The sequence below is a fragment of the Triticum urartu genome, chromosome 7 (genome assembly GCF_003073215.2).
Source record: "Triticum urartu cultivar G1812 chromosome 7, Tu2.1, whole genome shotgun sequence".
NCBI classification, from domain to species: Eukaryota; Viridiplantae; Streptophyta; class Magnoliopsida; order Poales; family Poaceae; genus Triticum; species Triticum urartu.
Genome location: NC_053028.1, coordinates 682,911,436 through 682,983,524, shown reverse-complemented (window position 1 = coordinate 682,983,524; position 72,089 = coordinate 682,911,436). Strand labels below are relative to the sequence as shown.

The 72,089-nt window shown below is 46.0% G+C and overlaps 4 non-coding genes across 4 annotated transcripts; all 4 read right to left on the bottom strand.

Annotated features, from left to right (window-relative positions):
- Positions 1-16,843: 16,843 nt before the first annotated feature.
- LOC125526236 lies at positions 16,844-17,035 on the bottom strand. The gene has a single exon (XR_007291645.1). It is a non-coding gene; the product is annotated as a U2 spliceosomal RNA (small nuclear RNA).
- Positions 17,036-21,469: 4,434 nt separating this feature from the next.
- Positions 21,470-21,664, bottom strand: LOC125526234. Its single transcript, XR_007291643.1, has one exon. It is a non-coding gene; the product is annotated as a U2 spliceosomal RNA (small nuclear RNA).
- An 18,714-nt stretch (positions 21,665-40,378) lies between these two features.
- On the bottom strand, positions 40,379-40,577 carry LOC125526233. The gene has a single exon (XR_007291642.1). It is a non-coding gene; the product is annotated as a U2 spliceosomal RNA (small nuclear RNA).
- A 2,668-nt stretch (positions 40,578-43,245) lies between these two features.
- Positions 43,246-43,445, bottom strand: LOC125526235. Its single transcript, XR_007291644.1, has one exon. It is a non-coding gene; the product is annotated as a U2 spliceosomal RNA (small nuclear RNA).
- Positions 43,446-72,089: the final 28,644 nt, after the last annotated feature.

Below are 72,089 nucleotides of genomic sequence, written 5' to 3'. Positions count from 1 at the left end.
GTAATTCTGTATTTATGATCCAGGCATGATGGAAGATGGTTATGGTCCCACACGCAAAAAAAGGTGGGTTCGGATGCATAGATTTCGTCGATGCCATTCGCAACGGCTCCCGTGGGTGTCGTATTTCCTTCTTGTGGGCATTGCTCCGGTGTGTTGTAAACTGGCGCTTCCTCACTTGGTTGGTTGTCTTCGGGCGAATGCCTAGATTCGGATTCAGAACGGCGATGATGGTGTCCTTGATGATGTTCCTCTGTTGAGCATTATTTTGGAGACACAACATGGAGGTTTTATGTTGCACTACTAATCCCTAGCCTTATTGGGAGACCTGCTTCCCAGTAGATCATGAGCGGAAACTAGCACAAGCTTGGTACCGACACTAGTAAAGGGCTTAGAACGATGCCTTCAATGGTGAAAATGATACAAAGATTTCGATGTTGACATGTCCGGGGGTGCCTCATGTATGAAACTTCCCACGGAGCACCTAGAAGAGTGCAAGGAGTATTGCGTCAACACCTCCATGAGGTGAACAATGCCCACATGCATCAACATCGTTGGCATTGCCCATGGTGGAACTCAGTTTCACCCAGGCTACAAAAAAAGCTTCCATCAATCTAGAGGAGTAATCTGTTGGAAATATGCCCTAGAGGCAATAATAAAATGGTTATTATTATATTTCCTTGTTCATGATAATTGTCTATTGTTCATACTATAATTGTGTTATCCGGAAATCGTAATACATTTGTGAATATATAGACCACAACATGTAGCTCGTTGATCAATAGATGGTTACAGTTTCCTGACCATGGACATTGGATGTCATTGATAACGGGATCACATCATTAGAAGAATGATGTGATGGACAATACCCAATCCTAAGCATAGCACAAGATCGTGTAGTTCGTCTGCTAGAGCTTTTCTATGTGTCAAGTATCATTTCCTTAGACCATGAGATTGTGCAACTCCCGGATACCGTAGGAGTGCTTTGGGTGTACCAAACGTCACAACGTAACTGGGTGGCTATAAAGGTGCACTACAGGTATCTCCGAAAGTGTCTGTTTGGTTGGCATGAATTGAGACTGGGATTTGTCACTCCGTATGACGGAGAGGTATCTCTGGGCCCACTCGGTAATGCATCATCATAATGAGCTCAGTGTGACTAAGTAGTTGGTCACGGGATCATGCATTACGGCATGAGTAAAGTGACTTGCCGGTAATGAGATTGAACAAGGTATTGGGATACCGACGATCGAATCTCAGGCAAGTAACGTACCGATTGACAAAAGGAATTGAATACGGGATTGATTGAACCATCAACATCGTGGTTCATCCGATGAGATCATCGTGGAATATGTGGGAGCCAACATGGGTATCCAGATCCCGCTGTTGGTTATTGGCCGGAGAGTTGTCTCGGTCATGTCTACATGGTTCCCGAACCCGTAGGGTCTACACACTTAAGGTTCGGTGACTCTAGGGTTGTAGAGATATTAGTATGCAATAACCAGAAAGTTGTTCGGAGTCCCGGATGAGATCCCGGACGTCACTAGGAGTTCCGGAATGGTCCGGAGGTAAAGATTTATATAGGAAGACCAGTTTCGGCCACCGGGAAAATTTCGGGGGTCACCGGTATTGTACCGGGACCACCGGAAGGGTCCCGGGGGTCCACCGGGTGGGGCCACCTATCCCGGAGGGCCCCATGGGCTGAAGTGGGAAGGGAACCAGCCCCTGGTGGGATGGTGCGCCCCCCTTGGGCCTTCCCCTGCGCCTAGGGTTAGAAACCCTAGGGGTGGGGGGCGCCTCCACTTGGCTTGGGGGCCAAGCCACCCCCTTGGCCGCCCCCCCATCTAGATGGGATCTAGAGGGGCCGGCGCCCCCCTGGCCCCTATATATAGTGGAGGGGAGGGAGGGAAGCCGCACCCAAGTCCCTGGCGCCTCCCTCTCCCTCCGTGACACCTCTCCCTCTCGTTGGTGCTTAGCGAAGCCCTGCCGAGATCCCGCTGCTTCCACCACCATGCCGTCGTGCTGCTGGATCTCCATCAACCTCTCCTCTCACTAGTGCATAACCGGGCAATAGCACCGGTTCGTAAGGGCCTTTAGTGTCGGTTCGGTAACCGGCACTAAATTGTAGGCACTAAAGGCCCCCCCTTTAGTACCGGTTTAGCACGAACCGGTGCTAAAGGGCAACCACGTGGCACGAGCCAGCTCCGTGGGCGCGTAGGACATTAGTACCGGTTGGTAACACCAACCGGTACTAAATGTTTTGGTGTGTTTTGGTTTTATTTTTTATTTTTACTTTAATTTTGTGTTTTCAATTTAATTTAGTGATTGTTTTACATTATAATGAGTTGTTAAATCATTAGGTGATTAGTTTGACTGGATGCGTGTGGATCCTAGCTAAGTCATCAAGTATATGTCATATCCATATTATATATACTTGATCACCTACTTAAGTGATCGAGGTAATATGGATATGGCATATACTTGATCACTTAGCTAGAATCCATACAGTTGAAACTAATATGCAATTTCTTTCATAAATGATATAATAACTCATCATCATCATATTAATTAATATAAAAACTCTTGCGTCATATATATCATCACCAACGGTTTTCATAGCAAAGATATCATCAAGTTCAACATGGTAATGATATTATAAGCGTTCATAACACCACAAAAGCAAATCACTCTTTGAGATTAAGTAGACTACAATGCTGGTTAATTTGCTTCAAGCCTTTCGGAATAGTGTAGACTGCACTGCACATAGCTCAGTGCAATCTATGCTATTCCGCAAGGCTTGAAGCTAATCAACATGCAGGTGAGCATTGCAACTCTTCGTCATTGTCTGTGCACTCACGGCTTATAAACCGCTCATACTGCCTCTCTCTTGGCGAGGTGGGACTAAAAATCAGTTTACTAAGAAACTCTAGTACCGGTTCATGGTACGAACCGGTACTAAAGGTCTTCGTGGGGGCCCCAGCCTGACCATAGCCTGACATAGCCTCATTAGTACCGGTTCTTGGCATGAACCGGTACTAAAGGTTGCCCACGAACCGGTACTAATGATGTCCGCCCGCCTAGCCGTTGGAACCGACACTAATGGTCACATTAGTGCCGGCTCAAATTCAAACCGGCACTAATGTGCTTCACATTTGACCATTTTTCTACTAGTGTCTCCCCTTGCCGGATCAAGAAGGAGGAGACGTCTCTCCCAACCGTACGTGTGTTGAACGCGGAGGTGCCGTCCATTCGGTGCACGATCATCAGTGATTTGGATCACGACGAGTACGACTCCATCAACCACGTTCTCTTGAACGCTTCCGCTCGCGATCTACAAGGGTATGTAGATGCACTCCTCTTCCCCTCGTTGCTAGATGATTCCATAGATTGATCTTGGTGATGCGTAGAAAAATTTTAAATTTCTGTTACGTTCCCCAACAGTGGCATCATGAGCTAGGTCTATGCGTAGTTTATATGTACGAGTAGAACACAAGTTGTTGTGGGCGTTGATTTTGTCAATTTACTTGCCGTTACTAGTCTTATCTTGATTCGGCGGCATCGTGGGATGAAGCGGCCCGGACCGACCTTACACGTACGCTTACGTGAGACTGGTTCCACCGACTGACATGCACTAGTTGCATAAGGTGGCTAGCGGGTGTCTGTCTCTCCCACTTTAGTCGGATCGGATTCGATGAAAAGGGTCCTTATGAAGGGTAAATAGAAATTGGCATATCACGGTGTGGTTTTGGTGTAGGTAAGAAACGTTCTTGCTAGAAACCTATAGCAGCCACGTAAAACTTGCAACAACAATTAGAGGATGTCTAACTTGTTTTTGCAGCATATGTCGTGTGATGTGATATGGCCAAAAAGATGTGATGAATGATATATGTGATGTATGAGATTGATCATGTTCTTGTAATAGGAATCACGACCTGCATGTCGATGAGTATGACAACCGGCAGGAGCCATAGGAGTTGTCTTAATTTATTTATGACCTGCGTGTCAACATAAAGGTTATGTAATTACTTTACTTTATCGCTAACCGTTAGCCATAGTAGTAGAAGTAATAGTTGACGAGACAACTTCATGAATACACGATGATGGAGATCATGGTGTCATGCCGGTGACGACGATGATCATGACGCCCTGAAGATGGAGATCAAAAGGAGCAAAATGATATTGGCCATATCATGTCACTATTTGATTGCATGTGATGTTTATCATGTTTTACATTTTATTTGCTTAGAATGACGGTAGCATAAATAAGATGATCCCTCACAATAATTTCAAGAAAATGTTCCCCCTAACTGTGCACCGTTGCTAAGGTCCGTTGTTCCGAAGCACCACGTGATGATTGGGTGTGATAGGTTCTAACGTTCGCATACAACGGGTGTAAGCCAGATTTACACACGCAATACACTTAGGTTGACTTGACGAGCCTAGCATGTACATACATGGCCTCGGAACACGGAAGACCGAAAGGTCGAACATGAGTCGTATAGAAGATACGATCAACATGAAGATGTTCACCGATGATGACTAGTCCGCCTCACGTGATGATCGAACACGGCCTAGTTGAATCGGATCATGTATCACTTAGATGACTAGAGGGATGTCTATCTGAGTGGGAGTTCATTGAATTATTTGATTAGATGAACTTAATTATCATGAACTTAGTCTAAAATCTTTACAATATGTCTTGTAGATCAAATGGCCCACGCTAATGTTGTCCTCAACTTCAACGCGTTCCTAGAGAAAACCAAGCTGAAAGACGACGATAGCAACTATACGGACTGGGTCCGGAACTTGAGGATCATCCTCATAGCTGCCAAGAAAGCATATGTCCTTGAAGCACCGCTAGGTGAAGCACCACCCCCAGCAAACCAAGACGTTATGAACGCTTGGCAGTCCCGTGTTGATGATTACTCCCTGGTTCAGTGCGGCATGCTTTATAGCTTAGAACCGAGGCTGCAGAAGCGTTTTGAGCAACACGGAGCATATGAGATGTTCCAAGAGCTGAAAATGGTTTTCCAAGCTCATGCCCGGGTCGAGAGATATGAAGTCTCCGACAAGTTCTACAGTTGTAAGATGGAGGAGAATAGTTCCGTCAGCGAGCACATACTCAAAATGTTTGGGTTGCACAACCGCTTGTCTCAGCTGGGAGTTAATCTCTCGGATGATGCGGTCGTTGACAGAATCCTTCAGTCGCTCCCATCTAGCTACAAGAGCTTTGTGATGAACTTCAATATGCAGGGGATGGAAAAGACCATTCCTGAGGTATATTCGATGCTGAAATCAGCGGAGGTGGAAATAAAAAAGGAACATCAAGTGTTGATGGTGAATAAAACCACTAAGTTCAAGAAAGGCAAGGGTAAAAATTACTTCAAGAAGGGCGTCAAGGGAGTTGCCGCGCCCGGTAAGCAAGCTGCCAGGAAGAAGCCAAAGAATGGACCCAAGCCCGAGACTGAGTGTTTTTATTGCAAGGGAAGTGGTCACTGGAAGCGGAACTGCCCCAAGTACTTAGCGGACAAGAAGGCCGGCAACACCAAAGGTATATGTGATATACATGTTATTGATGTGTACCTTACCAGTACTCGTAGTAGCTCCTGGGTATTTGATACCGGTGCGGTTGCTCATATTTGTAACTCAAAACAGGAGCTGCGGAATAAGCGGAGACTGGCGAAGGACGAGGTGACGATGCGCGTCGGGAATGGTTCCAAGGTCGATGTGATCGCCGTCGGCACGCTACCTCTGCATTTACCTACGAGATTAGTTTTTAAACCTCAATAATTGTTATTTAGTGTCAGCTCTGAGCATGAACATTGTATCAGGATCTCGTTTAATACGAGATGGCTACTCATTTAAATCCGAGAATAATGGTTGTTCTATTTATATGAGAGATATGTTTTATGATCATGCCCCGCTGGTCAATGGTTTATTCTTATTTAATCTCGAACGTGATGTTACACATATTCATAGTGTGAATACCAAAAGATGTAAGGTTGATAATGATAGTCCCACATACTTGTGGCACTCCCGCCTTGGTCACATTGATGTCAAACGCATGAAGAAACTCCATGCAGATGGACTTTTGGAGTCTCTTGATTATGAATCATTTGACACGTGTGAACCATGCTTCATGCCTCATTTGACACACATGAAGAAATGCATCAAGAACGTTTTACATGTTGTTTTATATAACGAACACAAGCGCTACACTAGTAGAAAACAGGGCTTTGGTCCAGACCGGGTCAGCCCATTAGTCCCGGTTCGTGAGCCTAGGGGGCCGGCCGGGCCACGTGGGCCATTGGTCCCGGTTCATCTAGACCTTTTGGTCCCGGTTGGTGGGATGAACCGGGACCAATGGGCTGAGCTCCTGGCCCACCACCATTGGTCCCGGTTGGTGGCTTGAACCGGGACCAAAGGCTCCCCTTTAGTCCCGGCTCAAGTCACCAACCGGGACCAATGAGGTGCCTATATATATCCCTCGCTCGCGAGCAGAGCACCCCAGTGCTTTGTTTTTCTCTGGCCGAGGGGGAGAGGGCTTGGTGGTGCTCTAGCTCACCTCCTATGCACACAAGGTGTTCGATGGAATGCCCGAGCCACACTACTTAAGCTTTCTCCTCTCCAAACTCGACCTCCAAACTCCATTTTCCATAATATTTGTCTAGGTTTAGCAGTCCGTCACGCCCCGTCCCCGTCTTCACCGCCGTCGATCACCCGCGCCGAGCTCATCGCCGGCACCACCGTGGTGAGCCTCTTGTTCTTATCTTCTTTCTGAAAGGAAAAATATTCTTACTTGTATGTTTACATAGATACTTGTATTATTTTCTTACTATTATTATTGCATCTTATATAGTGCGATGGTTTTGGTATCCGCCCCCGTCGGTCCTCGTCCTGTCTATGATTCGGATGTGGTATATATATTATATTTATAAATATTGGTTCATTTATTGTTTATGAAAATTATGCCGACCAACGTGACATAGATTTTATTTATGTAGGATGTATGTGAATCGGAAATGCCAACCGACCCTATTGTCGAGAGGTTAAATTTAGTTGAAGAAGAAAACAATTTGTTGAAGGAAAAAATAAAAAAAATTGAGGAGGAGAAGATGATATTGGAGTTGCATGTTGCTGTTGGAAATATGCCCTAGAGGCAATAATAAAAGCATTATTATTATATTTCCTTATTCATGATAATTGTCTTTATTCATGCTATAATTGTGTTATCCGGAAATCGTAATACATGTGTGAATAACAGACACCAACATGTCCCTAGTAAGCCTCTAGTTGACTAGCTCATTGATCAATAGATAGTCATGGTTTCCTTACTATGGACATTGGATGTCATTGATAACGAGATCACATCATTAGGAGAATGATGTGATGGACAAGACCCAATCCTAAACATAGCACAAGATCGTATAGTTCGTTTGCTAGAGTTTTTCCAATGTCAAGTATCTTTTCCTTAGACCATGAGATCGTGTAACTCCCGGATACCGTAGGAGTGCTTTGGGTATACCAAACGTCACAACGTAACTGGGTGACTATAAAGGTAGACTACGGGTATCTCCGAAAGTGTCTGTTGGGTTGACATGGATCAAGACTGGGATTTGTCACTCCGTATGACGGAGAGGTATCACTGGGCCCACTCGGTAATACATCATCATAATGAGCTCAAAGTGACCAAGTGTCTGGTCACGGGATCATGCATTACGGTACGAGTAAAGTGACTTGCCGGTAACGAGATTGAACGAGGTATAGGGATACCGACGATCGAATCTCGGGCAAGTAACATATCGATTGACAAAGGGAATTGCATACGGGGTTGATTGAATCCTCGACATCGTGGTTCATCCGATGAGATCATCGTGGAGCATGTGGGAGCCAACATGGGTATCCAGATCCCGCTGTTGGTTATTGACCGGAGAGTCGTCTCGGTCATGTCTGCTTGTCTCCCGAACCCGTTGGGTCTACACACTTAAGGTTCGGTGATGCTAGGGTTGTGAAGATATGTATATGCAGTAACCCGAATGTTGTTCGGAGTCCCGGATGAGATCCCGGACGTCACGAGGAGTTCCGGAATGGTCCGGAGGTAAATAATTATATATAGGAAGTGCTGTTTCGGCCATCGGGACAAGTTTCGGGGTCACCGGTATTGTACCGGGACCACCGGAAGGGTCCCGGGGGTCCACCGGGTGGGGCCACCTATCCCGGGGGGCCCCATGGGCTGAAGTGGGAGGGAACCCAGCCCAAAGTGGGCTGGGGCGCCACTCCCCTAGGGCCCATGCGGCTAGGGTTGAGGGGAAACCCTAAAGGGGGGCGCCCCCTTGCTTGGGGGGCAAGCCCCCCACCCTTGGCCGCCGCCCCCCTAGGAGATTCCATCTCCTAGGGCCGGCGCCCCCCCTAGCACCCCTATATATAGTGGGGGAGAGGAGGGACTTCATACCCCAGCCCCTGGCGCCTCCCTCTCTCCCCGTTACATCTCTCTCTCGTAGTATAGGCGAAGCCCTGCTACTGTGACGCCCTGCATCCACCACCACGCCGTCGTGCTGCTGGATCTTCATCAACCTCTCCTTCCCCCTTGCTGGATCAAGAAGGAGGAGACGTCTCCCGTCCCGTACGTGTGTTGAACGCGGAGGTGCCGTCCGTTCGGCGCTTGGTCATCGGTGATTTGGATCACGTCGTCTTCGACTGCATCATCACCGTTCTTTGAACGCTTCCGCACGCGATCTACAAAGGTATGTAGATGCATCCGATGACTCGTTGCTAGATGAACTCCTAGATGGATCTTGGTGAAACGAGTAGGAAAATTTTTGTTTTCTGCAACGTTCCCCAACAGTTGCGGATGTCGTCGATGATCACAAGATCAAGATGGATGCAATGCGCTTGAAGATTAGAAAGATTAGAAAATATGCCATTCATACCGAGGCTTGGTATCATTATGCCGTTGGATCAATTGTTACCTTGGTTGCGATTATGATCGCATTTGTTTTCGCATTGAAATGTTTTACATAGTTTCAATGTATGGTTTAATTAATTAGATGCTCTGGAGAGCTATATGTTGTTAGATGAGAACTATGTATGCACTTTGGTTTTAATGTGATGATGAACTTCTATTAATTTGGACACTTAATTATATATAATGCACGCAGATGAACCGGCAATGGATGTACGGTGACAGACACACCCGCGAGTACATTAAGGGCGTGCATGAGTTTCTCGATGCGGCTGAGGATAAAAAAAGACGAATGGTTTTATGTGTTGTCCATGCACTGAATGTGGGAATACGAGGTCTTACTCTAACCGGAAAATCCTTCACTCCCACCTGCTTTACAAGGGTTTCATGCCACACTATAATGTTTGGACGAGGCACGGAGAAATAGGGGTTATGATGGAAGACGGCGAAGAAGAAGAGTACGATGACAACTATGTGCCCCCTGAATACGGTGATGCTGCAACGGGGGGAGCTGGTGAAGATCAAGAGGAACCAGACGATGTGCCCAATGATGCTGCAACGGGTGAAGCTGCTGAAGATCAAGAGGAACCAGACGATGTGCCCGATGATGATGATCTCCGCCGGGTCATTGTCGATGCAAGGACGCAATGCGAAAGTCAAAAGGAGAAGCTGAAGTTCGATCGCATGTTAGAGGATCACAAAAAAGGGTTATACCCCAATTGCAAAGATGGCAACACAAAGCCCGGTACCGTACTGGAATTGCTGCAGTGGAAGGCAGAGAATGCTGTGGCTGACAAAGGATTTGAGAAGCTACTAAAAATATTGAAGAAGAAGCTTCCAAAGGATAACGAATTGCCCGATAGTACATACGCAGCAAAGAAGGTCGTATGCCCTCTAGGATTGGAGGTGGAGAAGATACATGCATGCCCTAATGACTGCATCCTCTACCGCGGTGCATACAAGGATCTGAACGCATGCCCGGTATGCGGTGCATTGCGGTATAAGATCACACGAGATGACACTGGTGATGTTGATGGCGAGCCCCCCAGGAAGAGGGTTCCTGCGAAGGTGATGTGGTATGCTCCTATAATACCACGGTTGAAACGTCTGTTCAGAAACGAAGAGCATGCCAAGTTGATGCGATGGCACAATGAGAACCGAAAGAAAGATGGGAAGTTGAGAGCACCCGCTGACGGGTCGCAGTGGAGAAAAAATCGAGAGAAAGTACTGGGATGAGTTTGCAAAGGACCCAAGGAATGTATGGTTTGCTTTAAGCCCGGATGGCATTAATCCTTTCGGGGAGCAGAGCAGCAATCACAGCACCTGGCCTCTGACTCTATGTATGTATAACCTTCCTCCTTGGATGTGCATGAAGCGGAAGTTCATTATGATGCCAGTTCTCATCCAAGGCCCTAAGCAACCCGGCAACAAAATTGATGTGTACCTAAGGCCATTAGTTGAAGAACTTTTACAGCTGTGGAATGGAAACGGTGTACGTACGTGGGATGAGCACAGACAGGAGGAATTTAACCTTAAGGCGTTGCTGTTCGTGACCATCAACAATTGGCCCGCTCTCAGTAACCTTTCAGGACAGACAAACAAAGGATACCACGCATGCACGCACTGTTTAGATGACACTGAAAGTATATACCTGGACAAATGCAGGAAGAATGTGTACCTGGGCCATCGTCGATTTCTTCCGACCAACCATCAATGTCAAAAGAAAGGCAAGCATTTCAAAGGCGAGGCAGATCGCCGGAAGAAGCCCGCCATGCGCACCGATGATCACGTGATTGCTATGGTCAATGATTTACACTACGTAATCTTTAGAAAGGGTCCCGGTGGACTAGCTGTTCCGAATGACGTTGAGGGACACGCAGCCATGTGGAAGAAGAAATCTATATTTTGGGACCTACCCTACTGGAAAGACCTAGAGGTCCGCTCCTCAATCAATGTGATGCACGTGACGAAGAACCTTTGCGTGAACCTGCTAGGCTTCTTGGGCGTGTATGGGAAGACAAAAGATACACCTGAGGCACGGGAGGACCTGCAACGTTTGCACGAAAAAGACGGCATGCCTCTGAAGCAGTATAAAGGTCTTGCCATCTACGCTCTTACGAAAGAAGAGAAATAAATCTTCTTTGAATGTCTGCTCAGTATGAAGGTCATGACTGGCTTCTCGTCGAATATAAAGGGAATAATAAATATGCCAGAGAAAAAGTTTCAGAACGTAAAGTCTCATGACTGCCACGTGATTATGACGCAACTGCTTCCGGTTGCATTGAGGGGGCTTCTACCGGAAAACGTCTGATTAGCCATTGTGAAGCTATGTGCATTCCTCAATGCAATCTCTCAGAAGGTGATCGATCCAGAAATAGTACCAAGGCTAAGGAGTGATGTGGTGCAATGTCTTGTCAGTTTCGAGCTGGTGTTCCCACCATCCTTCTTCAATATCATGACGCACGTCCTAGTTCATCTAGTCGACGAGATTGTCATCCTGGGGCCCGTATTTCTACACAATATGTTCCCCTTTGAGAGGTTCATGGGAGTCCTAAAGAAATATGTCCATAACCGCGCTAGGCCAGAAGGAAGCATCTCCATGGGCCATCAAACAGAGGATGTTATCGGGTTTTGTGTTGACTTCATTCCTGGCCTTAAGAAGATAGGTCTCCCTAAATCGCGGTATGAGGGGAGACTGACTGGAAAAGACACTCTTGGAAGAGACTCAATAATATGCAGGGACGGATATTCTTGGTCTCAAGCAAACTACACAGTTCTACAGAACTCTACCTTGGTGACCCCGTATGTCGATGAACACAAGAACAGTCTGCGCTCCAAACACCCGGAGCAGTACGACGACTGGATTACATGTGAACACATCAGGACTTTCAGCAGTTGGTTGGAAACACGTCTCAGAGGTGACAACACTGTTTGTGATGAGTTGTACTTGTTGTCCAGGGGACCATCTTTGACTATATTGACTTACAAAGGATACGAGATAAATGGGAATACATTTTACACGATCGCCCAAGATCAAAAGAGCACCAACCAAAATAGCGGTGTCCGCTTTGATGCAGCAACCGAGAGCGGAAAGGACACATATTATGGTTACATAGTGGACATATGGGAACTTGACTACGGACCTGATTTTAAGGTCCCTTTGTTTAAGTGCAAATGGGTCAATCTGTTAGGCGGCGGGGTACAGGTAGACCCACAGTACGGAATGACAACAGTGGATCTGAAAAATCTTGGGTACACTGACGAACCATTCGTCCTAGCCAATGATGTGGCACAGGTTATCTATGTGAAGGACATGGCTACCAAACCGAGAAAAAGAAAAGATAAGGAAGCGAATACATCATACAATGAGCCAAAGCACCACATAGTTCTTTCAGGAAAAAGGGACATCCTGGGAGTGGACGGCAAGACAGACATGTCTGAAGATTATGAAAAGTTTCATGAAATTCCTCCCTTCAATGTCAAGGCTGACCCAAGCATCCTGATAAACAATGAAGATTATCCATGGTTACGGCGCAATAAGCAAATGACACAAGCGAAGAAAAAGTGAAGACTTTCTCCCGCAACTATTATGATGATACCATGCCAACTTTGTAACACACGAACATGCTACCATTGTCCGTTTTGTACATGCACATGCTATGTGGGTGAAATTATGATACCATCCCAACTTTCAACTTTTTCAGAGTTCATTTGAAATGCTTTCATGTCTTATGGTTCGGCCCTTGTAATATCATGACCATTAGTCCCTGGCCCATGCCAACTTTCAACTTTCAACTTTCTAAAACTAATGGCACTAACAGAAAGTTTATAATTTTGCTCCTCACCCCTGGCCCATGACCATTAGTCCCGGTTTGTGATACAAACCGGGACTAAAGGGTTGGTCCTCGTTGCGGGCAGAGTTTAGTCCCACCTCGCCAACCGAAGGGGGCTCACACCGGTTTATAAGCCCTTCCCTCTCTGCCTTGTTGAGCTCCTCTCAAAGTGAAAATAAATGCCCTAATAGAGAAAAGTTTAACCTAAATTCATAGTGAATTTCTCTGAAATTCATAGAAATTTACTAGGAATTTAGGTTGAATTTTCTCTATAAGCGCATCTATTCTCATTTTTTTAGTAAGTTAATCACAAACTTGTGATTCAAACAATTTTCAAAGAATTCAAATTTTAACTATTCAAATTTGAAAACTAATGGCACTAACAGAAAGTTTATAATTTTGCTAACCTAAAAGCAAACAGAATTAAAAATTAAAGCAAAAAACAAAAGAAAATAAATAATGCAAAAAACAAATCAAAAAATAGGGAAAAAACTATTTTTATAGTAAAGTTAATCAAAAAATAAAATGAATAAAGCAACAAAGAAAACAAAAAAACTAAAAAAGTGTTTTCAAATTTGAAAACTAATGGCACTAACAGAAAGTTTATAATTTTTCTAAACTAAAAGCAAAAAGAATAAAAAATAAAGCAAAAAACAAAAGAAAATAAATAATGTAGAAAACAAAACAAAAAACTGGGAAAAAATAGCAACAATAAGTATTTTGTTGTAAGTAGAAACAAATTAAAATAAATAAAGCAACAGAAAGTTTATAATTTTGCTGACCTAAAAGCAAAAAGAACTAAAAAAAGCAAAAAACAAAAGAAAATAAATAATACAGAAAACAAAACAAAAAAACTAGAAAAAAATAAAAATAGCAACAATAAGTATTTTGTTGTAAGTAGAAACAAAATAAAATAAATAAAGCAACAAAGAAAACAAAAAAACAAAAAAACAAAAAAGTGCCACCTACTGGGCACCCGCGGCCTGAATACGACTAGAAACCCTACCATGGGCCAGGATTCAGGCCCGTGGGAGGCCCAGTAGGCCCACATGCACACATTGCACGGTTAGGCCTGAAAGCCTGCTTTAGAGAGGAGCTCGAGAGGGAAGGCGCACCGCACCTTATAAACAGGTGCGGCTCCCTCTCAACTAGCGAGGTGGGACTAAACATTTGGGCGTGGGGCAGCACAAGGCCTTTGGTCCTGGTTGGTGGGACGAGTCGGTGCACTAGTAGAAAACAGAGCTTTAAAACCGGTTCGTAAGGGCCTTTAGTGCCGGTTCCATAACCGGCACTAATTGGTGGGCACTAAAGCCCCTCCCCCTTAGTACCGGTTCGGCACGAACCGACGCTAAAGTGCCACCACGTGGCGTGAGCTCGCGCCCTGGTACTAAAGGTTTTTTTTTAATTTCTTTTTGAAAATTTTGGAATTTTTTTATTTTTATTTTTTCGATTTTTAATTTTTCTGAATTATTTGGTGATTTAGTCTCTAATCACCTCTCTTAACTGCTCAAGTGTGGATCACTCATTCCAAATCATCTAACTTCCCGACCGGTCACCCATCCCTCTCACTACTCCAGCCCGAGCACGCTTAACTTTCGGGTTCTATTCTCCTTCGTTTCCAAGTCTGCACTTGTTGTTTTCCTGACAATAGTAAGATGTCAATCCTATTAACCCTCATGAGTTTAGCTTGAGCATGAAGTCACACATTTCACTGTTTGAGTTTGAAACTATTATTCTAAAAAACAGTAATTATTTAGTAACACTAATATTTCTTGAATAAGTTTGACCATAGTTTGACCACAGTTTGACCATAGTTTGACCAGATTTGACCAAAATTCAAAAAAATGAAATAATTATTTAGTAACACTAATATTCTTGAATAATTATGTAGTAACATTAATACTTCTTGAATAAGTAGTTTGACCAGATTTAACAATTTTTTTTAAAAAAAACTTAAATTTGACCATATCTTTTTTCCTTTTGGAATTTGAGGATTCTAAAAAGTTGCAAACAGGCCGTAGGCGGTCTCCATCGGATGCGGACTTTCGTGCTGAATTTTTTGATATATTATACGTTTTTTTCCGACATCGTATGCAAAAGTTATAGCCGTTTTACATTTTCCCTACACTTTTCGCAAAACATGTCCAAATTTAAGTTTTCAAATTTTCCTAACTAGTAGATGTAGTAATATAACTACCTCTCGAAGGATTTTATTTTTTGAAGTTTTTATCATTTTCTTTTGATTTTTTCAGAACTGAAATGGCGACACACGAGGGGAGGGGGGTAGAGTTTGAAAATTGCCCTATAGTGCCGGTTTGTGTCACAAACGGGTACTATAGGTCAGACCCCTTTAGTACCGGTTCGTGGCACAAACCGGTACTAAAGGTTAGCCCTTTAGTACCGGTTTGTGACATGAACCGGTACTAAAGGTGATCGTGGGGCCCCGGCCTAACGCCAGCCTGCCATCACCCCTTTAGTATCGGTTCGTGGCACGAACCGGTACTAAAGGTTCAACACGAACCGGCATTAATGCATAGCCGTTCGAACCGGCACTAATGGTACCATTAGTGCCGGCTCAAATTCAAACCGGCACTAATGTGCTTCACGTTTGACCCATTTTCTACTAGTGGTGATATTGGGTTCATTAACACATATCTCATAGATGCAACTCAGGTTAAATTTCATGCCGCAGCTACCGAGACCAACTTGCTACGATCGTTGGTAATAAATGAAAACAAAGATATAATACTCTTTCCTTACAACTTCAAGTGAGTGTTACTGTCTTGTGCGTATTCGGTTTCCCTTATATATTAGTCAAGGTTATAGTAATGTAATTGATGAGTTATGCATGCGTGTGGAGTTTTCACTATATTCTCCTAGAGATTAAGCTTGAGCAGGGACTAGTAACCGTCTTAGACTCAAGACGAAAAGATCCCCAGGACTATGCAGACATGACTCAAATACTCGAGAAGTAAGTTAAATCGATCATTATCCACCATATCAGCAACTTTGTTCATTTCCTGATATATCAAGTAATTGTTTTCTTTGTCTGGCAGGGCTTGGAGAAAATTCACCAGAAAAGCTCCGGGACTGCCGAAGGAGCTGCAATTTAGACACCCGAAAGTAAGTACTATAGTAGCATGTTCCGCGCATCTACTAGTCATTCAAGCCTAGTTTCATCAATACCATTTGGCATTCTTGCTTATCAGTTTGATTGACCTCTATTTCTTGTAAAGTGGTTGTGACAGGAACAAGGGAATGATTTCTGTGGATACTACGTTTGCGAGTCCATCCGCCACACGACCTGTGAGCGGGGCTACACTGACGAACAATATGAAGTATGTAAATAACAACATTAATAATTTTATTTTATTACCATCATTTGTGTTGAGTTTCATTCATTCATATATATATGTATTGACCCCCTTCTTTAAATTAGATGTTTCGGAAGCGGGATGAACTCCTAGCACCAGCTCGCATGCGAGCAATTCAAGAGGAATTGGCGGCATTCTTTCTTGACCACGTGATCCCTAAAGACGGAGAATACTATGTGGACCCTGAGTCCGTATGATTATATTTGTAAGAGATAATTATTGTATATATGTAGCCCGTAGTGTCGGATAGATATACGAGAACTTGTTGTGCGACCAATCTCTCGGAGAAGGAGAGGTGGTCGATATCACTTCTCTCTATGCATATATGTTCATGACGATCTTCTGTTTCCTTCGTTTGCTTACTAGCTAGCTAGCGTGTCTAGTCCTCTCTATACGTATGTATAGTACGTAGCGTCGACTAAGCACGGACATAAGAGAGGACACTTCTCTCTATTAATTATAGCTAGCTAACACAATATATGAAACACCTAAATTAACCCCCAACCCCCCCCCCCTCGCTTTCAAAAAAAACAAAAACCCCAGCCACAGAAATGCCGACGCGTGTCTCCAGGCCCGGACTAAAGGGACATGACATTAGTACCGACTCTTTAGTCCCGGTTCCAGAACCGGAACAAAAGGCCCTTACGAACCGGGACAACACTTTTTCTACCAGTGTATGGACTTAACCAAGGTCAAGATTGTAATCTTTGTTTTGGTTGGGGTGCACCTGTTCCAAGCACTAGTGCAACGCTTGCTCTCCCATAAAAAATAACTTAATATCCCATGAACCCGTAGATTCACGTATCAGATATTAAACTGATAAGAATAGATACTACATTTAATCTTAGCTAAGAGGCCGAGAAAGGTATGCTTTGAACGGTGACCCTGCGTCTGATTATATTGCTTTACGAACCGCCTCTGCTCAGCTGCAAAGGCGATGTGGGATTATTCAAATAAGTCGATGATGTGTGTTCCCGCGAGAAAAACAAAAGGCCTCGCGTACTTCTCGTCCAACCAGCGACGCGGGCCGGTCAGGTGAACCTGGCTGTCCCGTCTGGGGTCGGAGCCCAAGGAGGACGTGATGGCCCAGCTGACCCATGGCCCAAATTCTCCACCGAGAACAGATGACCTTAATTAGAGTTTCTAAAAAAAAAGGTGACCTTAATTAGAGTATAATATTGCCGGTCTGTTTCTCCTTTTACACTTGCAAGCTTTATTTTGTGTGAAAAACTCAGGAGCTTTATTCTTCTCTAGATATGGACTAAAGGCATTAAAAAAACCCTAAAAAACGTTTAAAAAATGTAGACTCAAAAAATTCTTCGCATGCTTTCATTTTTCTGTATTGATTACAAGGTGGTGATCTAAGCCTCATGGATGCGACTAGTCGTGACAGGAAGTGGTTATGCATGTAATTCTTTATTTATGATCCAGGCATGATGGAAGATGGTTATGGTCCCACATGCAAAAAAAGGTGGGTTCGGATGCATAGGTTTCGTCGATGCCATTCGCAACGGCTCCCGTGGGTGTCGTATTTCCTTCTTGCAAGTGTTGCTCTGGTGTGTCGTCACCAAGCTCTTCCTCACTTGGTTGGTTGTCTTCGGGCGAAAGCCTAGATTCGGATTCAGATCGGCGATGATGGTATCCTTGACGTTTTTCCTCTGTTGAGCATTATTTTGGAGACACGACATGGATGTTGCTGCTGCCCAGTAGATGTAGATCATGAGCAAAAACTAGCACAAGCCTTAGTGGGAGACCTGCTGCCCAGTAGATGTAGATCATGAGCAGAAACTAGCACAAGCCTTAGTGGGAGACCTGCTGCCCAGTAGATGTAGATCATGAGCAGAAACTAGCACAAGCCTTAGTGGGAGACCTGCTGCCCAGTAGATGTAGATCATGAGTAGAAACTAGCACAAGCTTGGTACCGACACTGGTAAAGGGCTTAGAACGGTGCCTTCAATGGTGAAAATGATACAAAGATTTCGATATTGACATGTCCGGGGATGCGCCATGTATGAAACTTCCCACGGAGCACCTAGAAGAGTGCAAGGAGTGCGTCAACACCTCCATGAGGTGAACAATGCCCACGGGCATCATCATTGTTGGCATTGCCCATGGTGGAACTCAGTTTCACCCAGGCTACAAAATAAACTTCTATCAATCTAGAGGAGTAATCGACCCAAACCAATGAACCATCTCACACTTCCACCAGCAAGCCCCGCATGTTTCCGAGCATTGCCATTTAACTATATTCAATTAATGCTATAGCGCCGCCATGCACCACGCACTGCCATGCTACTCTAGATCAAGGAGCGAAATCACAAACAAATGTTGTGTGCACTCTCTATTCCCACCACGCTACCAAAATCGACACAACAACTAACGCACGGAGGAACCACCATCGGCCTCGCAAAGCCAATTTGTCATTGTCGAGCACGCGAACAATGTGTCGCCGCCCCTGAAATGTGCTTATGAAGAGATCCCCGTCGCCGCGGTTCATAGTTGAGAACTTTGTCGGCTGACATCCTCCGGCAACAAAAAGGGAATGAGGAGAACAGTACGGTGGGGGAGGGAACATGGGAGTGACGCGGGACCTAGGCAGAAAAAAATGATGAATTCCTTACCTAGATACAAGATTATCTCGTTGCCCTAGAAAAAACATAAAGGTTCCAACCCAACTTTTCTGTAGGGTGGAAAAAAATTCTTCTCAGAGCTGCGAAAGGTAAGCCTAGTTATTTTTACCTGTATTTTTTCGGAAATAAGACAAGAACGTTTCTCCTTATCATTGGAGATTAATTACCAACAAGCTCCTCATGCTTTCGTCTCCTCGTAGTAGATAGCCAACGCCATCATGCTTCGTTTCATGGGGCTGCTCGTGATGTGGGAATCGTACTTTTGTCCAGAGTATATTCTTTTCTATGGACAAAGTGAGTGTTAGGGCTGCTGTAGGCCGGTGAGGCTGGCTCGGTTTAGTTTCACCTCGCTTGTGGGAGGAGGCCATGACCAGCTTATAAGGGAGAGATTTCTTCCTCACTTCAGCCCGGGCTTTTGGGTTAGAGTGTGCTCTTCGCTGAATGCTGGCCCGTGTGTGCATAAACGTTCAGAACATGAATAGAGTGTGGCCTAGGCCGAGTTGGACGCTAACATCTGGTATCAGAGGCCGGTGAGGCTGCTTGGTTTCTAGAACATGAGTAGAGTGTGGGCTAGGCCGAGTTGGACGCTAACATCTGGTATCAGAGGCCGATGAGGCTGGCTTGGTTTCCAGAACATGAGTAGAGTGTGGGTTAGGCCGAGTTGGACGCTAATATCTGGTATCAGAGGCCGGTGAAGCTGGCTTGGTTTCCAAAACATGAGTAGAGTGTGTGTTAGGCCGAGTTGGACGCTAACATCTAATATCAGAGGCCGGTGAGGCTGGCTTGGCTTCCAGAACATGAGTAGAGTATGGGTTAGGCCGAGTTGGACGCTAACAGTTTAAAGTCTAGAATCAGCTGAATATTTGACCAAGTACACCGTGCGTATATTTCATCGGGACGATAATTTTTATGCGCCGTTTAAATATTTCATTTTGTCGATGGAACAAAGTCGAAGCATTTATCATATACTCCCTCCGTTTCTAAATACTTGTGTTTCTAGGTATTTTGAGTGAATCTACATTCTAAAATATGTCTACATACATACGTATGTAGTAGTTATTTGAAATGTCTAGAAAGACAAATATTTAGAAACGGAGGGAGAAGTTGCCATTTTGGTGATATTAGTGTTCCTCATGATTTTTTTTATTTTCGCCGTTAGTAGTGGCGCGCATGCGTGCGAGCCATGTGCCCTTTATATTTTCTTCGTAACAAAACATGACGATTTTCGTTGTATTTCAAAATTGTTGGTTTAATGTGTGCACTATCGACATTCAAAAATATATCATACGCCTATTTTGTCGGTCATCAATTTGAGGGATTGATTATATATTTTTTAATTGATTCTTCTCATTATAAAACGGATTTTTGCCGGTTTTTTTAATTTATATTTCATGTGGTTCATATATTTATTTTATCTTGGTTAAAATCCATGTCAACAACAGTGAGATTCAATTGGGATCTGTCGCGAGCTTTGTAGGTTCACGTGCCAAACGACTGCTCTTTCATCGGGAAGATCCAAACAAAAGCTCGAGTAAAACTAGTGCCAAGTAGTGGAAGATAAATCCAACCATCCATCGCCTTATAATATGACGCCCAGTCAAAGAATCGATGCACGCTGGATCGGAGCGAAGGAAAACCGGAGCACGTCCAGGGTGGATGGACGGGGCGACGAGCGGACCTGTCCAGACTCTCGGATAGTTCAGGCGAGGTTGTGATTGCGGCTGGATGCAGCAAAGCAAGCTGGATTCGAGCGTCGCGCTCCACACTACAGGTCTCTCGTCTGCACTTCACTCCGGTCTGAACCCTGAATGTGAACGAAGCTGACTGCACCGCTGCAGCCGTTGTACTTCATTGTCATGGCTGGTCCTTTGGGAGTTGGTTAGCCACGATAGAGCTGCACGTTCGTGCTGATCAATACTTACAATTTTCGTGTTGCATCCTATCTTTTGTCTCTTACACAGTTACACTGAACCAACATGCATGCTTGGGCCTACCTCTGCTCTATCTGAACGGCAGCTCCATTTGTCTGAACCTTTTTTTTTCAGCCATGTCGATCGACTGCTGTATGTACTTTGTTTCTTTTTTGGTATTTTCGTTTGTGAAACGATAAACTGGGAGTCCGAGACTCAATTAAATCTGACGGGTTCGGGTGCCAAAACTCCTGTTATTGGTAAGCATGGAGCGACACAATCCATTTCGCACGTGGAAGAAAAATGCAGCCTAAGATCCAAACAAACCCTTAATAAAACTTCTACTGCTACTTAAGTAGCAGAAAAACCCATCATCTTACATTCCCACCTCCCAGTCAAAGATGGATGGAATGAAGAAAGCGTGAGCGGACGGGACGCCGAGCCGACATGCGGGTGTGACGGAGCAGAAACGGAGTATATAAAAATTGTTGAGCAGAAGAACTGGTGGCGCTGATGGGAGTTCCATCATCTATGCGTGGAGGCACCGATAGGCAGAGGTTGCGGCCGGGTGCAGCAAAGCAAGCGAGCTGGACTGGACTGATCGGGCGTCTCGCTCCGCTCCAAACAACAGTGACATATGACACGGAGCTCTCCTGCAATGGAAGGAGCTAGCGTGCTTGAGAGGAGAGGGGGGTGTGACTGCGAGGACGTACATGTCTCCCTTCTGTACTTCACTTCGGTCTCTGAGCCCCGAAGCAATGCTGCAGTAGCAATGTCCCTCTGGACCGTGCAAATGAGACTCTGGTGAGAACCGTCCATGTAGCATGCTACATAGACAAATTCTCCCTCATAAAAAGATCACTTAATATCTCATGGATGTGTAAATCCACATATCAGATATTAAACTGATAAAAACATATGCTACATTTGATCTTAGCCAAGAGGCCGAGAAAGATATGCAAATGAGAGCACTTCTTCTCATGCAGATCAATTAACAAACTCTTCATTCTTTCTCTTTTGGTAGTAGCTAGCGAGGCCATCATGCTTCCTTCGGCAAATTTGACCTGTGGACAAAATTAAATCACAGAATGAACTGCCCGTGAAACTATTTCACGTGGCTGATCTTTTTGTGTGACGCCCGATACAAAGGCGCCACACTACACTGTGCAACGCCTCACAGATAGGCGCTACACGACTGGCCAGCGTTGCAGACTGCCTAAAAATTGCTAAGTCATTGTGCAGAGCCTAAGAGCTAGGCGCTGCACTATATAGTGTGGCGCCTAGCTCTCAGGCGTTGCACTAGTGGTTGCATTACAAAATGAAGCAACCACTAGTGCAACGCCTAGAAGCTAGGCGCTACACTGTATAGTGTGACGTCTAGCTCTCAGGCGCTGCACACACTACTAGGGAAAATGTTATACACAGAACTTTAGCAGTAGCGCTTGTTAAAAGAGCACGCTACTGCTAGATAGCAGTAGCGCGTCTCACCGAAAACTCGCTACTACTAAAATTCCAATCACTTAGCCGATGGGCTACACATAGTAGTAGCGATCTTTCAAAAACCGCGATACCGCTAATAAACTTATAGCAGCGCGTTTATGTATAAATCGCTATTGCTAACGAAAAGAAAATGAGATGAAAAACGAATAGAGAAGTAAATGAAAATGAAAGAAACAGAAAAAGGAGAAAGGAAAAATATAAAATGTAAAGAAAAATAAATGAAAAAGGGAAAAAATGATGAAGACGTAGCAGTAGCGCGCTCTCTGAAACGCGCTATAGCTACCTTAGCTATAGCGCGTTTTCTGTAACGTGCTACCATTACTTTTGACTTAAGAAAAAACGGTTTCCCCCCGGCCACCACTTCTCCCCCAAATCGATCCCTCTCTTCGCCAACGTCTCCCCCACTTCGCCGTCGCCCCCACTTCGCCGCCATCTCCTGCCGGCGTCGACGCCGCGCTCATCCTCACGGCCGCCGCCCGAGGTCGCCCAGCCTCACCGCCACCGCCTCTCGGGCCGCCCTCGACCTCACCGTCGCCTCCCTCGACCTTACCGCCCCCGAGCCCGCCAAGACTGCCGCGTCCCGATCCTGAGCCCGCCCACCCCGCCCCTACCTCCGTCGCCAAGCACCTCCCCGCCACCGTCTCTCCCCTCTCTGTAAGCCCCCCAACCCATCCTTTTTAGTTAATAGACGTTAATGTTAAGTAGTAGATAATGTTGATGTTTTTTAGTTAGGGTAATAATAGACGATGTTAAGTAGTAGATAATGTAGATGTTAATTAGTTCAGTAGGGTTTAGTTTTTAAATTGAGTTTCTTTAACTAGATGTTAATTAGGGCAGTAAGGTTTAGTTTAGAGTAAAGTTTAGTTCAGTAGTTAACTAAATATAATCTATATTTGGTTTTTGAATTGAGTTTGAGAGAGCATGTATGATTTGTGTAGATTTTCTTGAAGTGTCAGACTCTATAGGACATGCAAATTTGAAGTGGTCAGGATATATGCAAATTCCTCAATTGTGTTTGCCCATGTTTCGATTGTGCCCAAGTGGCCTTTTGTTGTTTCCAGGGAATGAAGCTGAGTGGCCTATGTTTTACCGGAATGTTGATTCATTTCCGTTCTGGCAAATTTCAGGTTCTTGATTTGTCCACTTTTTAGCAAAGGTCATACCGAAATTTTCCGTAAATTTCGGCATGACTTGTGCTACAAACTAGGACATATCGAGTGCCCGGGATTTGCCGCACCAGGAAGGAGTCAACGTTCCTGCAAAACATAGGCCTTTTGTATGTCATTATTCATTTTATTAGGTCTAGAATTAATTTACTAGATTTAATCGTAGGAAACATGGCTAGCAACGATGAAGGACAGGGTTCTGGTGATTGCGACGACGTCTACCGGGCGGCAGACGAATTTTTTAGCCTTGCCGACGATCAACCGGTGGCATCGGGGATTGAGACCGACACGCAGACCGGTGTTGAGACTGAGACGGCGCTGAGACTCAGACCGGCATCGAGACCGGCGCTGAGACTGAGACCGGCGCTGCCTCGGGGAGCGGAGCCGGTGTAGAACCGAAAGCAAATAGGCAACGACTTCCTAACAAACTCAAGACTACTAGACTGGTGGTCACGGAGGTGGACGACGGCAATTTTGAGCCAAAGGCGCCCGAGGAAGCGCGTCGATGCTACGGCAATCAAATAGGCTGCATCGTACGGACAACCGCCACCATCAACGATGAGAAACTACCGAAGATAGAAAATATGAGGAGCTCCCTCCTAAAGAAGTTTCACCAGATATTCTTGTTCCCGGGCCGAAATGAGAAGGATTATGAAGATCCAGATGAGGACCTGGCAATGAAGAAGATAAACAAACACGCCATGACCAAGTTTAGCAACGCGTTGGCCGCCTGGAAAAATCGAGTGAAAGCAAAGATCATCGACAAGAAGGAACCCTACTCTGAGATTGTAAAGAATAATCCGACAATCACGGAAGAGCAGTTTCAAATATTCAAGGAGGCTTGCGAGGCCAAAGCTGCCAAAAAAAGTCTCAGTATATGAAGGGGCTTCAAGAGAGGAACATTGGGAGCCACCACCTCGGAAGTCGTGGTTACGGCGGAAAGAGGTCCAAATGGGCCAAGGAGGACGCGGAAGCCGCGAGTCTTGGCATCCCAGACCCCTTGGCGGATTTCACCATCCCGCAGGAGCGTGACGTCCTCAGGGCCCGGCACCGTTGGGACCCAGTGAAGGTTTACGAGACAACACCGGTCATTACAGAGTTCATGAGACTGCTGGTAATTTTAGTTTCTGATCAATTCGACTGCACACGTTAGTCATATTTGTAAACGATCCTTGTGCCTTTTGCAGAGAGAGCAGCACCGGATTGCGGCCGAAAGCGACTCGCCGTCTGAGGCATTGGCGAGGCCCAAGTGGGACACTCCATTCAACCGGGCATTGAACATATTGAAACGACAACCGGTGGATACTCGACCGCCGTATGGACGCGTGCACGGTGTCGGAGACGGCGCCACGTGGAAGAAGTACTACCGTGAGACCACGGAGGAGAGAAAGGAAAGACGAAGGTTAACTGAAGAAAACATCGACAAGAAGGTTGAGATTGCGGTTGAGAAGAAATCATCTCAGACAGTCGCAACAGCGGTAGCTGCCGCAAAACAGGTGGTTGCAGATTTGTCTACTTCCTTGGTGACGGGCGTCATCACTTGGACAAGGCAAAATCCAGAAAAAAACGCAGAGGACTTTCCCCTTGCCGACTTCTTGGGGAGCAGCTTGACTAGCGTTGCACCAGCACCTGCTCCCGCACCGGACGTGCTCGGTGGTGCTTCGTCTTTGGCTGAGCTCGACGCCCTCACGGTATCTGTCACACCGGGCCCCTTCAATATAAATGTATAATCTCCCGTTTTCGTTGCCTTTCGGATGTCTCACGTCACAGAATTTTCTTTGCAGGAAGACGAAACCCCGTGCACCATATTGTACACCATCGGCGACCAGAAGGTGGACGTGGGGAAGGCGATGATAATGAAGCCAAAGGAACCATTGTTCCACAGCCGGCCGACCCCCCGAACGTCTTCAAGGTTTCCGTGGCCAGTGTCGAACTGGGCCACGAGAATTTGCCTCCTCCAATACTAGCGGGGGATGACGACGAGACACTGCGGCGGCTTGGTGATTGTTGCAATGGGTGGGTCCTGTTGTGGCCAAAGAGTCTGCTTCGTCGGGAGGCGGCCGGGAGCACACCCACGAGCACGCAGCCTCAGCAAGGTATGAACATCAACACCCCACCTACCCAATTAGCGTCTGGTGTCGGGTTGGGTGATAGCCGACGGGGTAAGGAGGAGGCTCCATTAGTCGCTGATGACGTCGCCATGGATGAGGATGAGGACGACGATGGCGCTGAACAGCATGTCTATACTGGCGCCTCCTCAGGGTTTGAGCGTCATGAGTCGATGCCTGAATTGCCGTCTCAACGTATTATGGACGACCTTCCTGAAGGAAATATGCCCTAGAGGCAATAATAATGTTATTATTTTTATTTCCTTATATCATGATAAATGTTTATTATTCATGCTAGAATTGTTATCCGGAAACATAATACTTGTGTGAATACATAGACAAACTAAACGTCACTAGTATGCCTCTACTTGACTAGCTCGTTAATCAAAGATGGTTATGTTTCCTAACCATAGACATGTGTTGTCATTTGATTAACGAGATCACATTATTAGGAGAATGATGTGATTGACATGACCCATTCCATTAGCTTAGCACCCGATTGTTTAGTGTGTTGCTATTGCTTTCTTCATGACTTATACATGTTCCTATGACTATGAGATTATGCAACTCCCGTTTGCCGGAGGAACACTTTGTGTGCTACCAAACGTCACAACGTAACTGGGTGATTATAAATGAGCTCTACAGGTGTCTCCAAAGGTAAATGTTGGGTTGCCGTATTTCGAGATTAGGATTTGTTACTCCGATTGTCGGAGAGGTATCTCTGGGCCCTCTCGGTAATGCACATCACATAAGCCTTGCAAGCATTGCAACTAATGAGTTAGTTGTGAGATGATGTATTACGGAACGAGTAAAGAGACTTGCCGGTAACGAGATTCGACTAGGTATTAAGATACCGACGATCGAATCTCGGGCAAGTAACATACCGATGACAAAGGGAACAACGTATGTTGTTATGCGGTCTGACCGATAAAGATCTTCGTAGAATATGTGGGGACCAATATGAGCATCCAGGTTCCGCTATTGGTTATTGACCGGAGACATGTCTCGGTCATGTCTACATTGTTCTCGAACCCGTAGGGTCCGCACGCTTAAGGTTTCGATGACAGTTATATTATGAGTTTATGAGTTTTGATGTACCGAAGTTAGTTCGGAGTCCCGGATGTGATCACGGACATGACGAGGAGTCTCGAAATGGTCGAGACATAAAGATTGATATATTGGACGACTATATTCGGACACCGGAAGTGTTCCGGGTGATTTCGGAGAAAACCGGAGTGCCGGAGGGTTACCGGAACCCCCTCGGGAGAAGTAATGGGCCTTATGGGCCTTAGTGGAGAGAGAGGGGCGACCAGGGTGGGCCGCGCGCCCCTCCCCCTCTGGTCCGAATTGGACTAGGAGAGGGGGGCGGCGCCCCCCTTTCCTTCTCCCTCTCCCCCTTCCTTTCCCCCTCCTAGTAGGAGTAGGAAAGAGGGGAGTCCTACTCCTACTAGGAGGAGGACTCCTCCTTGGCGCGCCATAGGGCCGACCGGCCTCCTCCCCTTGCTCCTTTATATACATGGGGAGGGGGCACCCCTAGACACACAAGTTGATCCACGTGATCGTTTTCTTAGCCGTGTGCGGTGCCCCCTTCCACCATACTCCTCGGTAATATTGTAGCGGTGCTTAGGGGAAGCCCTGCGATGGTAGAACATCAAGATTGTCACCACGCCGTCGTGCTGACGGAACTCTTCCCCGACACTTTTCTGGATCGGAGTCCGGGGATCGTCATCGAGCTGAACGTGTGCTAAAACTCGGAGGCGCCGTAGTTTCGGTGCTTGATTGATCGGGCCGTGAAGACGTACGACTACATCAACCGCGTTGTCATAACGCTTCCGCTGTCGGTCTACGAGGGTACATAGATCACACTCTCCCCTCTCGTTGCTATGCATCACCATGATCTTGCGTGTGCGTAGGAAAATTTTGAAATTACTACGTTCCCTAACACTTCCGGTAGTAAAGAAGTCTAGGAAGAGAGCGAGGCAAGGCAAAAAAATTGATTCTATGATCCAGCCGCCTCAGCAGCCTCGGCTTCAGGACCGTATAGATATCCCCGATGCGGATAAATGGCATATCCCCGGTCAACCAATCCTACCTGCAACAGCGCTACGGGCTAGATTCGGAGATCTAAGGAGACTTCATGATGATGTGCTGCGGGTAGAGAAAGGCCTCATCGCCTTGAAAGATCCAGGATACCCACTCTACGTGGTTAACGTTCCGCGGCAAATGTCGTACGTCGACAACTTCCCTGCTGATTAGTTCTTCCTCCGATTCGATTACATATTCGACATGTTTCACGTGAAGAAGCTGGATTTTACGTTTGTCTGCCTTTATGCCCTGCACATGAACTACATCATCGGGGTTGTGCAGATATCTAATATCTGTGTCGCTGACCCGTACTACATGCACGAGGGATTTTTGGGAGTCTGCGCAAAGCACCGTGAATACGCGAGGGATTACATCGTCAATTTCATGCTCGCCAATAAGGACAAGGAGGAGATTCTCATGCCTTATCATCCCGTGTAAGTCATCCGCGCTGCTATCCTTCCTTCGATTTCAATCATTCATTTGCACGGTGGAGGCTAATTAATTTGAGGTGTACTTATTTTGCGCAGCGGCGGGCGCGCCGTCCTCATCATCCTCTACCCCCGATTCTGTTGGGATTCGTAGTAATTTCAAAAAATTTCCTATGCTCACGCAAGATTATGTGACGCATAGCAACGAGGGGGAGAGTGTTGTCTACGTACCCAACGCAGACTGACTGTGGAAGCGATGACACGACGTAGAGGAAGTAGTCGTACGTCTTCACAATCCAACCGATCAAGCACCGAAACTATGGCACCTCCGAGTTCGAGCACACGTTCAGCTTGATGACGATCACCGGACTCCGATCCAGCAAAGTGTCGGGGAGGAGTTCCGTCAGCACGACGGCGTGGTGACGATCTTGATGTACTACAGCAGCAGGGCTTCGCCTAAACTCCGCTACAGTATTATCGAGGTATATGGTGGCAGGGGGCACCGCACACGGCTAAGGAATAGATCACGTGGATCAACTTGTGTGTCTTTGGGGTGTCTCTACCTCAGTATATAAAGGAGCCAAGGGGGGAGGGGGCGCCGGCCAAGAGAGAGAGGCGCAGGAGGAGTCCTACTCCTTCCGGGAGTAGGACTCCCCTCCAATCCTATTCCAACTAGGATTCCTCAAGTGGGAAAGAGGGGGAAGGGTGGCCGGCCACCTCTCCTAGTCCTAATAGGACTAGGGGAAGGGGGGAGGCGTGCAGCCCTTGTGGGCAGCCCTTTCACCTTTCCACTAGGGCCCATGAAGGCCCATATGGCTCCCGGGGGGTTCCGGTAACCCTCCCGGTACTCCGGTAAAATCCCGATTTCACCCGGAACACTTCCGATGTCCAAACATAGGCTTCCAATATATAAATCTTTACGTCTCGACCATTTCGAGACTCCTCGTCATGTCCGTGATCACATCCGGGACTCCGAACAACCTTCGGTACATCAAAATGCATAAACTCATAATATAACTGTCATCGTAACCTTAAGCGTGCGGACCCTACGGGTTCGAGAACAATGTAGACATGACCGAGACACGTCTCCGGTCAATAACCAATAGCGGGACCTGGATGCCCATATTGGCTCCTACATATTCTACGAAGATCTTTATCGGTCAGACCGCATAACAACATACGTTGTTCCCTTTGTCATCGGTATGTTACTTGCCCAAGATTCGATCGTCGGTATCCAATACCTAGTTCAATCTCGTTACCGGCAAGTCTCTTTACTCGTTCCGTAATACATCATCTCACAACTAACATATTAGTTGTAATGCTTGCAAGGCTTATGTGATGTGTATTACCGAGAGGGCCCAGAGATACCTCTCCGACAATCGGAGTGACAAATCCTAATCTCGAAATACGCCAACCCAACATCTACCTTTGGAGACACCTGTAATGCTCCTTTATAATCACCCAGTTACGTTGTGACGTTTGGTAGCACCCAAAGTGTTCCTCCGGCAAACGGGAGTTGCATAATCTCATAGTCATAGGAACATGTATAAGTCATGAAGAAAAGCAGTAGCAACATACTAAACGATCAGGTGCTAAGCTAATGGAATGGGTCATGTCAATCAGATCATTCAACTAATGATGTGACCTCGTTAATCAAATAACAACTCATTGTTCATGGTTAGGAAACACAACCATCTTTGATTAACGAGCTAGTCAAGTAGAGGCATACTAGTGACACTTTGTTTGTCTATGTATTCACACATGTATTATATTTCCGGTTAATACAATTCTAGCATGAATAATAAACATTTATCATGATTACAAGGAAATAAATAATAACTTTATTATTGCCTCTAGGGCATATTTCCTTCAGATTCTCCCACGCTCTTTACTTGGACTCGTCGAAGAACATTCACAAAAAGGATTACACCCACATCAAGGATGTTCTCGACAGTGCTATGTTTTACTACCAAGTAAGGGGTGGAGAGGTCAGTGACAAGAAGACAAGGGGCAGCAGGGCCGCCTTCGGCCATAAGACCGACTTCTGCTGCATCCAGCAACCGAACGATTCTCTTAATGATGGATTCTATGTCCTACACCACATGCTGGAGTACAGACGGGATCACCAGAACCTTCGCATGTCACCTAGATCCGGCGATGCCCATATTCTGCAATGGGCAAAGGACATAGGAGATATCGAGGATCATCGACTTCGAGCTGAGTTCTATAACATCCAGCGCGAACTTGCCCAAATCATCATGAAGGAGGTCGTCGGAAAAACAGGGATGTTCTACGGAGAAGGACAAATGTCGCGGGAAGACGTCCGAACATGGATAGCTTCTCAACGTCTCGACATGAAGCCTTTCACTAAGCTCAAGGACTGTCTCCCTGACTTGGATGGATGGAACGACATGTTGGGGTGATTGTCGATATATGACAATGTGTCCGTTTAGTCCATACTTTCTGTATGAAAAAACTTTGAGTTATGCACGGTGAAACTTTATTTGTGATGTAGTTAAACCGTCCTCCTCCTCGACTAGCGAAAATCACTCTAGTTAGGGCATTTTGGGGTACGATGAACTTTGTTATTTATGCTTATGATATGTTGTTTCTATTTTTGCCAAGTCTGTCTCCTTCTGTTGCTCAACTATATATATTGCATATCATCGACTCATGTGACGATGCAGGTGCATAGATCATATATGGCGAAGAAGTGCTACGCCAGGAGTATATATAAGACAAGTGGTCGAAGTGTCAGGCCCAGGTGTACCGGTTTCAGGTTTCCGAGTGACAGGCAGTAGTTAGTTTAGGTTCACGCTAATGCGAGAGAGGGATACGAACTCATGTACTCAAAGTGATAGCTCTTCTCGCGTATATCATTGTTTAGATGGATGACGATGTATTTGCAAGTAATCGAGACTTGTATCGCTATTTTTGAGATGATGACGAGAGACCACTTTGTGTTGGATGATGATTATGATGATGAGACTAATTGTATATATATATGCTATGATACATTTGTATGTGTATGATATGCTAAAGATTATTGTATAAAGCCTATTCAAATACAAAACAAATATGCAGGGAAAAAACTAATAAAACTAGTAGTAGCGAGGGGGAAAATTTAGCAGTAGTGCCGCCTTACCAGTAGCGCTTCCCAGTAAACAGCGCTGCAGATAATATCAGGAGCGTCCTTTTCTAAAGAGCGCTACAGTATAGCAGTAGCGTGGGACAACAGGCGCTACTGCTATACGTTAGCTGTAGCGCCTTATTAGTAGCACCGGTCCCCGCGCTACTAATAGGCCCAAAACCCGCGCTGCTGCTAGGCTTTTCCCTAGTAGTGACATTGACTTAGTAATTTTCAGATCACACAGGTGCGACACTGGCCAGGCGTGTAGCGCCTATCTGTGAGGCGTTGCACAGTGTAGTGTGGCGCCTTTGTATCGGGCGTCACACAAAAAGATCAGCCACGTGAAATAGTTTCACGGGCAGTTCATTCTGTGATTTGATTTCATTCATAGATCAAATTTGTCAATTTTGCCGCTTCGTTTCATGGGTTTGCTACTGATGTGGGATGGGAATCGTACTTTTTGTGCAGAGTACTATATTCTTTTCTCGCCGACAAAGTAAGATCAATTGGATCTGCCGCGAGCTTTGTAGGTTCACGTGCCAAAGGACTGATCTTTCCAAGCACGGTACTATTGCAAAGATCCAAACAAAAGCCCTACTAAAACTACTGGCTAGAAGTAGCAGGGCGTGTTTGGTTGCCTGCATAGGCCTCGATCAGGCCTGTGCGGGAAGTGATCAGCCTGTTTGGTTGCCCGCATACACTATTGGGCCCACATCGCACGTTTCTTAAAACATCTCTGAGCCTGACTCATTGGGAACGCACGAATCGACAGTTTCTTCAGAGCCAGGCCCGAGCGGTGCACGTGAGCAGCGGCGGCTGCACGCGTACGGCCACGCTTGAGAAGCCGCGTTGCTTCCCGAAGCGACGTCAGTTATTATCCTCACCGCCCCTCACCGCTCCCTCTCCCCACTCTTCCCCACCCTCCCAACTCTAACCGGCGGCAGCGGATCAGAGCAGAGGAAGAAGACCACTGGACTCCATCACCGGCGGCGGCGGATCAGAGCAGAGGAAGAAGACCACCGGACTCCATCAATGGCGGTAAGCACTTCTCTCTCTTCGACATGCACGCACGCTAGATTCAATCCACGACGATAGATTCGATCCATGACGGAGGGGAATGAGGAATAGAGGTAGATAAGCATAGGGGTAGTTCATACTAATTCATAGCAGTTCAAACGAGTTCATACATGCAAGATCGGAATGCAGAAGGGGGATTGGGGGATTGGGGGTACACAACGGAAACCGGCCGACCGCGGCGGCGGTCACCGACGTGTGGAGCGGCTGGTCGAGCCACTGGCCTTCATCTTCTTCTTCTTCGCCGTGCGGGCCGGCGGGTCGTCTTCCTCGTCCTCGGCGGAGTCGAGGTCGATCTTCCAGGTACGACGGCCTGGCTCCGGCGCCCTCGCTGGCATGTGCACCGCTTCTTCTTCCTCCTCCTCCTTAGGCTCCCCAGCGATGACCGCCGGCGGCGCGATAGCCGTTTGCCAGTACACTGCGGCACGACAGTCATTAGGAGCCCAGTAGGTCTTGTACTTGCACCACTTCTTCCTCCGTTTAGCGTCGTCAGAGACGGCCTGATTCATGGCCCAACGAATGATGTCAACTGCCATCACGCCCTTCGCTGGGTCAGGAATCAGCGTCTTCACCTCTTCTTTAGTGGCCTTCATGAGCATTGTATTTGATTCGTTCTGCATGTCCGGCATGGAGTCGAAATTCGAGCACACCTCCATGGTGTTCTCGAACTTGGTGCGATCACCAGCCGACCACCCGAGAAAAAAGGCCATCCAGCCAATACCCCAAGGGAAGGGGTTGGCGTTGGAGCTGGAGCTAGAGCTCATGGCGATGGGGAGGAGGAAGGTTGACAATGAGAGAAGAGAGGGGGTGGGTAAGTAGTGGTGGGCAGGGTGAGTAAATATAGGGGGGATGGAGAGGAGGAGAAGAGTGACAGTCATGCTGTTTTAACTACATGCTCTTCAATTAGCCATGAACTCTATGATGTGCTTGACTCCATGAACTGTGTGCAGATCAAGGAGAGCAATGAGATGGGCACGGAGGTGCTCCCAGCCATTGACAACAAGGGCAAGCAACCCCTTCACCCAATGCCCAACGAGGTTGTGCTGCCGCCCACCGCCGAGGAAGACCCGAAGACGCCTGAGGGTGGCGACGACGAGGGCATGGAGGAGCCCCCCAGCAACAAGCGCCGTAACTATGGCCATTACCATCAGGAGGATGGCCCAACTCACTTCTGCAAGGTCATCCTTGCACTGAAACTTGAGTGCATCCCCATGCCCCTGGACTTCACAAAGCACTTCTTCGTGGTGCCGACGAAGTTCAAGCTCAGGAACAACACCGGCTGCTCCTGGAAGGTGACGGTCAAGCTGATGAACAACAGGGTGACCCTGTATCAGGGTTGGGCCACCTACGCAGTCGTTCATCACATTAAGATCGGCTACATGGTGACGTTCAAGCTCCTCACTCCCGACACCCTCGAGGTCATCATCTTCGACGAGGATGACATTAAGGTCATCAACAAGTGCGGGAAGCACGATGAAGCCTTCGCCGCCAAGGAGTAGGGCCGGGCCACCTCTTTCCATCGTACTATCTGAATTATGCTAGTTTATGGTTTATGAGTTGAACTGTTATGAAGTGTGGTACTGCTTATATCTGAATTATACTAGTTCATGCTTTGTTTATACTCTGTTGTCTGTTTATACTCTGTTGTGCTTATGATGTGTGCTGCCGAAGTGTGGTGGTAACCTCACCAACTAGCCAAAAAGGTTACCATACACCAGGCGTTGCATAGAACCAAACATCATGCTTTGAGTTTGTCCACTAACATGCAGACAACCAAACACCATGCAGATGGTGCATTTGAGGCTGCATTTGCATAGCCAGATTGGGTGGAGAAGTGTATGCAATGCGGGTACTATAGTGCGCGCTAACCCAACACGCCCCAGATGAATCCATCCATGCATCATCATCTTATAATATGCCCAGTCAAAGATCGATGCACCGGAACGAAGAAAAAACCGGAGCAGGCCATCTTCCTCCGCAGATTGCATGCGGTTGCGGCCTCCCGGATCGACATGGAAAGCAAGCTGGATTCGAGCGCCTCGCTCCACACTAGGTTGCGGCCGTAGGATAATGAGCTCTTTCTCAAACGTGCGGTGGACACGGGCCGAGGAAACGAGGCGAAATGGGGTAGTGTGAGCACGACTGCGAGGAGAGGTCTCTCGTCTGCACTTGACTCACTCCGGTCTGAACAGCTGACTGCACCGCTGCAGCCGTTGTGCATTGTCACTGAATCTCCCTGGCCAGTCGTCATCTAATGAGCTGGTCATTTGACGACAGAGCTGCACGTTCGTGCTGATGAATACAGTACAAATTTCGTGTTGCATCCAACCTTTTTGTCTCTTTTACACTGAACCAACACGTACGCTTGGGCCTATCTCTGCTCTATCTGAACGGCAGCTCCATTTGTCTCAACCTTTTTTTCAACCATGTCGTCGGTCGAACTGCTGTGCAAATGAGACCACGGTCCATACTTTGTTTCTTGGTATTTTATTTTCGTGAAACGGTAAACTGAGAGTCCAAAACTCAATTAAATCCGACGGGTTCGCGTGCCAAAACTCGTGTTCTTGGTAAGCATGGAGCGACTCAATCCGTTATGGGCTTATGGCACGTGGAAGAAATGCAGCCTAAAGATCCAAACAAAGCCCGAATGAGAACCTTCTATCCAGTAGCACTGTAGCAGATACTCCCTCCGGTCCTTTTTTGTCTGCGTTGTGAAAAAATCCATCCGTCATCTTACATTCCCAGTCAAAGTCACTCGCAAAAAAAAAAAATACATTCCCACTCAAACATCGATGCACGCTGGATGAAAACGAAGAAAATCGGAGCAAGTCCAGCTAGCGTGGGTGGACGCGACGCGGAGCCGACATGCGGGAGCCGAAACGGAACGGAAGTGTTGTAGTAATAAAAAAATGGCGAGCTGAAGAACTAGTGGCGCTGATGGGAGCTCCATCATCCATGCGTGGAGGCACGGGTGCCGGCCGGCAGAGGTTGCGGCCGGGTGCAGCAAAGCAAGCGAGCTGGCAGGACTGATCGATCGGGCGTCTCGCTCCAAACTACTCCCTCCGATTTCAAATTACTCATCGCTTTTCAAATTACTCGTCACAGAAATGAATATATCTAGAACTAAAATACATCTAGATATATTCATACCTGCGACAAGTAATTCGAAACGAAGGGAGTACAATCGCATATGACACGGAGCTCCGGTGCAATGGAAGGAGCTAGCGTGCTTTAGAGGGGGGGCGTGACTAACTGCGAGGACATGTCCCTCTTCTACACGGGTACTTCACGCTGGTCTCTGAACCCTGAAGCAATGCTGCAGTAGCCATGTCGGTCTGGACAGTGCAAATAAGACTGTGATGCGGCCTACAATTTGTGTAACTTTTTTAGGGACTCCTAATCAATATTCTACTGTAACACCTACATGTAACAAATGAACGCAAGCGCTACAGATAGAGATGTGGGCCGAACCAAGGTCGAGATTATAATCTATACTTTCATTTTATATTGTTTTGGTTGGGGTGCGCCTGTGGCAAGCAATGGTGCAACGCTCGGCCGACACATGAGAACCGTCCATGTAGCGATGTGGGATTATTCGAATAAGTTTTTTTTAGAATTGATTATTCAGATAAGTCGAAGAGACGTAGGCCCCGTTTGGTTCATAAGTCCTAGGATTTTTTTTAGTCCCAACCCAAGACCCTAAAAAGTTCCTACCTGTTTGGTTCCTGGAAATTAACATGGACTAAAAGACTATATTACAACTATAAGTCCCTTCTTGAGAGTCTTATTTCATAAGTCACAAATGCCCACTTTAAGTCCCTATAAATCCCTCTTATTTGGTTTAGATGGGACTTATAAAAACATTTTTTAATTCCTAAACCAATAAGTCACTGAAAACAAACACCCTTGTATTCTCGCAAGAAAAGCAGAAGCCCAAACGAAAGCATATATTGTTCGCCTACCGCTCGTGGTCCAACCAGCTACGCGGGTCAGGCAGGTGAACCTGACTGATTTGGTGTTTGGAGCCCAAGCAGGACGTCACGGCCCACATGACCCATGGCCCATTTTATCATCACAGAGGTGACCTTAATTTAGATTACCGATCTCTTTCTAAAAAAAAGATTACGGATCTAAAAAAAGGATTACCGATCTGTTTTACAAAAAAAACTACATCTCCTTTTTAGACTCACGAGCTTTAATTTTTATGGTAAAAAGAATTCACGGGCTTATTCTTCTCAAGATGTAGACTAATAAAACCGCTAAAAGAAATATATAGGCTAAAAAAATACTTCGCATGCTTTTATTTCCCGTATCATTATGATCAGGGCATGATGGAAGGTGATTATGGTCCCACATGCAAAAACAATGATGATTATGGTCCAGACGGATCTAAATTTTACAAAAAAAATAGAGAGAGAGAGAGAGAGAGTAAGATGACATCACTTTCATGCAGCCCCAAGAACTCAGCTGATCAGGTTTCCTCCTCCTGTCGTCGGCGCCGCCTTCGATCCGTGCCATCTCTGATGGCCTTAGGGCTGTGGAGGTGCGAAGGACCTCGGCCCTCGATCGGCGGAAGCTAGACACCGCTATTGACACCGCTATTGTTCTTGATAGGTTCAATGTCATGGTTGGAGGTTGTGTGTCGGCTATGATGTCCCTCGATAGGAATAGTGTCTTCCATATTTGATTCACGTTCCAATGGTGTGTCTAGCATTGTCAGAGGGCGTGTGGAGGTGTGTCTCCATCAGATCTCGTGGGATTTAATCGCTGCTCCGATTCGGCGGATCTGTTTGGATATAGTTTTCATTCATATTTGTTTGGGACTTTTCAGGTTTGCTCCTTCTGATCTACGATTTTCTTCATCAACGATGGTTGCTAATCTAGTGTGCTGGTCCTGTTGGGTCTTAGCATAATGCTTTTCTGATTATTTACTACAACAGAGTTTGCCTAGCTCCGGAGAGGGAGGGACAATGACGGTGATGTGTCATCGGTCTGCTTTAGTGTTTGTAGCTCTCGCTAGGTAGTCCATGGATTTAATTGTAAAAAAATAACAACTAATGTTCACTGCACTACCATGATTGATTATGAATAGATCGAAAGTTTGTCCCAAAAAAAGATGACACCAATTTTTAGAGTTTTTTTTCTAGGGCTTCAACTTTATTATAAAGAATTTGCAAGCATGGCAGGTAATTATCTTATACGAGAAAATCTAACAGCCAAAATCGACTAAGCAACAACAAAAAGTGAAAAAATAAAATTAGAACATATGATAAAATAAAAAAAACTTTTATCTCAGACATTTTCCCTTGTTAGTAAATAAACTCATATTATAAAAAAATTATTTTCTAAGGTCAAATGAATTAAGAATTTAGGTATTACCATAAAGGAGAGCAAAAATCTAAGAAAGAAAACTTAAAATAAATTATTATGAAAACTTGCCCGTAGATTTCGAAGAACTTAATATCTAAAAAGGAAATTATAGTAGTGCAATTTTCAAATGACATTACGATCTGCACACATATTGCATGGAACTACATGTATATGACCATGCTATATCAGGTGTTTCGGGTAGTATGACAACAACAACCAAAACTAATCTGCTCTCCAGATGTCATACATGAATTTAATCTCATATTAAGGGGGTCGTTTCTTCCATCTCTCAATACATATGTATGCATATGCCACGCTCGCGCGTACACACACTGACACACAACAACATGCATGAATGCACACACACGCAAACAAGAACATGCACAAAGCGCGAACACACGAACAATAAATTGGTTGAACTTGAGAAAAAAAAACCTAATACCAAACACACACACACACACACACATAATAATAATAATAATAATAATAATAATAATAATAATAATAATAATAATAATAATAATAATAATAATAATAATCAAACGAAACAAAAATGAGGAATCAGAACTAAAAAACAAAGGCAAATACAAAATTACAAAGCAAAGACAAAACCATAATAACTTGTGACGAAGAATAAATTAAGTGCATTGGCATTACTCTAAAGAAGAAATAAATAAAAAAATATAAAACAAATGATGGCACAAAAAACTGTACACAATTAGTACAAAAATTGTACTATTGTTTTATAATATAAAAATAAATATATAGGGGGTGCAATTTTCACGCAATAGTATGATTTGCATATTGATTGCAGATAACTTGAGTAAGTATATGCCAATATTATACCTATTGCTTAGGTTACAAATTAATTATCTCAACACGCGCAAAATAAAACGCATCTTGATGATATTGTCACTCCTTCCCGGAAGCATGCATGAAAGGATGTACGCACGGATGCATGCCCATGCACACGGACACACACACATGCAGTGGCAGAGCTACCAAAAAAGTTGGGCTAGCAAGAGAGCCGAAACAGTGCCTACCAATTTGAGAATCAATGCGTTAGTGCGGGTTGGTCTTTATAACAAACATTTGTTTCGCTTAGTAATGGGCAGGCCACGGCCCATCTAGCCTTGTCGTAGCTCCGCCGGTGGGGAGCTCCTATGTGGCGCCTTCAGCGTCACTTGGGGAACCGGCGGTCACGCGCCCCTCCTCATGGGCTGTCCCATGTAGAGTGTGAGGTTCGACGCGCTTGACCGGTTTTCCTCGCTCAGGTGCATTTTGATCAGTCATGGTTGACCAATTGACTGGTGAACCGTTGACTATTTAAGAAATACAAAAAACTGGAAAAGGGGAAAAAATCGAAAAGCATCTTCAATTAAAAAATGTTCATGGATTTTGGAAAAAAAACTAAGGAAAAAGTTTCATCAATTCTGAAAATGTTCATAGAATTTGAAAAAAAATCACCAAAATTTTGAAGAAGTTCATAAATTCTGAAACTAAAAATCAACGCTTTTGAAAAAAGTTCATCGATTTTGCAAAAAGTTCAACACTTTCTAAAAAGAGTTCATTGAAACTGAAAAAAAGTCATCAAAATTCAAAAAAGTTCATGAATTTTGAAAAAAAATCATCAATTTCAAAAAAAAGTTCACATATTTGCAAGCAATTCATCGCTCTAGGAAGAAGAAAAAAGGAAAAAGAAAAAAAAACGAATAAAAGAAAGAAAAAGTTAAATGTTAGCACATCCACGCTGGTTGGTGGGGCGGTGTATAGCCTACCTAGATGAAGGAGCTCGCTGGTTCGATTCAATTGCAGTGTTTTTTTTTGTATTTTAAATCACAGACGAAAATGTTACATGGGCCGGCCCTGCGCGGGTGCCGTATGCAAAAACTAGTACGCCGGTGCATGCAGGCGCGCACTCAGATGAGCACACAAAAAATTCACATGCACAACACACAAGGAAATATGTATGACCCGCTCCGGCAAGTGCGGTAAAAATAGGTACGTGACGGATAGCAAAACCAAAAAAGAAAAAAAGAACGCGGACCATACTAATCAGATATGACACGACGCTCTTGTGCAGTGGTAGGAGCTAACGCTTGAGAGGAGGGCGTGACTGCGTGCAGATATCTCTCTTTTGTACTTCACTCCGGTGTCCGACCTCTGAAGCAACGTTGCAGTAGCCATGTCATTCTGACCGTGCAAATGAGACTGTAGCCTATAATTCATTTTATTTTTTAGGTAACTTGGCGTGAACACTTAAGCTTTTGGGTATTCAGGTCTAAACCCTCAAGCTTTGGGTGTTGCTTGCTTCTATTTCTAGGAATTCTGACACCTTTACTGCTCCTTTGATTTATAGAACGGGAAAACTAGGCATAGGAAAAATAAAAGGATTGCTATGCCCTGCTCACTTGAAACATGTAGAATTGGAAAAATATATGGGAACTAACACAAGTGGGTGTTCTATGACAACATAGAAAAATCGTGATTCTTTCAAAGGGACCTCATGGAAAATTTCCTATGAGATACACTAGGGAAAGTTCTATTAGAATAATTCATAAGAGTTGGATTCCTGCAGATCAAACACCCACCACAAGGAAAAATCCATAAGATCACAATCCTACACAAACTCTATGGAAATCCAATGAATCAAAGCAACCCTTTTATTATGAATACACTTGCAATTGAATTATCCAGGGAGCCACAGATTGCGACTTACTTCCCAGGTTCTAATACGCAATGTTGCTGGCTTCAAAGTTTAAAATTATGAAATGAGAGGTCAAAATTATGGTTAATTTTCTTTTGTTTTGATTGGGGTGCACCTGTTCCAAGCAATAGTGCAACGCTAGGCCGACACATGAGAACCGTCCATGTAGGGAGCTGCATAGACAAATTCTTTCCCATAAAAAATAACTTAATATCCCATGAATCCGTAGATCCACATATTAGATATTAAACTGATAAAAACATATACTATACTTTATCTTAGCCAAGAGGCCGAGAAAGGTATGCTTTGGACGGTGACCCTGCGCCTGATTTTATTGCTTTACAAACCGCCTCCGCTCAGTTGCAAAGGCGGTGTGGGATTGCTCGAAGATGCATATTCCCGCAAGAAAAACAAAAGGCCTCGCGTACTGCTCGTCCAACCAGCGACGCGGGCCGGTCAGGTGAACCGACGTCTGGGAACCCACGTGACCCATGGCCCACGTGACGGCCCACGTGACCCATGGCCCAAATTCTCCACTGAGCAGAGATGACCTGTTTCTCAAGAAAAAACAGAGACGACCTTAATTAGAGTTTCTCAAAAAAGGTGACCTTAATTAGAATATTAGATTGCCGATCTGTTTCTCCTTTTACACTCACGAGCTTTATTTTGTGCTAGAAACTCAGGAGCGTTTAAAAAATGTAGACTCAAACAATTCTTAGCATGCTTTCATTTTCCTATATTGATAACTTTTTTTGAGGGGATACTATATTGATTACAAGGTGAGCATGTAATTGTGCCATCCAACACAGCCTGTATCGGTTCACCGAGCGGTTTGGGCGCACTTTTCCCCGCAAAGTTTTTTTGGGGGGGAGGGAGGAGGGAGCTTTGTGGGAGTCTAACAGCAACCACGTAAGACTCTGACACTCCCGACCCACTAAACCTCCCTCCCGATCAAATTTTGTTCCGCTCCGCTCCTTCTCCCTCTTGTTTGCATCCGCATCCTCCTTCTCCAACGTTGTCGTTGTACTTCTTCAGCCGGCACACACGCATTGTCCACCCAGCACTGATGCGCCAGCTCGCCTTTTACGATGGTGTCATCCACCCTGGAGTCGTCCTTAGGAAGGTACACTCCGCCCCCCTGTCGACGCCGTCCATGGCGGACACCACGCGCGGTAGGTGTTTGGTCAAATGCGATTGAGCTTATTTTTTAATGCCATGTTAGAGTACGAAGGATGGCGGGGTACTCGACCATGATGGATAAGTTGTTGTGCGATGCGTGGTTGGCCGTATCCACTGATTTCGTAGGCAGGAGCAGAGGGGTGATCTTCTGGCAGTGCATGCATGATTCATTTCACGCGCGAAAGCACATTGCGACCTACGACATGTACATCATCCAACAACTCAATGTGAGGTCGTTGTCGCATCGATGGTACGCCATCCAGACCTCTGTCACCAAGTTTTGTGACGCGGTTGGTCGGCTAGAGGCAAGGTGGCCATTTCGCGCAGCAGAGGAGGAGATTGTAAGTTTTGCTTCTTCTTGCTCAACGTATTGATTGAATCATTCACTCAATATTGGTCTACGCATTATATAGCCTCCATGGATGCCATGATGTACCACAGAATAGAGGATGAACATTTACGCGCATACACTGTTCGATAAAGCCGAAGAGCAGTATCTGTGAGACGACATGATCCGTTCATAAAAAACTTGTTGAACGGCCAGTTAATCTCGTTGAATTAGAACTATTGTCGTACTAGACTTATTTGCATGTTATGTACATGCGGTTTTTCCTATTTTTTATCCAAACATTGATGTAATCCGCTTGCATGAATTATGTCCGGTTAATTAAAAACCGGCTTGAAATGTATGCAGGCAACGTTGGATGGCCGCTTCCTGTATCCGTGTCCGTGAACTGGTTCCCCTGTTCCATCTAGTAAACGTCTCTCCGACATTGAAGCCGCACGGAGGCCGGGGAAGCGGTGCGAGCGGCACCCTCGGCCAGTGAGTCGCTTCAATCCCGGCACTAGCGAGCGGTCCCGTCCGCGCTGGCTGGCATCAATGCAGAGCAGCAACTCTAGAGCGGCGTGAATACGGGCAGCTGGCTTTGGGCGGGAAAGCACGCGGGCACGGGAGGGTTTTTTGGTGGGCCAGACACAGGTGTGGCAGCAAAGCCGCCCCCTCCCCCCTAGTTTTGCTTCCGATTTGTGAGAAAAAGCATGTCCGGACCAGAGAATACTTGTATGACATCTCACTTTTAGGTGAGATCGACCCCAAAAAACTAATCATACTTAGACATTTAAAAAAACTAAAATTATTTGACAACATTCATATGAGGTATGTCTACAACTCCAAAACAACAGCTCAAAACTCAATGTACATTTATAGATTTGAAAAAGAACATTGATGAATAGTACTCCCTCCGTAAACTAATATAAGAGCGTTTAGAATACTAAAGTAGTGATCTAAACGCTTTTATATTAGTTTACAGAGAGAGTAGTAGTTTTGGGTGAATAGTACTTTGACATTATTCACATCTAATTTTCTCTTTTTTTTTTGTTTCTTTTAATGTAAGTTGACGTAGGAGCTGAAACTTTTTGAGGTTGTACACAAAACATTGATGTGTCTCTAAAAGAAAATAAGAATGTTTGACCATGTATTATTTTTCCAAAAAAATCGATCTTATAGATCTCACGTAATGTGAGATCTCACACAAATCTCCCCCATTGATGACATGTAAGGTCTGGAGACAATGTTCAAGTTACTTTTGAAAAAGAACACGCAGCGTGGTGGTCATCAAAGTTCAAAATTTTGCGTCAAAATATTTCCCCCTCTTATCAATCTTCTAACATTTAGCTCCATCGGTCTAACCGATCTTAACACAACTTGACTGAACCTCCGACAGCAAGGGGTTTGAACACAAATTTGAACTGAATTGCGATCAAGATTATATTTCATTTTATTTTTGTTTTGGTAGGGTGCGCCTATTCCAAGCAGAAGTGCAACACTTGGAAGACACATCAGATCCGTCCATGCATCGAGCTACATAGACGAACTCTTCCCCACAAAAAACTAAATTAATATCTCATGAATCCGTAAATCCACCTATCAAATACTAAACAGATAAAAACAGATACTACACCTGATATTAGCGAAAAGGCAGAGAAAGGTATATGCCTTGAACGATGACCGTGTGTGCCTTTTGTTGGTCTGTGAACCGCCCTCGAGCGGGTGCAAAAGCGATATGGGAAATCCAACAAGCGTGGCGACCATATCTCGCCTTACGCGAGTGCAACTCTCGTCTTGGTAAATAGAATGTCTCCATGTTGTGGCTATTGGGCCAGCCTGTTAGCGAATGTTTAGAAGAAAGAAACAAGAAAATCCGGCAAAACCAGGATTCAAACCCGGGTCTTATGGCTGAGCTGCAACTCCACTAACCACTAGGCCAACTTCCTCTCCATGTATATTACTAGGGAGCGAGCTAGTTGAGGGTAATAGAGCCGGTTTTGCATTGTTTTATCTCGGTTTTCTTGTTTTTGTTTTTTCTTTCTTTTTTCATCGGGTTTCCTCGTTCCTTTCTTTGTTTTGACTATTTTTATTTTCTTCTATTTTATTCATTTTCTCTCCTGTTTTCTTTTTTTTCTTATCCGTTTTTTAGTTTTTGTTTTCCTTCTAGATTTTTCATATATGTCAAAAAAAATTATAATACATGTTTAATATTTTTAAAATACTAATTTAATATTTATTTAATACATGGTCAACATTTTTTCTGTAAACATGATTAAAAAAATTTAAATATAAGATTAACATTTTTTGTATACACAGTCAACATGTTTAAATAGTTTTGAAACTGAGAGTGAAAACCAATCGGCCACACCCATGTCCCCCCCTCGCTCTGAAAACATATGGTTTTTAGTTGACTCCCTTTGATCAGTTGCTAGGGCTTCCTTTGGTTTACATGAATATTGTAGAAATTCCGGTGGTTAGGATTCCTACCAGAAAATATCTTTTTGAGCTATTTGATTTGCAGGAATGAATTCCTACTCTTGTAGGATTCATTCATATCTAGTTACATAGACATTAGTAGCCATATACGCTCGCCCTGAAATTGTGTCCATAATATGCAAATGAGACTATGATACATACTCCTCCATAAAAAAACTAAACTGTAAAGATTTTATTATGATTTGGTTGGGGTGTGCCTATTCCAAACAATAGTGCAACACTTGGACGACACATGAGGACCCATGCAGCAAGCTACATTTGAAAGGCCCACATGCTCAATGGCCCAATCAGTCGTCGCTAAGATGGTCTTAATTATAGTATCGAGTTGTTTCTCAAAAAAAAAAAATTATAGTATCGAGTTTTGCCCACTCAAATATTTTTTTTTCTTACAGTATCCCGTTTTTATTCTCCTTTTGCGCTCTTCCTCTCTAGTCCAGAATATAAAAAATTCTTCACTATCCTACAAAAAAAGAGAAAACATTCACATGATTTTCCTTTTTGGTGCTCTACTTTTTTTAGGGGTTTTGGTACTCTGCTAGGTTGGGGGTGATGACGAACGCCTCATGGGCTGCTACGACTAGCAGTGGCACGAATGGGTACGTAGTGCGTGCACTTGCTTATGTTAATTCATCTTCTCAAGAAAAAAAAACTTATATTAATTCAAGGCAGGATTATGGAGATGATGCATGGTCCAGAACTCCAGATGCATACATGGAATGAATTATAGACGAAGCCCGTCCAGAGATTGACTTGAACCTGAGCCAAGATCTGCGTGCGTTGCAGTTGCAGTTCCACGCGCCAACTGCCAACCAAAGACTGCTCTCCCTAAACAAATAGAGTAGCAGCCTCATTCCTGCCGCACATGCATGGAACGGAAGAAACAATGGGCGCAATCCATACACGAAGGAGACCACGCGCGCACAAGCGCTAGCTAGATCGGGGCACAGAACCTGAAGAAAGCCAAGTAGCAGCAGCAGCAAACAGTTCTCCCAGATATATATGCCCAGTCAAAGATGTATCCATCCAGCTAGCGCGCGTCGACGGGATGCATGCCGTGCCGACATGGGAAAGGGACGAGGGTAGAGGGTACTGCTAGCATTGAGGAAAGGGAGTATGGCCTTGTTTGGATCCAGGGGTTTGGGTTAGTTTGGACTCAATTAACTCTAAAATATTCAAATAGAAGGATTAGTTTGGGTTAGATACATCTAACCCATTTAAAAAACCTAACTCATTCAAGAGGTGCTTATTCGGGTTAGTTCTTCTCGGAACAACTAAAAAAAATATTTTTTGCTCTCGCTCTCCTCTCAGCAGATCCCTCCCCACTTTCTCGAAATTTCTCATCCTCTCCCTCTCTCCTTCTCGCACCGCCTGTGAAGGCGCCTAGCCGAATACGTGCTTCATCTAACCCTGTCATCCAAATACATCTTTGACTAGAGTTAGTTCAGGGTTAGTTCAGGGTTAGAATCTAACTCTAATCACTAACTGAGTTAGAGTATCAAACAGGACGAGCTGGACCTGTAGTACTACAGGAGTGCTACCGTTGATGGGGTTGGGAGTTCCATGCAAACAGGCATGGTGGCGCAAGTACCGGCAAAGGCTGCGACTATGGGACAAATTACTGTTATGACCTAAAAGGCTAACAAAATCCTGATTTGACCTCATTTCAAAAAAATAATTCGATTTTGACCTCTTTGGGAGACGCCAACATCCCTGGCGTCTGGGTTGCGAACCAGACGCCAGGAACCCTGGCGTCTGGCCCCTGGCCCGCACTGCCCGTTGACCTGGTGACGTGGCAAAGGGGCCAGACGCCAAGGACCCTGGCGTCTGGCCCTGGTAAGTGGATAACCCACGGGAGAGTGTGTGGGACCCACCCCACACACATTCCCCAATCCACAACCCGAGCTTGAAGAACACTTGGAACTCCCACACTCTCTCCCACCCCTCAAGCTCCCCCTCAAATCCTCTCCAAAAGGTGCATCCCTTAGGTGGATCTTTCCATCACTTTGTTGCTCTTGGTAATCTCCCCCAAATCATCAAATTATTTTTTGTTAAATCTTGTTATTTTGGTTGCATTCTATACATGTTGGTGGAACCCTAGTTCTTGTTTTCTCCCTTATGTTAGTGTGAATGGCTTGGTTAACTTTGATAATATAGTGATATGCATGGTGTGTAGTAGGAATATATGCTTGTTGAGTAGAAAGATTGGGGGTTAGGGTTAGTTAGTGATTATGGTTATCTTTGCTTAGTGTGTGTTAATTAGTGATACTTTTGTGGACATCACCAATAATTTAGTGTTGATATGATTTGGATATAATGAGATGTATTTGGATAAACACCAATTCTCATTGAAGTCTTAAATGCATTCATGTTATTTTTAGATGGAGAGACTTGTTAATGTTCATTACATGGACAAGGAGGCATTCTTGAGTAACAATGCCGACACGGGTGAGGAACCATTGGTTTTTGATACAAGTCCTACCTATGAGGATGTTGTTGCAAAAGTGAGTGTGGGAGTCCTGGATTAGGGGGTCTTCGGACAGCCGGACTATGTCAATTGGCCGGACTGTTAGACTATGAAGATACAAGATTGAAGACTTCGTCTCGTGTCCGGATGAGACTCTACTTGGCGTGGAAGGCAAGCTAGGCAATACAGATATGGATATCTACTCCTTTGTAACCGACCTTGTGTAACCCTAACCCTCTCCGGTGTCTATATAAACTGGAGGGTTTTAGTCCGTTGGACAACAACAACTACAACATACAATCATACCATAGGCTAGCTTCTAGGGTTTAGCCTCTCTGATCTCATGGTAGATCTACTCTTGTACTACCCATATCATCAATATTAATCAAGCAGGACGTAGGGTTTTACCTCCATCAAGAGGGCCCGAACCTGGGTAAAACATTGTGTCCCCTGCCTCCTGTTACCATCCGGCCTAGACGCACAGTTCGGGACCCCCTACCCGAGATCCGCCGGTTTTGACACTGACATTGGTGCTTTCATTGAGAGTTCCTCTGTATCGTCGCCATTAGACTTGATGGCTCCTACTATCATCGATAGCGATGTAGTCCCGGGTGAGACTTTTCTCCCCGGACAGATCTTCGTGTTCGGCGGCTTTGCACTGCGGGCCAATTTGCTTGGCCATCTGGAGCAGATTGAAAGTTACGCCCCTGGTCATCAGGTCAGGTTTGGAAGCTTAAACTACACGGCCGATATCCGTGTAGATTTGATCTTCGACGGATTCGAGCCTCTGCCTCATGCGCCACGCGGTCACGATGAGTATGACTTAGCTCTCCCATCGGACAGTGTTAAGGAGATCGCACCGGCAGCCGCTCCGACCCTCAATTTGGAGCCAGTTGCGCCTTCCGCGGACGGGTGGATGGACCCCGCCACGGAGGCCTTACCCTCAGCGGCGATCGAGCCGAACATCGACCTTACCTTGCACGAGAGCCGTGTCATTAAACTGCCGGATCCTTCTCCGGCCACAGACTCCGAACCGCCTGCGCCCGTTCCTATCGAATCTGATTGGGCGTCGATCATGGAATTTACCTCCATGGATATTTTTCAGCACTCGCCCTTTGGTGACATACTGAACTCATTAAGGTCTTTCTCCTTATCAAGAGGATCCTGTCCGAACTATGTCCGACAGGACTGGGATGCGGACGACGAAGAAATTCGCGACCCACCCACCACCCACTTAGTAGCCACTGTCGATGACTTAACCGACATGCTCGACTTTGACTCCGAAAACATCGACGGTATGGACGACGATGCGAGAGACAAAGAGGAACCACTGCCCACAGGGCACTGGACATCCACCTCATCACATGACGTATACATGGTGGACACACCAAAGGAAAACGATGACGAGGAACGGAAGGACACAACGAAGGGTTGTCCCCTCGAGAAGCAGTCAAAGCGACGGCGTAAGCGCCGCCCCAAATCCTGCCTTGACAAAAATAATGATCATATAGACCCAGCGTTAGAGCAGGGCGAACCACTGCCAGACCACGGCAACGCGGAGAATCAAACCGAACAAACCAACTCTGTCAAGGATAATAGTCCGGAGGACATAACACCGGACAGACGTCCGGAGCAACAAAATGCCCATCAAAGGCTTGTTGCCACCGCGAGGATTCTAAAAAGGCAGAAGCAAAGGCTCAAGGCGGCACAAGACACACTCCAAATCAGATGGAGTAAAGTACTCAACACAACAGCGAAGTATGGCGGTAATCGCCTCCCCAAGAGCTACCCGAAGCGGAAGTTGCACCTGAATTCGATGAGGAGGCCTTAGATCCCCCACAACCAAAAATTAAAATGGCCACCCGGCCGGATAGACGACCTCACGGCCAACATGGAGCGGCAAGCGACGCCGCACAGAAGCCAATACGCGATCCACGCAAGTGCTCGCATCAAAAGGACGGAGCAACTAGATCCATCTATGGATCGCGCAAGCGCACTCCAGCACACGATGCAACACACCAAACATTCGAACACCACGGCACGCCCAGATACAGTGGCGCCGCACCCCCCCCTATGTTTCACCGATGAGGTGCTGGACCATGAATTTCCAGAGGGATTCAAACCCGTAAACATAGAGGCATACGACAGAACAACAGACCCTGGGGTCTGGATTGAGGACTATATCCTCCACATCCATATGGCTCTAGGAGACGATCTCCACGCCATTAAATACTTACCCCTCAAACTCAAAGGGCCAGCTCGGCACTAGCTTAAAAGCCTCCCCGAAAACTCCATTGGAAGCTGGGAAGAGCTCGAAGACGCTTTTTGGGCAAATTTTCAAGGGACTTATGTCCGACCTCCGGATGCGGACGATTTGAGTCATATAACTCAACAGCCCGGAGAGTCCGCCCGAAAGCTTTGGAACAGGTTTCTTAGTAAAAAGAACCAAATAGTCGACTGTCCGGACGCCGAAGCCTTGGCAGCTTTTAAGCATAGCGTCCGTGACGAATGGCTTGCCAGACACCTCAGCCAAGAAAAGCCTAGAACAATGGCGGCATTAACAAGCCTCATGACCCACTTTTGCGCGGGTGAGAATAGCTGGCTAGCCAGATGCAGCACCAGCGACCCCAGTACATCCGAAGTTAGAGATGGAAACGGGAAATCACGGCGCAACAACAATAACAAACGCCGGAATAAAGAAGACATCACGAAGAGCACGGCAGTAAACACTGGATTCAAAAGCTCTCGGCCAAGTCAGCAAAAGCCGCCCTCTAAAGACGCCAGAGACGAACTGTCCAGCCTAAACAAAATTCTAGACCAAGTATGTCAGATCCATAGCACCCCCGGTAAACCTGCTAATCATACCCACAAAGAATGTTGGGTATTCAAGCAGTCCGGCAAGCTCAACGCCATACACAAGGGGGAGGATACACCAAGCAAAGACGAGGATGAGCCTCTCAAGCAAGACACTAGGGAACAAAAGAAATTTCCACCAGAAGTCAAAACAGTAAATGTGTTACACGTGATAAAGGGGAGAAACAAAGCGGCACTCCTAGATAAATATGCCCAAGGGCCTATCACCGCGGAGTCCTGCCACTGGTCGTTTCAACCGATCACCTTTGACCATCGGGATTACTCAGCAAGTATCCGGCGTGCAGGATGGGCTGCCTTGGTATTAGACCCAATAATTGACGGATACCACTTCACACGGGTCCTGATGGACGGTGGCAACAGTTTAAACCTGATATACCAGGATACAATCCGCGAAATGGGGATAGACCCAACGAAAATCCGCCATAGCAACACTACCTTTAAAGGAGTAACGCCAGGCCCAGGGGCTCACTGCACGGGCTCCCTGCTACTAAAATTTATATTCGGCTTCCCCGATAACTTCCGTAGCGAACATTTAACCTTCCACATTGCTCCGTTCCAAAGTGGTTATCAAGCACTACTTGGAGGCGAAGCTTTTGCTCGCTTTAATGCAATACCGCATTACGCTTCCCTCACGCTCAAGATGCCCGGTCCACGTGTCATCATTACAGTGAACGGAAATATTAAGCGATCTTTGCGCGCCGAAGAGAATGCGACGGCCTTGGCAGCCGCACACTAAAAACGGCCTCACCAACTAAAGCATTTGATAGGTCGTCAAGACCACGGACGCGGTTAGACGAGTCCGGCGCTGCTATATGTAATTTGTACCGGATTGATGGCCACACCCCTATTACAAATACAAGGGGCTCAACGCGCGCAGACAAGTGGCAATTTCTATTCATTTTTAATTATACATGGTTTCTTTAAAAACTACCTTTTTGCATGACAACTTTTTCACCTAAGTTCCTCTCTTTTACAGATGATCATCGTGCTACACCCGTCCAGGATACGGCACAATGGAGACACAGGCACAGACGTGCAGCAGGTACCCGCTCCAAGGATTCTTTTTAGATTAAGACCCTGTGTAAACCTTTTTTACTGTCTCTTGTTGATACACATCCCTCGAATTCTCAGTACAATTGAGAAGGATGCTGACGTCTTGGCATGTGGCCACGTCAGAATAATGCACATATCTAGACACAAGGGGCTTCTCACAAAGGGCACTATTTAGGCCCGGTTTATACCATAAAAACCGAATACCTTAGGGAGTGTTCGGCGTCGCGAGTTTGGCCTTATATGCATCAGCTCCGAATCATTGTCTTTGGTCAAATGTTGGGTTTGCCCGGCTCCTGTGTTTTGGTGCCTTACGTTCCGCTTAATCGGCTAAGGCAGCACCAGGAGAACTACTGCGATTGTGCCCTGGTTCATTCGGACGAGCACTTCAGTAGAGAAAGCCGAAAACTGATTGTCATGATATAGTGTGAGACTGGTCAACCACTCGATGACCTATCGGAATGTTAGAATTCCTCCGCCTTAACGAAGGACCGTTTTTCGGCTAGGCATGTACGCACCCCGAGATCAGGAGAGTGCGGAGCCACCAGGGGCTATCTAGTAGCCCCACTGTCAAACTCCTATGGCTAAGTGAAAGTGTTAAAGCAATATAGTCCGGTTGCCTCGTTCGCTGCGCTATCACCTCCTTAATAGGACCAAGACGTTGGGTTAAGTGTGAACACGTGTTTTTTGCGAGCACCTCCGCATTATATGCGTGGGGGTTGAAGCCGACGACTGCAATCTTTCAGGTTATATACATATATACATAAACGACCACACAGGAGGCATCACATTAGTTTCCGGCAAAAGTATAAATACAGCCTTACTATATTTCATAAAAACATTGTGTTTACAATGGGAATACATGTCATTCAAACATAATATTCTTCGAGCACTGGGACTCTATCAAACGAGCACCCTCAAGAACCTCTTCAAAATAGTGCTCGACAGCTACTCGGCCTATGGCCGAACCTTGCGCCGCAATAGTGGTAGCATCCATCTCCGCCTAGTATGCCTTGACATGGGCAAAGGCCATCTGCGAGCCTTCTATGCACGCCGACCTCTTCATCGCATTGATGCGCGGCACCGCACCAAGGAATTGCTGCACTAAGCGGAAATAGCTTTTCGGCTTCGGCTTCTCCGGCCACAAGTGATCTACGACGGACCTCATGGCAAGCCCGGACAACCTATTAAGTTCGGCCCATTCGACTAGCTGATCAGTCAAGGGAAGCGGACGCTCTGGAACGTTAAATTGCGACCAGAACAGCTTGTCCACTTCACGATCTGTCTGATCTCGGAAGTATTCGACCGCATCGACAGCGCTTGCCGCCAAGTCCATATATGCGTCTGCCGAACTCCACAGCCGATCCAGAGGGCCATACCGCGGATCCCCGAACTTCCTCTGCAACAGAAAGGGCTTCCCAGCCGCAATATCCCCGGCTTCGCGCAGCTCCTCCTTGTTCGCCCTCATAGCAGAGCGAGTGTCTTTGGTCACCATCGTGGCCTTTTCAAGGTCCGCTGCCTTCAGTCGGTTCTCTTTTTCAAGGAACTGGCAACGGTCGGCGGTGTCTTTTAATTCTACGGCCATCTTGGCCATCTTCTCTTTGCTTTCGCAATGCACGGACTTCTCGGCTCTTAACTCTTCGGCTGCCTTCAAAGCAGCCGCATTACTAACGCTTGCTTGTTCCTTGGCTCGGGCAAGTTCCGCCCGAAGGGTCTTCACGGTGGCAGCTCCGTCTGCAGTCACAACATATTAAAGATACTGTCATCATGCTGCTCTTATTATGTGACATTCACCAGAAAAACATTACTTGCCCTGTGACTCGTCAAGCCGCTTGTTAACAAGCTCGATGTCGGCGTCTGCCGCATCTAGTTGCCGCTTTAGTTCGGCAAACTCATGAGTCCGGCTAGCCACCGGAGCTCCCACTACCTGCACATTAAAGCGGTATGGTTATTGCCTGGGACTACGATCCTCTGTTTGCCGCCGTCCTCGGCGACAACCAGAGTCTCAGGGGCTACTATCTACACAGGGCACACCTAAAAATTGCGATACCATCACAAATGTACATCATTTTACGTACCTCAAAGCCCGTCAGTAGACTCACAAAGGCATCATGCAACCCGCTTTCGGTAGATGAAATCCTTTCCATCACCGTACCCATCAATGTACGATGTTCCTCTAAGATGGCTGCTCGTTCCAAAAGCTCCCTCAGTACGTCCGACCGCATACCAGACGGTGTCGGACTCTTTTGTTTGCTCTCTTCAAGAGCCGGACGCTGAGGACTTCGGGTAACTATAGGATTATCTTCTGGCCTCACCGGATCCGGAGAGGCCTCCGTGACGACACTTCAAGGTCACCTGCTTCTTGAGCAGAGGAGTCCGGGGGAGGTGTTTCGCTCTCCATCATCTCCGGAAGAAGATCCCCCGAAGACGAGCTCTGCTGAGAAGGGCAAAGATCCGAACTGCAAGATAAATACTTCGGTTATTTTCCTCAGAGGTAAGGTAATATGTCTCCACTATTAAATAATATGTCTCCACTATTAAAGTACTTTTTAATTACTTACAGCTCATTAGAGGGCTGATCCCCGCGTGGACTCTGTGCGGCAAGAGCACTCTCTAAGGCAGGACCCTCTGGTGGAGATTTCTTCTCCCGCTTGGAAACCTTGGTTTCCGGATCTTCAGAGGTAGTCCTCTTCCTCCACCGGGGTGAGAGAATGTCCGATTCCTCCCCTCCACTAGTAGAAAACGGAGCTTTAAAACCGGTTCGTAAGGGCCTTTAGTGCCTAAGGGCCTTTAGTGCCGGTTCCATAACCGGCACTAATTGGTGGGCACTAAAGGCCCCGCCCCTTTAGTACCGGTTCGGCACGAACCGGCGCTAAAGTGCCACCACGTGGCGTGAGCTCGCGCCCTGGTATGGGGGACCTTTAGTACCGGTTGGTGTTACCAACCGGTACTAAAGTTTTTTTAAAAAATTTTGGATTTTTTTATTTTTATTTTTTTGATTTTTAATTTTTCTGAATTATTTGGTGATTTAGTCTCTAATCACCTCTCGGCACGAACCGGCGCTAAAGTGCCACCACGTGGCGTGAGCTCGCGCCCTGGTATGGGGAACCTTTAGTACCGGTTGGTGTTACCAACCGGTACTAAAGTTTTTTTAAAAAATTTTGGATTTTTTATTTTTATTTTTTTGATTTTTAATTTTTCTGAATTATTTGGTGATTTAGTCTCTAATCACCTCTCTTAACTGCTCAAGTGTGGATCACTCATTCCAAATCATCTAACTTCCCGACCGGTCACCCATCCCTCTCACTACTCCAGCCCGAGCACGCTTAACTTTCGGGTTCTATTCTCCTTCGTTTCCAAGTCTGCACTTGTTGTTTTCCTAACAATAGTAAGATGCCAATCCTATTAACCCTCAGGAGTTTAGCTTGAGCATGAAGTCACACATTTCACTGTTTGAGTTTGAAACTATTATTCTAAAAAACAGTAATTATTTAGTAACACTAATATTTCTTGAATAAGTTGACCATAGTTTGACCAGATTTGACCAAAATTCAAAAAATTGAAATAATTATTTAGTAACACTAATATTCTTGAATAATTATGTAGTAACATTAATACTTCTTGAATAAGTAGTTTGACCAGATTTAACAAATTTTTTTAAAAAAACTTAAATTTGACCATATCTTTTTTTCCTTTTGGAATTTGAGGATTCTAAAAAATTGCAAACAGGCCGTAGGCGGTCTCCATCGGATGCGGATTTTCGTGCTGAAATTTTTGATATATTATACGTTTTTTTTCGACGTCGTATGCAAAAGTTATAGCCGTTTTACATTTTCCCTACACTTTTTGCAAAACATGTCCAAATTTAAGTTTTCAAATTTTCCTAACTAGTAGATGTAGTAATATAACTACCTCTCGAAGGATTTTATTTTTTAAAGTTTTTATCATTTTCTTTTGATTTTTTCAGAACTGAAATGGCGACACACGAGGGGAGGGGGGTAGAGTTTGAAAATTGCCCTATAGTGCCGGTTTGTGTCACAAACCGGTAGTATAGGTCAGACCCCTTTAGTACCGGTTTGTGTCACAAACCGGTACTGAAGGAACCGGTACTAAAGGTTAGCCCTTCAGTACCGGTTTGTGACACAAACCGGTACTAAAGGTGATCGTGGGGCCCCGGCCTGACGCCAGCCTGCCATCACCCCTTTAGTACCGGTTCATGGCACGAACCGGTACTAAAGGTTCAACACGAACCGGCATTAATGCATAGCCGTTCGAACCGGCACTAATGGTACCATTAGTGCCGGCTCAAATTCGAACCGGCACTAATGTGCTTCACGTTTGACCCTTTTTATACTAGTGCTCGGTTATCCTCCCTCACGGAGGCGCTCGTTCCCTCGGTCGGAATAGGTAGCATTGGAGGTCCGCTTTCGCCCTCATTATTCCCCCCTGTATCTTCCTTCGAGGGCTCCGGGCAAGGTGCGAGCTTGAGCATCTTTTCCAGCACCAGATTTTTCAAACCCTCAGGGAGGGGGGCCGAACACCGAATCATCTTCGCTTTTGTTAGCCAGTCCTGGTCAAAGAGCAATTTCTCAGAGATGACGTCATGATGAATAAAAGATGGTGTGTTCGGCTAGAGGATTACTTGCTTGTTCAGCGACGCGGTTACTACTCAGGCCCACGTCCTCGGTAGTATCTGGACACTCTATTTGAGGTCCGAAGAATGACTTGTACATTTCCTCGTGCGTCAGGCCGAGGAAACTTTGAATAGCACGCGGTCCTTCTAGGTTGAACTCCCACAAGCGAAGGGGCCGGCGTTTGCAAGGTTGGACTCGACGAACCAGCATAACTTTCATTACCGCAACCAAATTAAAATCTCCCTCGAAGAGATCTTGAATGCGGCTTTGCAGTATAGGCACGTCCTTGGCTGGACCCCAGCTCAGACCTCTGCTAATCCATGACATCAGTTGTGGTGGGGGCCCGAGCGGAAAGCAGGGGCAGCCTCCCACTTGGCACTTCTGGGAGCCGTGATGTAAAACCACTCCTGTTGCCATAATCCAGACACCTCTGGAAAGGAACCTTTTGTTGGAAATATGCCCTAGAGGCAATAATAAAAGCATTATTATTATATTTCTTTGTTCATGATAATTGTCTTTATTCATGCTATAACTGTATTATCCGGAAATCGTAATACGCGTGTGAATACATAGACCATAATATGTCCCTAGTAAGCCTCTAGTTGACTAGCTCGTTGATCAACAGATAGTCATGATTTCCTGGCTATGGACATTGGATGTCATTGATAACGGGATCACATCATTAGGAGAATGATGTGATGGACAAGACCCAATCCTAAGCATAGTACAAAGATCGTGTAGTTCGTTTGCTAGAGCTTTTCCAATGTCAAGTATCTTTTCCTTTGACCATGAGATCGTGTAACTCCCGGATACCGTAGGAGTGCTTTGGGTGTATCAAACATCACAACGTAACTGGGTGACTATAAAGGTGCATTACAGGTATCTCCGAAAGTGTCTGTTGGGTTGACACAGATCGAGACTGGGATTTGTCACTCCATATAACGGAGAGGTATCACTGGGCCCACTCGGTAATGCATCATCATTATGAGCTCAAGGTGACCAAGTGGTTGATCACGGGATCATGCATTACGGTACGAGTAAAGTGAATTGCCGGTAACGAGATTGAACAAGGTATTGGGATACCGACGATCGAGTCTCGGGCAAGTAACATACCGATTGACAAAGGGAATTGTATACGGGGTTGATTAATCCTCGACATCGTGGTTCATCCGATGAGATCATCGTGGAGCATGTGGGAGCCATCATGGGTATCCAGATCCCGCTGTTGGTTATTGACCGGAGAGTCGTCTCGGTCATGTCTGCTTGTCTCCCGAACCCGTAGGGTCTACACACTTAAGGTTCGGTGACGCTAGGGTTATGAAGATATGAATATGCAGTAACCCGAATGTTGTTCGGAGTCCCGGATGAGATCCCGGACATCACGAGGAGTTCCGGAATGGTCCGGAGGTAAAGAATTATATATAGGAAGTGCTGTTTCGGCCATCGGGACAAGTTTCGGGGTTATCGATATTGTACCGGGACCACCGGAGGGGTCCTGGGGGCCCACCGGGTGGGGCCACCTGTCCCGGGGGGCCACATGGGCTGTAGGGGGTGCGCCTTGGCCTTCATGGGCCAAGGGCACCAGCCCTACTAGGCCCATGCGCCTAGGGTTTCCACCACGGAGGAGTCCAAGTGGTGGAAGGCACCCCGAGGTGCCTTGGGGGGGAGGGAAACCCTCCCCTGGCCGCCGCACCTAGGAGATTGGATCTCCTAGGCTGCGCACCCCCCCCCTTGGACCTCCTATATATAGTGGGGGAGAGGAGGGATTTCATACCTCAGCCTTTGGTGCTTCCTCTCTCCCCGTTACGTCTCTCTCTCGTAGTATAGGCGAAGCCCTGCTACTGTGATGCCCTGCATCCACCACCACGCCGTCGTGCTGCTGGATCTTCATCAACCTCTCTTCCCCCCTTGCTGGATCAAGAAAGGAGGAGACGTCATCCGTTCCGTACGTGTGTTGAACGCGGAGGCACCGTCCGTTCGGTGCTTGATCATCGGTGATTTGAATCACGTCGTGTTCGACTACATCATCCCCGTTCTTTGAACGCTTCCGCTCGCGATCTACAAGGTACGTAGATGCATCTAATCACTCGTTGCTAGATGAACTCCTAGATGGATCTTGGTGAAACGAGTAGGAAAAATTTTGTTTTCTGCAACGTTCCCCAACAGTGGTATCAGAGCTAGGTCTATGCGTAGTTCTCTTGCACGAGTAGAACACAAAGTAGTTGTGGGCGTTGATTTTGTTCAATATGCTTGCCGTTACTAGTCTTATCTTGATTCGGCGGCATCGTGGGATGAAGCGGCCCGGACCGACCTTACACGTACTCTTACGTGAGACAGGTTCCACCGACTGACATGCACTAGTTGCATAAGGTGGCTAGCGGGTGTCTGTCTCTCCTACTTTAGTCGGATCGGATTCGATGAAAAGGGTCCTTATGAAGGGTAAATAGCAATTGGCATATCACGTTGTGGTCATTGCGTAGGTAAGAAACGTTCTTGCTAGAAACCCATAGCAGCCACGTAAAACATGCAAACAACAATTAGAGGACGTCTAACTTGTTTTTGCAGGGTATGCTATGTGATGTGATATGGACAAAAGGATGTGATGAATGATATATGTGATGTATGAGATTGATCATGTTCTTGTACAAGGAATCATGACTTATATGTCGATGAGTATGACGATCTACAAGGATGATCATGGAGCCCCAAGATGGAGATCAAAGGAGCTGTGTGATATTGGCCATATCATGTCACTATTATTATTTGATTACATGTGATGTTTATCATGTTTTGCATCTTGTTTACTTAAAACGACGGTAGTAAATAAGATGATCCCTTACAACAATTTCAAGAAGTGTTCTCCCCTAACTGTGCACCGTTGCTACAGTTCGTCGCTTCGAAGCACCACGTGTTAATCGGGTGTGATAGATCCTTTCGTTCACATACAACGGGTGTAAGAAGTTTTACACATGCAAAAACACTTAGGGTTAACTTGACGAGCCTAAGAATGTGAAGACATGGCCTCGGAACACAGAGACCGAAAGGTCGAACACGAGTCGTATGGAAGATACGATCAACATGGAGATGTTCACCGACGATGACTAGTCCGTCTCACGTGTTAATCGGACACGGATTAGTTGACTTGGATCGTGTAACACTTAGATGACTAGAGGGATGTCTAATCTGAGTGGGAGTTCATTAATAATTTGATTAGATGAACTTGATTATCATGAACTTAGTCTAAAATCTTTACAATATGTCCTGTAGATCAAATGGCCAACGTTGTATTCAATTTCAACGCGTTCCTAGAGAAAACCAAGCTGAAAGACGATGGCAGCAACTATACGGACTGGGTCCGGAACCTGAGGATCATCCTCATAGCTGCCAAGAAAGATTATGTCCTACAAGCACCGCTAGGTGATCCACCCGTCCCACAAAACCAAGACGCTATGAACGCTTGGCAGACACGTACTGATGACTACTCCCTCGTTCAGTGCGGCATGCTTTACAGCTTAGAACCGGGGCTCCAAAAGCGTTTTGAGAGACATGGAGCATATGAGATGTTCGAAGAGCTAAAAATGGTTTTTCAAGCTCATGCCCGGATCGAGAGATATGAAGTCTCCGATAAGTTCTTTAGCTGTAAGATGGAGGAAAATAGTTCTATCAGTGAGCACATACTCACTATGTCTGGGTTACATAACCGCTTGACTCAGCTGGGAGTTAATCTCCCGGATGACGCGGTCATTGACAGAATCCTCCAGTCGCTTCCACCAAGCTACAAGAGCTTTGTGATGAACTTCAATATGCAGGGGATGGTAAAGACCATTCCTGAAGTATTTGCAATGCTGAAATCAGCAGAGGTAGAAGTCAAGAAGGAACATCAAGTGTTGATGATGAATAAAACCACTAAGTTCAAAAAGGGCAAGGGTAAAAAGAACTTCAAGAAGGACGGCAAGGAAGTTGCTGCGCCCGGCAAGCAAGCTGCCGGGAAGAAGTCAAAGAATGGACCCAAGCCTGAGACAGAGTGCTTTTATTGCAAAGGGAAGGGTCACTGGAAGCGGAACTGCCCCAAATACTTAGCGGATAAGAAGGCCGGCAACACCAAAGGTATATTTGATATACATGTGATTGATGTGTACCTTACCAGTACTCGTAGTAACTCCTGGGTATTTGATACCGGTGCCGTTGCTCATATTTGTAACTCACCGCAGGAGCTGCGGAATAAACGAAAACTGGAAAAGGACGAGGTGACGATGCGCGTCGGGAATGGTTCCAAGGTTGATGTGATCGCCGTCGGCACGCTACCTCTACATTTACCTACGGGATTAGTGATAAACCTCAATAATTGTTATTTAGTGCCTATATTGAGCATGAACATTGTATCAGGATCTCGTTTAATACGAGATGGCTACTCATTTAAATCCGAGAATAATGGTTGTTCTATTTATATGAGAGATATGTTTTATGCTCATGCTCCGATAGTCAATGGTTTATTCTTAATGAATCTCGAGCGTATTACTACACATGTTCATAGTGTGAGTACCAAAAGATGTAAGGTTGATAATGATAGTCCCACATACTTGTGGCACTGCCGCCTTGGTCACATAGGTGTCAAACGCATGAAGAAGCTCCATGCAGATGGACTTTTAGAGTCTCTTGATTATGAATCATTTGACACGTGCGAACCATGCCTCATGGGAAAAATGACCAAGACTCCGTTCTCAGGAACAATGGAGCGAGCAACCAACTTATTGGAAATCATACATACTGATGTGTGCGGTCCAATGAGTGTTGAGGCTCGCGGTGGCTATCGTTATGTTCTCACCCTCACTGATGACTTGAGTAGATATGGATATGTCTACTTAATGAAACACAAGTCGGAAACCTTTGAAAAGTTCAAGGAATTTCAGAGTGAAGTTGAGAATCAATGTGACAGGAAAATCAAGTTTCAACGATCAGATCGTGGAGGAGAATACTTGAGTCACGAATTTGGCACACACTTAAGAAAATGTGGAATAGTTTCACAACTCACGCCGCCTGGAACACCTCAGCGTAACGGTGTGTCCGAACGTCGTAATCGCACTCTATTAGATATGGTGCGATCTATGATGTCTCTTACCGATTTACCGCTATCTTTTTGGGGCTATGCTTTAGAGACTGCCGCATTCACTTTAAATAGGGCTCCGTCGAAATCCGTTGAGACGACACCGTATGAATTATGGTTTGGGAAGAAACCTAAGCTGTCGTTTCTAAAAGTTTGGGGATGCGATGCTTATGTCAAGAAACTTCAACCTAAAAAGCTCGAACCCAAGTCGGAAAAATGCGTCTTCATAGGATACCCTAAAGAAACTTATGGGTATACCTTCTACCTCAGATCCGAAGGCAAGATCTTTGTTGCCAGGAATGGATTCTTTCTAGAGAAAGAGTTTCTCTCGAAAGAAGTAAGTGGGAGGAAAGTAGAGCTTGATGAAGTATTACCTCTTGAACCGGTAAATGGCGCAACTCAAGAAAATGTTCCTGAGGTGCCTGCACTGACTAGAGAGGAAGTTAATGATGATGATCAAGATACTTCTGATCAAGCTCCTACTGAAATTCGAAGGTCCACAAGGACACGTTCCGCACCAGAGTGGTACGGCAACCCTGTCTTGGAAATCATGTTGTTAGACAACAGTGATCCTTCGAACTATGAAGAAGCGATGGCGGGCCCGGATTCCGACAAATGGCTAGAAGCCATGAAATCCGAGATAGGATCCATGTATGAAAACGAAGTATGGACTTTGACTGACTTGCCCGTTGAACGGCGAGCCATAGAAAATAAATGGATCTTCAAGAAGAAGACAGACGCGGATGGTAATGTGACCATCTATAAAGCTAGGCTTGTCGCTAAGGGTTATCGACAAGTTCAAGGGGTTGACTACGATGAGACTTTCTCACCGGTAGCGAAGCTGAAGTCCGTCCGAATCATGTTAGCGATTGCCGCATTCTATGATTATGAGATATGGCAAATGGACGTCAAAACGGCATTCCTTAATGGTTTCCTTAAGGAAGAGTTGTATATGATGCAGCCGGAAGGTTTTGTCGATCCTAAGAATGCTAACAAGGTGTGCAAGCTCCAACGCTCGATTTATGGGCTGGTGCAAGCATCTCGGAGTTGGAACATTCGCTTTGATGAGATGATCAAAGCGTTTGGGTTTACACAGACTTATGGAGAAGCCTGCGTTTACAAGAAAGTGAGTGGGAGCTCTGTAGCATTTCTCATACTATATGTAGATGACATACTTTTGATGGGAAATGATATAGAACTCTTGGACAGCATCAAGGCCTACTTGAATAAAAGTTTTTCAATGAAGGACCTTGGAGAAGCTGCTTATATATTAGGCATCAAGATCTACAGAGATAGATCAAGACGCCTCATAGGTCTTTCACAAAGCACATACCTTGATAAGATTTTGAAGAAGTTCAAAATGGATCAGTCCAAGAAAGGGTTCTTGCCTGTTTTGCAAGGTATGAAATTGAGCTCAGCTCAATGCACGACCACGGCAGAAGAGATAGAAGAGATGAGTATCATCCCCTATGCCTCAGCCATAGGTTCTATTATGTATGCCATGCTGTGTACCAGACCTGATGTAAACCTTGCCGTAAGTTTGGTAGGAAGGTACCAAAGTAATCCCGGCAAGGAACACTGGACAGCGGTCAAGAATATCCTGAAGTACCTGAAAAGGACTAAGGAAATGTTTCTCGTTTATGGAGGTGACGAAGAGCTCGTCGTAAAGGGTTACGTCGACGCTAGCTTCGACACAGATCTGGATGACTCTAAGTCACAAACCGCATACGTGTATATGTTGAATGGTGGAGCAGTGAGCTGGTGCAGCTGCAAACAGAGCGTCGTGGCGGGATCTACATGTGAAGCGGAGTACATGGCAGCCTCGGAGGCAACACATGAAGCAATATGGATGAAGGAGTTCATCACCGACCTAGGAGTCATACCCAATGCGTCGGGGCCAATCAAACTCTTTTGTGACAACACTGGAGCTATTGCACTTGCCAAGGAGCCCAGGTTTCACAAGAAGACAAGGCACATCAAGCGTCGCTTCAACTCCATTCGTGAAAATGTTCAAGATGGAGACATAGAGATTTGTAAAGTACATACGGACCTGAATATAGCAGATCCGTTGACTAAACCTCTCCCTAGGGCAAAACATGATCAACACCAGAATTCCATGGGTGTTCGATTCATCACAATGTAACTAGATTATTGACTCTAGTGCAAGTGGGCTGTTGGAAATATGCCCTAGAGGCAATAATAAAAGTATTATTATTATTATATTTCTTTGTTCATGATAATTGTCTTTATTCATGCTATAACTGTATTATCCGGAAATCGTAATACACGTGTGAATACATAGACCATAATATGTCCCTAGTAAGCCTCTAGTTGACTAGCTCGTTGATCAACAGATAGTCATGATTTCCTGGCTATGGACATTGGATGTCATTGATAACAGGATCACATCATTAGGAGAATGATGTGATGGACAAGACCCAATCCTAATAGTACAAAGATCGTGTAGTTCGTTTGCTAGAGCTTTTCCAATGTCAAGTATCTTTTCCTTTGACCATGAGATCGTGTAACTCCCGGATACCGTAGGAGTGCTTTGGGTGTATCAAACATCACAACGTAACTGGGTGACTATAAAGGTGCATTACAGGTATCTCCGAAAGTGTCTGTTGGGTTGACACAGATCGAGACTGGGATTTGTCACTCCATATAACGGAGAGGTATCACTGGGCCCACTCGGTAATGCATCATCATTATGAGCTCAAGGTGACCAAGTGGTTGATCACGGGATCATGCATTACGGTACGAGTAAAGTGAATTGCCGGTAACGAGATTGAACAAGGTATTGGGATACCGACGATCGAGTCTCGGGCAAGTAACATACCGATTGACAAAGGGAATTGTATACGGGGTTGATTAATCCTCGACATCGTGGTTCATCCGATGAGATCATCGTGGAGCATGTGGGAGCCATCATGGGTATCCAGATCCCGCTGTTGGTTATTGACCGGAGAGTCGTCTCGGTCATGTCTGCTTGTCTCCCGAACCCGTAGGGTCTACACACTTAAGGTTCGGTGACGCTAGGGTTATGAAGATATGAATATGCAGTAACCCGAATGTTGTTCGGAGTCCCGGATGAGATCCCGGACGTCACGAGGAGTTTCGGAATGGTCCGGAGGTAAAGAATTATATATAGGAAGTGCTGTTTCGGCCATCGGGACAAGTTTCGGGGTTATCGATATTGTACCGGGACCACCGGAGGGGTCCTGGGGGCCCACCGGGTGGGGCCACCTGTCCCGGGGGGCCACATGGGCTGTAGGGGGTGCGCCTTGGCCTTCATGGGCCAAGGGCACCAGCCCTACTAGGCCCATGCGCCTAGGGTTTCCACCACGGAGGAGTCCAAGTGGTGGAAGGCACCCCGAGGTGCCTTGGGGGGGAGGGAAACCCTCCCCTGGCCGCCGCACCTAGGAGATTGGATCTCCTAGGCTGCGCACCCCCCCCCTTGGACCTCCTATATATAGTGGGGGAGAGGAGGGATTTCATACCTCAGCCTTTGGTGCTTCCTCTCTCCCCGTTACGTCTCTCTCTCGTAGTATAGGCGAAGCCCTGCTACTGTGATGCCCTGCATCCACCACCACGCCGTCGTGCTGCTGGATCTTCATCAACCTCTCTTCCCCCCTTGCTGGATCAAGAAAGGAGGAGACGTCATCCGTTCCGTACGTGTGTTGAACGCGGAGGCACCGTCCGTTCGGTGCTTGATCATCGGTGATTTGAATCACGTCGTGTTCGACTACATCATCCCCGTTCTTTGAACGCTTCCGCTCGCGATCTACAAGGTACGTAGATGCATCTAATCACTCGTTGCTAGATGAACTCCTAGATGGATCTTGGTGAAACGAGTAGGAAAAATTTTGTTTTCTGCAACGTTCCCCAACACCTTTCAGCCACGGAGCTCCTGCCATCTTGCTTATTGACGCGCCTCCGCACGCTGCATGTTGCCCCTCGATCATCTTCGGCTTCACTTCAAAGGTCTTGAGCCACAGGCCGAAGTGAGGAGTAATGCGGAGGAAGGCCTCACACACGACAATAAATGTCGAGATGTGGAGAAAGGAGTCCGGGGGTAGATCGTGGAAATCTAGCCCGTAATAGAACATCAAGCCCCTGACGAAGGGATCCAGAGTGAGGCCTAGGCCTCGGAGGAAGTGGGAGACGAACACAACGCTCTCGTTGGGTTCGGGAGTAGGGACGACCTGCCCTAGAGTAGGCACCCGATGCGAAACCTCGGCGGTCAGGTATCTGGCCTCCCTCAACTTCTTGATATCCTCTTCCGTGACAGAGGAGGGCATCCATCGGCCTTGAAGGCTGGATCCGGACATGATTGAAGATCCGGAGCACCTGACCTGGGCTTTGGGTGTTAGAACTCGAGGCGGGAGAAGGGTTCAATTGAGCACGAGAGGGGAAAAGCGAAAACCTTGTCCCTTTATAAAGAGGGTGAATATCAAGCGTCCTCTCTGTGGCCGTTTGGACTTGCCTATAATCTAGGAGTCCTAGACACGGTTGGGTTACCCACGACCGTATTAATGAGAATCCCGTAATTAGGGGAACACGATCTCTGCTTGGACAAGACGTCTCAAGAAACCGCCTCGCGTTATGTGTGGAGCTGGTTGAGGAAAATGGTTCGAGTAAGCACCGGGCCATGGCATGATGTCATGTTGCCAAAACATGTCAGCAGATTAAGATTTGTGGAAATAGTATTCTCTCTACGGTGGTATGTGGAACTTATTTTGCAGGGTCGGACACTATCCTTATGTTCAAAATTCTTCCGTGGTGTATTCAGAGGAGGAACCCGCCTTGCAATGCCGAAGACAATACTGCGCGCCGGACTCATCGTCATTGAAAGCCTGGTTCAGGGGCTACTGTGGGAGTGCTGGATTAGGGGGTCTCCGGACAGCCGGACTATGTCAATTGGCCGGACTGTTAGACTATGAAGATACAAGATTGAAGAGTTCGTCTCGTGTCCGGATGGGACTCTACTTGGCGTGGAAGGCAAGCTAGGCAATACGGATATGGATATCTCCTCCTTTGTAACCGACCTTGTGTAACCCTAACCCTCTCCGGTGTCTATATAAACCAGAGGGTTTTAGTCCGTAGGACAACAACAACTACAACATACAATCATACCATAGGCTAGCTTCTAGGGTTTAGCCTCTCTGATCTCGTGGTAGATCTACTCTTGTACTACCCATATCATCAATATTAATCAAGCAGGACGTAGGGTTTTACCTCCATCAAGAGGGCCCGAACCTGGGTAAAACATTGTGTCCCCTGCCTCCTGTTACCATCCGGCCTAGACGCACAGTTCGGGACCCCCTACCCGAGATCCGCCGGTTTTGACACCGACAGTGAGACAAGTCTTAAAGTGGATGGACACCAATGTTGATGTTAAGTTAATAGGAAGGTATGATGTTGGAGTTGGAGCCAAATCTCGCTTGAAAAGTATGCCTATCACCTCGGATTTGCATTGGGATGTATACAAGGAAAAAGTTTCCCAATTGGAAGACAAGTCACTTGAATTGTTTGCCACCAAGGTTGAATCTCCTCGGTTTACCTTTGATTTGAACCGGCATGTCTCTTCCCCAATGGATGACATGAGCGAGAGGAAAATGGTGCCACTTGTTGAGCATAGGGTTGTGGTTGATGCCCCCAATGCTTATCGCCAACCACGTCCCCGTGTACCATCTATTAAAGCAAATGAGGTTGAGTTGTATGCCCCCAATGCTTCTAGCCAACCACCAACTAGCCAAGCAAATGAAGTTGAGGTGATTGCTAGTGACGAAGTAATTCAAGAGGATGAAGATGCTTATGATGATGACGAAGAGCAAGAGGAAGGGTTTCATGGTAATGATGTTGGTGACTTGGATGCGTACATAGCGCAAAAGGACATGGATCGTGACTTGCCTTTTAGGCATCAATATGCGTATGACTCGGATGACGAGGGTCCAGTTGAACAGTTGGACGATGATGGATTCACAAAGGAGGAAAACCAAATCCACTTTGAGCTGACGGGCTTAGAAAAAAGAACTCACTTGTTTAAAGATCTAAGCCTTGCCCATAAAGTTGTTGTTGATGGTGGAATGAGAATGACGGCGATTGAGCCAACACCATGCCCTGATCCAGGAGAACCAAGGGTGGAGAATGAGGACGAGAATGCTTATTTGGAGAAATGAGTGAAGTTTCTGAGCTTGCCTATGCTGAAGTTTTGGTTGGCTGACTATGTGATACGTCTCCAACGTATCTATAATTTTTGATTGCTCCATGCTATATTATCTACTGTTTTGGACTATATTGGGCTTTATTGTCCACTTTTATATTATTTTTGGGACTAACCTATTAACCGGAGGCCCAGCCCAGAATTGCTGTTTTTTTGCCTATTTCAGTGTTTCGGAGAAACAGAATATCAAACGGAGTCCAAACGGAATAAAACCTTCGGGAACGTGATTTTCTCACCGAACGTGACCCGGGAGACTTGGACCCTGCTCCAAGGAACAAAAGAGGCAGTCACAAGGGTGGGGGCGCCCCCCCTACCTCTTGGGCCCCTCGGTGCTCCTCCTGCGTACTCCTTCCTCCTATATATACATACGTACCCCCAAACGATCAGAACAGGAGCCAAAAACCTAATTCCACCGCCGCAACTTTCTGTATCCACGAGATCCCATCTTGGGGCCTGTTCCGGAGCTCCGCCGGAAGAGGGCCGTCATCACAGAGGGCTTCTACATCATCATAGCCTCTCCGATGAAGTGTGAGTAGTTTACCTCAGACCTTCGGGTCCATAGTTAGTAGCTAGATGGCTTCTTCTCTCTCTTTGAATCTCAATACAAAGTTCTCCCCCTCTCTTGTGGAGATCTATTCGATGTAATCTTCTTTTTGCGGTGTGTTTGTTGAGACCGATGAATTGTGGGTTTATGATCAAGTCTATCTATGAATAATATTTGACTCTTCTCTGAATTCTTTTATGTATGATTGGTTATCTTTGCAAGTCTCTTCGAATTATCCGTTTGGTTTGGCCAACTAGATTGGTAGTTCTTGCCATGGGAGAAGTGCTTAGCTTTGGGTTCGATCTTGCGGTGTCCTTTCCTAGTGACAGAAGGGGCAGCAAGGCACATATTGCATCGTTGCCATCGAGGATAACAAGATGGGGTTTATTTCATATTGCATGAATTTATCTCTCTACATCATGTCATCTTGCTTAAGGCGTTACTCTGTTTTTAACTTAATACTCTAGATGCATGCTGGATAGCGGTCGATGAGTGGAGTAATAGTAGTAGATGTACAGTCATTTCGGTCTACTTGTCACGGACGTGATGCCTATATACATGATCATGCCTAGATATTCTCATAACTATGCTCAATTCTGTCAATTGCTCAACAGTAATTTGTTCACCCACCGTAGAATACTTATGCTCTTGAGAGAAGCCACTAGTGAAACCTATGGCCCCCGGGTCTATTCTCATCATATCAATCTCCATTACTTTAATCTTGCTTTGCTTTTTACTTTGCTTTTACTTTTTACTTTGCATATTTATACCAAAAATACCAAAAATATTATATCTATCAGATCTCACTCTCGTAAATGACTGTGAAGGGATTGACAACCCCTAATCGCGTTGGTTGCGAGTAGCTATCGTTTTGTGTAGGTACGAGGGACTTGAGCGTGGCCTCCTACTGGATTGATACCTTAGTTCTAAAAAACTGAGGGAAATACTTAGGCTACTCTGCTGCATCATCCCTTCCTCTTCGGGGAAAACCAACGCAAGCTCAAGACGTAGCACTATGCCATTCAGAACCATAGGCCAATTTATATTGAGCACTTCGACATGAAGTTGCGTTACACCGTGAAGTGTGAGCATGAAGGATGCCCATGGAAGGTTCGTGCAAGAAAGCATAAATAAACCGAAGAATGGGTGTTAAGAAGTTGTGTTGCCACTCATAGGTGCAAACCGCCATCTAAACGACTTCGAACGACACACCGTCAACTCACATCTGAGTATCTCGGATACAAATGGATGAAAGACATAGGCTTTGATCCCACTGTGAAAGTGAGGTTTCTAATGCGGACGGTGAAAAAACAATTTGGTTATGAAGTCAAGTATGGGAAGGCATGGAAGGCAAAGGCAAATGCTATTAGGATGTTGTATGGTGGTTATGAAGAAGCATACAACCAGCTCCCAAGGTTGTTGGCCGCGATTGCACATAAGAACCCGGGCATGTTTCATATGGTCGAGGATCACGAGGGAGTGTTCCACCGTGCCTTCTAGAGTTATGGACAATGTGTGGAGGCGTTTCAGCATTGTCATCCGGTCTTGTCTATAGATGGCACGTTCTTGACCGGTAGATATAAGGGCACACTAATGGTAGCGGCGCACTCATCAAACGACAACGTGTTGCCGTGTGCATTTGCTTTGGTGCCTTCCGAGCACCAAGACAACTGGGAGTGGTTCATGGGTCATGTTAGGCACAACGTGATTGGGGCTAGGGAGGTATGCATCATACCGGACCGGCACCATGGCATAATCAAGGCAATGGACATTGTTATTCCAAGATTTCCAAAGCTTCACCACAGATGGTGCATGAGGCATTTCATGGCCAACTTTTACCGGGCATGTAAGAGCAAGGAGCTCAGCAAAGACCTTACCCATGTATGTGTGGCCTTCACCACCCAAGGTTTCGATGCTCGGTACAACAAACTCTTTGCAGCGGTGAATGAAGGGAAAAAAGATTTGTTAACTAGGAATTTAAGCGAGTAGCACAAGTGGGCACGCGCTCATGACGATGGTGGTAGGCGATATGGCGACATGACGAGCAATCTGGTAGAATGTTTCAACAATGTGCTGAAGGGTGCTCGTGCATTGCCGGTGACTGCAATAGTGGAGTACACATTCTTCAAGCTTAATGAGTACTTTCAGAGGCATTCTGAAGAGACTGCAAAATGGATAGGTGAAAAAAAGGGTTATCCGAAAAAAGGTTGATGAATGGTTGCAGTTACAAGCAAGCAAGTATTCACGGCAACAAGTTATCATATTCGACAGAACTGAAATGATCTATCAAATTGATGAGCCAGGTGGCACAACACGAGACGGTAGACAATATGGTGGTGCTGCATTTGAGGTGCGTCTGAAGACTCGGTGGTGCCAGTGCGAGAGGCCTAGTAAGTATCATTGGCCATGCTCGCACTTGATAACAACGGCGAAGGCGAGAAACATACATGTTTGTGATGGAAAAACCGTGCGGATGCAAGAGTTCCATGTGGAAGCTACTAGGTTGACATGGGCGCCAAGATTTCACCCTTTCTTGGACCAATCACAGTGGCCTGAGTACCATGGCCCTCATATTAGGCTAGACCCTCTTCTGAAGGTGGAGACCAAGGGTAGAAGGAGAACTAAGAGGTTCAGGGGTGATATGGATGACCTGGCTGGATACACTGGCATGAAACAATTTGGTAGCGGTCATTTCATGGAGGCTCCTGTGGGGTGTGCGGTGAAGGGGGACACAATGAGCGGACATGCAAGAATAGGAAAACCAAAAAAGAAAAACAAGTCATGGAGGTGGCACCGATGGTGAACGAGGTGGAAGGGGTGACGGTGGTGGTGGTCGAGGAAGCACAAATGCTAGAGGTGGTGGTCGAGCAGGCACAAGTGCTAGAGGTGGTGGTTGAGCAAGCGCAAGTGCTAGAGGTGGTGGTCGAGCAAGCACAAGTGCTAGAGGTGGTGGCGGTCGGAGAGGAAGCACAAGTGCTAGAGGTGGTGGTGGTCGGAGAGGAAGCACAAATGCTAGAGATGGTGGTGGTCGGAGAGGAAGCACAAGTGCTAGAGGTGGTAGTGGTCGGAAAGGAATGGTTGATAATGGATCGGCCTTCGGCTATTTGCTTAATCCAGATGGTTGGTCTAATAATAATGGTATATTATTTGTTCATACAATTCCTAGAATCTATTGATTTACTGTATTTACACATGTATCTCTTTGTGTCTTGTGCTAACAATTGTTCTTTTTGTAGGCATGGCTTCATCCGGTTCCAGGACGAGGCCGGCGTGCGCGGACCAAGAGGACATGCCAAAGACGTGGATGGAGGCCAGGTTGGATAAGGAGAAGGAGAAGGATGTGCCCACACCGCCATGTTGGTGTGGTGATGTTTGCAAGCTGAAGGTGTCCACGGACCGCAAGAAGTCATGGACAGAAGGTAAAAGGTTTTTCATGTGTCCCAACTATGCACATGATCGTCGAAGGCCAACTAACGCATATGACATACCACCGGTATGTTGGGTGTACATACAAAAAACCTCATCAAGTTTGAACTCATATTACTAACAAAAACATGATTTTTATGTAGTCGCCTCCTCCACTTTGCAAGTACTTCACTTGGATAGATCACGAGGTACCAAAAGATGCCCAAGAGGACCAACATCGAGATTACTTACGGAGGCAGCGCCTGTTTGAGGAGTCCTTTGCACGGGGATTGGAGCATGAGCGTCGTGAGAAGGAGAAGAACGAGCGCAAGAAGCGTGAGCAAGAGAGGGCACGCAAAGAGAAGGAGGCTCGTCAAGAAGAGAGGGCCAGAAAACTTACAAGGGCTCGCGATGCACGAGAGGAGGATGAGGCATGTGACAAGAAGGGAAAGTGGCCCCATACTACTCAGTAGACAAATGGAAAGGCACCGGCGTCGATGATGGAATGTCGAGACTTTGTTTAATGTATGAACTTGTCATTCGAGACCGTGTGTGGTCATGAACTACTTATGTCATTTGAGACATCATGTGTGAACTTGTTAATAGAGACCTTGTGTGTGCAACCTATTTGAAATTATGTGCAAACTATGCTTTGTTCATATTTTTGTTTGATTTCTAATGTTTAAAAGTGTGTGCAACCTATTTGAAATTATGTGCAAACTATCCAGAGAGCATTTTGCCCATCCAAAAAGCAAATTATGTGCAAGTGTGCAAACCCTACCCAGAGAGCCATACGCCAGGCACCCTGGCGTTTGGGTCCATATCCAGACCAGACCAGACACCAGGGTACCTGGCATCTCGCTTGTTTTGGTCGCGCAGGAGACCAAACACCTGTCTGATCTGCCTGATGCCCGATCCAGAGAGCCAGATGCCAGGCACCCTGGCGTCTGGGTCCATATCCAGACCAGACGCCAAGGTCCCTGGCGTCTGGCTCGTTTTGGTCATGCAGGAGACCAGACACTTGTCTGATCTGTCTGATGCCCTATCCAGAGAGCCAGACGCCAGGCACCCTGGCGTCTGGGTCTCTAGACTAGACGCCAAGGTCCCTGGCGTCTGGCTCGTTTTGGTCACGCAGGAGACCAGACACCTGTCTGATCTGTCTGAGCATTTTTCCAGTTTGCAACACACCCAGACGCCAAGGTCCCTGGCATTTGGGTCCCTATCCAGAGAGCATTTTGCCTATTTGCAAGTGTGCACACCCAGACGCCAAGGTCCCTGGCGTCTGGCTCCCTATCCAGAGAGCAAATTTCGAGTGGATAAGATTCTTTGGGCCCACCTCTAGCCCTCTCATCCATTCATCTCCACCTCTACCCCTCTCATTCCTTTCATCTCCACTCACTCTCACCTCTAGCCCTCTCATCCACTCACTCTCATCCAGTACCCTAACCCCCTCAAATCTCTCACGAATCGGTCCGGTTTCACCGTTGGATCTTCAGGATTTCGAAACTAGA